Raw genomic sequence first — 67,063 nt, 5'->3', positions numbered from 1 at the left:
CAGGGGGCGGGCAGTAGGCTGTCTATTTGTTTGCGACAGGGAAGCCTGGCTGTTTAAAAATAGCCAGAGCTTCGCATACCAGCTGAGCGGCGGAGAACCAGCTGAGCAGCGGGGACAGCAGAGCAGCACACAGCAGGAGTTTGCCTGGGACTGGTAAGTATCCGAGTCTGTGCTTGTTTGCTTGCTGAGGAAGTATCCGAGCGTGTGTTTCCTGGGGGGGCAGTGTGAGAGCCTGAGTGAGTGTCTGATTGGCTGCTAGCCTGCAGGGGGCGGGCAGTAGGGTGTCTGTTGGTTTGCGACAGGGAAGCCTGGCTGTTTAAAAATAGCCAGAGCTTCGCGAAACAGCTGAGCGGCGGAGAACCAGCTGAGCAGCGGGGACAGCAGAGCAGCACACAGCAGGAGTTTGCCTGGCACTGGTAAGTATCCGAGTCTGGGTTTGTTTGCTTGCTGAGGAAGTATCCGAGCGTGTGTTTGCTGGGGGGGCAGTGTGAGAGCCTGAGTGAGTGTCTGATTGGCTGCTAGCCTGCAGGGGGCGGGCAGTAGGGTGTCTGTTGGTTTGCGACAGGGAAGCCTGGCTGTTTAAAAATAGCCAGAGCTTCGCGAAACAGCTGAGCGGCGGAGAACCAGCTGAGCAGCGGGGACAGCAGAGCAGCTCACAGCAGGAGTTTGCCTGGGACTGGTAAGTATCGGAGTCTGGGTTTGTTTGCTTGCTGAGGAAGTATCCGAGCGTGTGTTTGCTGGGGGGGCAGTGTGAGAGCCTGAGTGAGTGTCTGATTGGCTGCTAGCCTGCAGGGGGCGGGCAGTAGGGTGTCTGTTGGTTTGCGATAGGGAAGCCTGGCTGTTTAAAAATAGCCAGAGCTTCGCGAACCAGCTGAGCGGCGGAGAACCAGCTGAGCAGCGGCGACAGCAGAGCAGCTCACAGCAGGAGTTTGCCTGGGTCTGGTAAGTATCCGAGTCTGTGTTTGTTTGCTTGCTGAGGAAGTATCCGAGCGTGTGTTTCCTGGGGGGGCAGTGTGAGAGCCTGAGTGAGTGTCTGATTGGCTGCTAGCCTGCAGGGGGCGGGCAGTAGGGTGTCTGTTGGTTTGCAACAGGGAAGCCTGGCTGTTTAAAAATAGGCAGAGCTTCATGAACCAGCTGAGCGGCGGAGAACCAGCTGAGCGGTGGGGACAGCAGAGCAGCTCACAGCAGAAGTTTCCCTGGGACTGGTAAGTATCCGAGTCTGTGTTTGTTTGCTTGCTGAGGAAGAATCCGAGCGTGTGTTTGCTGGGGGGGCAGTGTGAGAGCCTGAGTGAGTGTCTGATTGGCTGCTAGCCTGCAGGGGGCGGGCAGTAGGGTGTCTTTTGGTTTGCGACAGGGAAGCCTGGCTGTTTAAAAATAGCCAGAGCTTCGCGAACCAGCTGAGCGGCGGAGAACCAGCTGAGCAGCGGGGACAGCAGAGCAGCTCACAGCGGGAGTTTGCCTGGGACTGGTAAGTATCCGAGTCTGTGTTTGTTTGCTTGCTGAGGAAGTATCCGAGCGTGTGTTTGCTGGGGGGGCAGTGTGAGAGCCTGAGTGAGTGTCTGATTGGCTGCTAGCCTGCAGGGGGCGGGCAGTAGGCTGTCTGTTGGTTTGCGACAGGGAAGCCTGGCTGTTTAAAAATAGCCAGAGCTTCACGTACCAGCTGAGCGGCGGAGAACCAGCTGAGCAGCGGGGACAGCAGAGCAGCACACAGCAGGAGTTTGCCTGGGACTGGTAAGTATCCGAGTCTGGGTTTGTTTGCTTGCTGAGGAAGTATCCGAGCGTGTGTTTGCTGGGGGGGCAGGGTGAGAGAGTGAGTGAGTGTCTGATTGGCTGCTAGCCTGCAGGGGGCGGGCAGTAGGGTGTCTGTTGGTTTGCGACAGGGAAGCCTGGCTGTTTAAAAATAGCCAGAGCTTCGCGAACCAGCTGAGCGGCGGAGAACCAGCTGAGCAGCGGGGACAGCAGAGCAGCTCACAGCAGGAGTTTGCCTGGGACTGGTAAGTATCCGAGTCTGTGTTTGTTTGCTTGCTGAAGAAGAATCCGAGCGTGTGTTTGCTGGGCGGCAGTGTGACAGCCTGAGTGAGTGTCTGATTGGCTGCTAGCCTGCAGGGGGCGGGCAGTAGCGTGTCTGTTGGTTTGTGACAGGGAAGCCTGGCTGTTTAAAAATAGCCAGAGCTTCGCGAACCAGCTGAGCGGCGGAGAACCAGCTGAGTAGCGGGGACAGCAGAGCAGCACACAGCAGGAGTTTGCCTGGGACTGGTAATTATCCGAGTCTGTGTTTGTTTGCTTGCTGAGGAAGTATCCGAGCGTGTGTTTGCTGGGGGGGCAGTGTGAGAGCCTGAGTGACTGTCTGATTGGCTGCTAGCCGCAGGGAGCGGGCAGTAGGGTGTCTGTTGGTTTGCGACAGGGAAGCCTGGCTGTTTAAAAATAGCCAGAGCTTCGCGAACCAGCTGAGCGGCGGAGAACCAGCTGAGCAGCGGGGACAGCAGAGCAGCACACAGCAGGAGTTTGCCTGGGACTGGTAAGTATCCGAGTCTGTGTTTGTTGGCTTGCTGAGGTAGTATGCGAGCGTGTGTTTGCTGGGGGGGCAGTGTGAGAGCCTGAGTGAGTGTCTGATTGGCTGCTAGCCTGCAGGGGGCGGGCAGTAGGGTGTCTGGTTTGCGACAGGGAAGCCTGGCTGTTTAAAAATAGCCAGAGCTTCATGAACCAGCTGAGCGGCGGAGAACCAGCTGAGCGATGGGGACAGCAGAGCAGCTCACAGCAGGAGTTTCCCTGGGACTGGTAAGTATCCGAGTCTGTGTTTGTTTGCTTGCTGAGGAAGAATCCGAGCGTGTGTTTGCTGGGGGGGCAGTGTGAGAGCCTGAGTGAGTGTCTGATTGGCTGCTAGCCTGCAGGGGGCGGGCAGTAGGGTGTCTGTTGGTTTGCGACAGGGAAGCCTGGCTGTTTAAAAATAGGCAGAGCTTCACGAACCAGCTGAGCGGCGGAGAACCAGCTGAGCAGCGGGGACAGCAGAGCAGCTCACAGCAGGAGTTTTCCTGGGACTGGTAAGTATCCGAGTCTGTGTTTGTTTGCTTGCTGAGGAAGAATCCGAGCGTGTGTTTGCTGGGGGGGCAGTGTGAGAGCCTGAGTGAGTGTCTGATTGGCTGCTAGCCTGCAGGGGGCGGGCAGTAGGCTGTCTATTTGTTTGCGACAGGGAAGCCTGGCTGTTTAAAAATAGCCAGAGCTTCGCATACCAGCTGAGCGGCGGAGAACCAGCTGAGCAGCGGGGACAGCAGAGCAGCACACAGCAGGAGTTTGCCTGGGACTGGTAAGTATCCGAGTCTGTGCTTGTTTGCTTGCTGAGGAAGTATCCGAGCGTGTGTTTGCTGGGGGGGTAGTGTGAGAGCCTGAGTGAGTGTCTGATTGGCTGCTAGCCTGCAGGGGGCGGGCAGTAGGGTGTCTGTTGGTTTGCGACAGGGAAGCCTGGCTGTTTAAAAATAGCCAGAGCTTCGCGAAACAGCTGAGCGGCGGAGAACCAGCTGAGCAGCGGGGACAGCAGAGCAGCTCACAGCAGGAGTTTGCCTGGGACTGGTAAGTATCGGAGTCTGGGTTTGTTTGCTTGCTGAGGAAGTATCCGAGCATGTGTTTGCTGGGGGGGCAGTGTGAGAGCCTGAGTGAGTGTCTGATTGGCTACTAGCCTGCAGGGGGCGGGAAGTAGGGTGTCTGTTGGTTTGCGATAGGGAAGCCTGGCTGTTTAAAAATAGCCAGAGCTTCGCGAACCAGCTGAGCGGCGGAGAACCAGCTGAGCAGCGGCGACAGCAGAGCAGCTCACAGCAGGAGTTTGCCTGGGTCTGGTAAGTATCCGAGTCTGTGTTTGTTTGCTTGCTGAGGAAGTATCCGAGCGTGTGTTTCCTGGGGGGGCAGTGTGAGAGCCTGAGTGAGTGTCTGATTGGCTGCTAGCCTGCAGGGGGCGGGCAGTAGGGTGTCTGTTGGTTTGCGACAGGGAAGCCTGGCTGTTTAAAAATAGCCAGAGCTTCGCGTACCAGCTGAGCGGCGGAGAACCAGCTGAGCAGCGGGGACAGCAGAGCAGCACACAGCAGGAGTTTGCCTGGGACTGGTAAGTATCCGAGTCTGTGTTTGTTTGCTTGCTGAGGAAGAAGCCGAGCGTGTGTTTGCTGGGGGGGCAGTGTGAGAGCCTGAGTGAGTGTCTGATTGGCTGCTAGCCTGCAGGGGGCGGGCAGTAGGGTGTCTGTTGGTTTGCGACAGGGAAGCCTGGCTGTTTAAAAATAGGCAGAGCTTCACGAACCAGCTGAGCGGCGGAGAACCAGCTGAGCAGCGGGGACAGCAGAGCAGCTCACAGCAGGAGTTTTCCTGGGACTGGTAAGTATCCGAGTCTGTGTTTGTTTGCTTGCTGAGGAAGAATCCGAGCGTGTGTTTGCTGGGGGGGCAGTGTGAGAGCCTGAGTGAGTGTCTGATTGGCTGCTAGCCTGCAGGGGGCGGGCAGTAGGGTGTCTGGTTTGCGACAGGGAAGCCTGGCTGTTTAAAAATAGCCAGAGCTTCATGAACCAGCTGAGCGGCGGAGAACCAGCTGAGCGGTGGGGACAGCAGAGCAGCTCACAGCAGGAGTTTCCCTCGGACTGGTAAGTATCCGAGTCTGTGTTTGTTTCCTTGCTGAGGAAGAATCCGAGCGTGTGTTTGCTGGGGGGGCAGTGTGAGAGCCTGAGTGAGTGTCTGATTGGCTGCTAGCCTGCAGGGGGCGGGCAGTAGGGTGTCTGTTGGTTTGCGACAGGGAAGCCTGGCTGTTTAAAAATAGGCAGAGCTTCACGAACCAGCTGAGCGGCGGAGAACCAGCTGAGCAGCGGGGACAGCAGAGCAGCTCACAGCAGGAGTTTTCCTGGGACTGGTAAGTATCCGAGTCTGTGTTTGTTTGCTTGCTGAGGAAGAATCCGAGCGTGTGTTTGCTGGGGGGGCAGTGTGAGAGCCTGAGTGAGTGTCTGATTGGCTGCTAGCCTGCAGGGGGCGGGCAGTAGGCTGTCTATTTGTTTGCGACAGGGAAGCCTGGCTGTTTAAAAATAGCCAGAGCTTCGCATACCAGCTGAGCGGCGGAGAACCAGCTGAGCAGCGGGGACAGCAGAGCAGCACACAGCAGGAGTTTGCCTGGGACTGGTAAGTATCCGAGTCTGTGCTTGTTTGCTTGCTGAGGAAGTATCCGAGCGTGTGTTTCCTGGGGGGGCAGTGTGAGAGCCTGAGTGAGTGTCTGATTGGCTGCTAGCCTGCAGGGGGCGGGCAGTAGGGTGTCTGTTGGTTTGCGACAGGGAAGCCTGGCTGTTTAAAAATAGCCAGAGCTTCGCGAAACAGCTGAGCGGCGGAGAACCAGCTGAGCAGCGGGGACAGCAGAGCAGCACACAGCAGGAGTTTGCCTGGCACTGGTAAGTATCCGAGTCTGGGTTTGTTTGCTTGCTGAGGAAGTATCCGAGCGTGTGTTTGCTGGGGGGGCAGTGTGAGAGCCTGAGTGAGTGTCTGATTGGCTGCTAGCCTGCAGGGGGCGGGCAGTAGGGTGTCTGTTGGTTTGCGACAGGGAAGCCTGGCTGTTTAAAAATAGCCAGAGCTTCGCGAAACAGCTGAGCGGCGGAGAACCAGCTGAGCAGCGGGGACAGCAGAGCAGCTCACAGCAGGAGTTTGCCTGGGACTGGTAAGTATCGGAGTCTGGGTTTGTTTGCTTGCTGAGGAAGTATCCGAGCGTGTGTTTGCTGGGGGGGCAGTGTGAGAGCCTGAGTGAGTGTCTGATTGGCTGCTAGCCTGCAGGGGGCGGGCAGTAGGGTGTCTGTTGGTTTGCGATAGGGAAGCCTGGCTGTTTAAAAATAGCCAGAGCTTCGCGAACCAGCTGAGCGGCGGAGAACCAGCTGAGCAGCGGCGACAGCAGAGCAGCTCACAGCAGGAGTTTGCCTGGGTCTGGTAAGTATCCGAGTCTGTGTTTGTTTGCTTGCTGAGGAAGTATCCGAGCGTGTGTTTCCTGGGGGGGCAGTGTGAGAGCCTGAGTGAGTGTCTGATTGGCTGCTAGCCTGCAGGGGGCGGGCAGTAGGGTGTCTGTTGGTTTGCAACAGGGAAGCCTGGCTGTTTAAAAATAGGCAGAGCTTCATGAACCAGCTGAGCGGCGGAGAACCAGCTGAGCGGTGGGGACAGCAGAGCAGCTCACAGCAGAAGTTTCCCTGGGACTGGTAAGTATCCGAGTCTGTGTTTGTTTGCTTGCTGAGGAAGAATCCGAGCGTGTGTTTGCTGGGGGGGCAGTGTGAGAGCCTGAGTGAGTGTCTGATTGGCTGCTAGCCTGCAGGGGGCGGGCAGTAGGGTGTCTTTTGGTTTGCGACAGGGAAGCCTGGCTGTTTAAAAATAGCCAGAGCTTCGCGAACCAGCTGAGCGGCGGAGAACCAGCTGAGCAGCGGGGACAGCAGAGCAGCTCACAGCGGGAGTTTGCCTGGGACTGGTAAGTATCCGAGTCTGTGTTTGTTTGCTTGCTGAGGAAGTATCCGAGCGTGTGTTTGCTGGGGGGGCAGTGTGAGAGCCTGAGTGAGTGTCTGATTGGCTGCTAGCCTGCAGGGGGCGGGCAGTAGGCTGTCTGTTGGTTTGCGACAGGGAAGCCTGGCTGTTTAAAAATAGCCAGAGCTTCACGTACCAGCTGAGCGGCGGAGAACCAGCTGAGCAGCGGGGACAGCAGAGCAGCACACAGCAGGAGTTTGCCTGGGACTGGTAAGTATCCGAGTCTGGGTTTGTTTGCTTGCTGAGGAAGTATCCGAGCGTGTGTTTGCTGGGGGGGCAGGGTGAGAGAGTGAGTGAGTGTCTGATTGGCTGCTAGCCTGCAGGGGGCGGGCAGTAGGGTGTCTGTTGGTTTGCGACAGGGAAGCCTGGCTGTTTAAAAATAGCCAGAGCTTCGCGAACCAGCTGAGCGGCGGAGAACCAGCTGAGCAGCGGGGACAGCAGAGCAGCTCACAGCAGGAGTTTGCCTGGGACTGGTAAGTATCCGAGTCTGTGTTTGTTTGCTTGCTGAAGAAGAATCCGAGCGTGTGTTTGCTGGGCGGCAGTGTGACAGCCTGAGTGAGTGTCTGATTGGCTGCTAGCCTGCAGGGGGCGGGCAGTAGCGTGTCTGTTGGTTTGTGACAGGGAAGCCTGGCTGTTTAAAAATAGCCAGAGCTTCGCGAACCAGCTGAGCGGCGGAGAACCAGCTGAGTAGCGGGGACAGCAGAGCAGCACACAGCAGGAGTTTGCCTGGGACTGGTAATTATCCGAGTCTGTGTTTGTTTGCTTGCTGAGGAAGTATCCGAGCGTGTGTTTGCTGGGGGGGCAGTGTGAGAGCCTGAGTGACTGTCTGATTGGCTGCTAGCCGCAGGGAGCGGGCAGTAGGGTGTCTGTTGGTTTGCGACAGGGAAGCCTGGCTGTTTAAAAATAGCCAGAGCTTCGCGAACCAGCTGAGCGGCGGAGAACCAGCTGAGCAGCGGGGACAGCAGAGCAGCACACAGCAGGAGTTTGCCTGGGACTGGTAAGTATCCGAGTCTGTGTTTGTTGGCTTGCTGAGGTAGTATGCGAGCGTGTGTTTGCTGGGGGGGCAGTGTGAGAGCCTGAGTGAGTGTCTGATTGGCTGCTAGCCTGCAGGGGGCGGGCAGTAGGGTGTCTGGTTTGCGACAGGGAAGCCTGGCTGTTTAAAAATAGCCAGAGCTTCATGAACCAGCTGAGCGGCGGAGAACCAGCTGAGCGATGGGGACAGCAGAGCAGCTCACAGCAGGAGTTTCCCTGGGACTGGTAAGTATCCGAGTCTGTGTTTGTTTGCTTGCTGAGGAAGAATCCGAGCGTGTGTTTGCTGGGGGGGCAGTGTGAGAGCCTGAGTGAGTGTCTGATTGGCTGCTAGCCTGCAGGGGGCGGGCAGTAGGGTGTCTGTTGGTTTGCGACAGGGAAGCCTGGCTGTTTAAAAATAGGCAGAGCTTCACGAACCAGCTGAGCGGCGGAGAACCAGCTGAGCAGCGGGGACAGCAGAGCAGCTCACAGCAGGAGTTTTCCTGGGACTGGTAAGTATCCGAGTCTGTGTTTGTTTGCTTGCTGAGGAAGAATCCGAGCGTGTGTTTGCTGGGGGGGCAGTGTGAGAGCCTGAGTGAGTGTCTGATTGGCTGCTAGCCTGCAGGGGGCGGGCAGTAGGCTGTCTATTTGTTTGCGACAGGGAAGCCTGGCTGTTTAAAAATAGCCAGAGCTTCGCATACCAGCTGAGCGGCGGAGAACCAGCTGAGCAGCGGGGACAGCAGAGCAGCACACAGCAGGAGTTTGCCTGGGACTGGTAAGTATCCGAGTCTGTGCTTGTTTGCTTGCTGAGGAAGTATCCGAGCGTGTGTTTGCTGGGGGGGTAGTGTGAGAGCCTGAGTGAGTGTCTGATTGGCTGCTAGCCTGCAGGGGGCGGGCAGTAGGGTGTCTGTTGGTTTGCGACAGGGAAGCCTGGCTGTTTAAAAATAGCCAGAGCTTCGCGAAACAGCTGAGCGGCGGAGAACCAGCTGAGCAGCGGGGACAGCAGAGCAGCTCACAGCAGGAGTTTGCCTGGGACTGGTAAGTATCGGAGTCTGGGTTTGTTTGCTTGCTGAGGAAGTATCCGAGCATGTGTTTGCTGGGGGGGCAGTGTGAGAGCCTGAGTGAGTGTCTGATTGGCTACTAGCCTGCAGGGGGCGGGAAGTAGGGTGTCTGTTGGTTTGCGATAGGGAAGCCTGGCTGTTTAAAAATAGCCAGAGCTTCGCGAACCAGCTGAGCGGCGGAGAACCAGCTGAGCAGCGGCGACAGCAGAGCAGCTCACAGCAGGAGTTTGCCTGGGTCTGGTAAGTATCCGAGTCTGTGTTTGTTTGCTTGCTGAGGAAGTATCCGAGCGTGTGTTTCCTGGGGGGGCAGTGTGAGAGCCTGAGTGAGTGTCTGATTGGCTGCTAGCCTGCAGGGGGCGGGCAGTAGGGTGTCTGTTGGTTTGCGACAGGGAAGCCTGGCTGTTTAAAAATAGCCAGAGCTTCGCGTACCAGCTGAGCGGCGGAGAACCAGCTGAGCAGCGGGGACAGCAGAGCAGCACACAGCAGGAGTTTGCCTGGGACTGGTAAGTATCCGAGTCTGTGTTTGTTTGCTTGCTGAGGAAGAAGCCGAGCGTGTGTTTGCTGGGGGGGCAGTGTGAGAGCCTGAGTGAGTGTCTGATTGGCTGCTAGCCTGCAGGGGGCGGGCAGTAGGGTGTCTGTTGGTTTGCGACAGGGAAGCCTGGCTGTTTAAAAATAGGCAGAGCTTCACGAACCAGCTGAGCGGCGGAGAACCAGCTGAGCAGCGGGGACAGCAGAGCAGCTCACAGCAGGAGTTTTCCTGGGACTGGTAAGTATCCGAGTCTGTGTTTGTTTGCTTGCTGAGGAAGAATCCGAGCGTGTGTTTGCTGGGGGGGCAGTGTGAGAGCCTGAGTGAGTGTCTGATTGGCTGCTAGCCTGCAGGGGGCGGGCAGTAGGGTGTCTGGTTTGCGACAGGGAAGCCTGGCTGTTTAAAAATAGCCAGAGCTTCATGAACCAGCTGAGCGGCGGAGAACCAGCTGAGCGGTGGGGACAGCAGAGCAGCTCACAGCAGGAGTTTCCCTCGGACTGGTAAGTATCCGAGTCTGTGTTTGTTTCCTTGCTGAGGAAGAATCCGAGCGTGTGTTTGCTGGGGGGGCAGTGTGAGAGCCTGAGTGAGTGTCTGATTGGCTGCTAGCCTGCAGGGGGCGGGCAGTAGGGTGTCTGTTGGTTTGCGACAGGGAAGCCTGGCTGTTTAAAAATAGGCAGAGCTTCACGAACCAGCTGAGCGGCGGAGAACCAGCTGAGCAGCGGGGACAGCAGAGCAGCTCACAGCAGGAGTTTTCCTGGGACTGGTAAGTATCCGAGTCTGTGTTTGTTTGCTTGCTGAGGAAGAATCCGAGCGTGTGTTTGCTGGGGGGGCAGTGTGAGAGCCTGAGTGAGTGTCTGATTGGCTGCTAGCCTGCAGGGGGCGGGCAGTAGGCTGTCTATTTGTTTGCGACAGGGAAGCCTGGCTGTTTAAAAATAGCCAGAGCTTCGCATACCAGCTGAGCGGCGGAGAACCAGCTGAGCAGCGGGGACAGCAGAGCAGCACACAGCAGGAGTTTGCCTGGGACTGGTAAGTATCCGAGTCTGTGCTTGTTTGCTTGCTGAGGAAGTATCCGAGCGTGTGTTTCCTGGGGGGGCAGTGTGAGAGCCTGAGTGAGTGTCTGATTGGCTGCTAGCCTGCAGGGGGCGGGCAGTAGGGTGTCTGTTGGTTTGCGACAGGGAAGCCTGGCTGTTTAAAAATAGCCAGAGCTTCGCGAAACAGCTGAGCGGCGGAGAACCAGCTGAGCAGCGGGGACAGCAGAGCAGCACACAGCAGGAGTTTGCCTGGCACTGGTAAGTATCCGAGTCTGGGTTTGTTTGCTTGCTGAGGAAGTATCCGAGCGTGTGTTTGCTGGGGGGGCAGTGTGAGAGCCTGAGTGAGTGTCTGATTGGCTGCTAGCCTGCAGGGGGCGGGCAGTAGGGTGTCTGTTGGTTTGCGACAGGGAAGCCTGGCTGTTTAAAAATAGCCAGAGCTTCGCGAAACAGCTGAGCGGCGGAGAACCAGCTGAGCAGCGGGGACAGCAGAGCAGCTCACAGCAGGAGTTTGCCTGGGACTGGTAAGTATCGGAGTCTGGGTTTGTTTGCTTGCTGAGGAAGTATCCGAGCGTGTGTTTGCTGGGGGGGCAGTGTGAGAGCCTGAGTGAGTGTCTGATTGGCTGCTAGCCTGCAGGGGGCGGGCAGTAGGGTGTCTGTTGGTTTGCGATAGGGAAGCCTGGCTGTTTAAAAATAGCCAGAGCTTCGCGAACCAGCTGAGCGGCGGAGAACCAGCTGAGCAGCGGCGACAGCAGAGCAGCTCACAGCAGGAGTTTGCCTGGGTCTGGTAAGTATCCGAGTCTGTGTTTGTTTGCTTGCTGAGGAAGTATCCGAGCGTGTGTTTCCTGGGGGGGCAGTGTGAGAGCCTGAGTGAGTGTCTGATTGGCTGCTAGCCTGCAGGGGGCGGGCAGTAGGGTGTCTGTTGGTTTGCGACAGGGAAGCCTGGCTGTTTAAAAATAGCCAGAGCTTCGCGAAACAGCTGAGCGGCGGAGAACCAGCTGAGCAGCGGGGACAGCAGAGCAGCACACAGCAGGAGTTTGCCTGGGACTGGTAAGTATCCGAGTCTGTGTTTGTTTGCTTGCTGAGGAAGAATCCGAGCGTGTGTTTGCTGGGGGGGCAGTGTGAGAGCCTGAGTGAGTGTCTGATTGGCTGCTAGCCTGCAGGGGGCGGGCAGTAGGGTGTCTGTTGGTTTGCGACAGGGAAGCCTGGCTGCTTAAAAATAGCCAGAGCTTCGCGAACCAGCTGAGCGGCGGAGAACCAGCTGAGCAGCGGGGACAGCAGAGCAGCTCACAGCAGGAGTTTGCCTGGGTCTGGTAAGTATCCGAGTCTGGGTTTGTTTGCTTGCTGAGGAAGTATCCGAGCGTGTGTTTGCTGGGGGGGCAGTGTGAGAGCCTGAGTGAGTGTCTGGCTGCTATCCTGCAGGGGGCGGGCAGTAGGGTGTCTGTTGGTTTGCGACAGGGAAGCCTGGCTGTTTAAAAATAGCCAGAACTTCGCGAACCAGCTGAGCGGCGGAGAACCAGCTGAGCAGCGGGGACAGCAGAGCAGCTCACAGCAGGAGTTTGCCTGGGACTGGTAAGTATCCGAGTCTGGGTTTGTTTGCTTGCTGAGGAAGGATCTGAGCGTGTGTTTGCTGGGGGGGCAGTGTGAGAGCCTGAGTGAGTGTCTGATTGGCTGCTAGCCTGCAGGGGGCGGGCAGTAGCCTGTCTGTTGGTTTGCGACAGGGAAGCCTGGCTGTTTAAAAATAGCCAGAGCTTCGCGAAACAGCTGAGCGGCGGAGAACCAGCTGAGCAGCGGGGACAGCAGAGCAGCTCACAGCAGGAGTTTGCCTGGGACTGGTAAGTATCGGAGTCTGTGTTTGTTTGCTTGCTGAGGAAGTATCCGAGCGTGTGTTTCCTGGGGGGGCAGTGTGAGAGCCTGAGTGAGTGTCTGATTGGCTGCTAGCCTGCAGGGGGCGGGCAGTAGGGTGTCTGTTGGTTTGCGACAGGGAAGCCTGGCTGTTTAAAAATAGCCAGAACTTCGCGAACCAGCTGAGCGGCGGAGAACCAGCTGAGCAGCGGGGACAGCAGAGCAGCTCACAGCAGGAGTTTCCCTGGGACTGGTAAGTATCCGAGTCTGTGTTTGTTTGCTTGCTGAGGAAGAATCCGAGCGTGTGTTTGCTGGGGGGGCAGTGTGAGAGCCTGAGTGAGTGTCTGATTGGCTGCTAGCCTGCAGGGGGCGGGCAGTAGGGTGTCTGTTGGTTTGCGACAGGGAAGCCTGGCTGTTTAAAAATAGCCAGAGCTTCGCGAACCAGCTGAGCGGCGGAGAACCAGCTGAGCAGCGTGGACAGCAGAGCAGCTCACAGCGGGAGTTTGCCTGGGACTGGTAAGTATCCGAGTCTGGGTTTGTTTGCTTGCTGAGGAAGTATCCGAGCGTGTGTTTGCTGGGGGGCAGTGTGAGAGAGTGAGTGAGTGTCTGATTGGCTGCTAGCCTGCAGGGGGCGGGCAGTAGGTTGTTTGTTGGTTTGGGACAGGGAAGCCTGGCTGTTTAAAAATAGCCAGAGCTTCGCGAACCAGCTGAGCGGCGGAGAACCAGCTGAGCAGCGGGGACAGCAGAGCAGCACACAGCAGGAGTTTTCCTGGGACTGGTAAGTATCCGAGCCTGTGTTTGTTTGCTTGCTGAGGAAGTATCCGAGCGTGTGTTTGCTGGGGGGGCAGTGTGAGAGCCTGAGTGAGTGTCTGATTGGCTGCTAGCCTGCAGGGGGCGGGCAGTAGGCTGTCTATTTGTTTGCGACAGGGAAGCCTGGCTGTTTAAAAATAGCCAGAGCTTCGCGTACCAGCTGAGCGGCGGAGAACCAGCTGAGCAGCGGGGACTGCAGAGCAGCACAGCAGGAGTTTGCCTGGGACTGGTAAGTATCCGAGTCTGTGTTTGTTTGCTTGCTGAGGAAGTATCCGAGCGTGTGTTTGCTGGGGGGGCAGTGTGAGAGCCTGAGTGAGTGTCTGATTGGCTGCTAGCCTGCAGGGGGCGGGCAGTAGGGTGTCTGTTGGTTTGCGACAGGGAAGCCTGGCTGTTTAAAAATAGGCAGAGCTTCATGAACCAGCTGAGCGGCGGAGAACCAGCTGAGCAGCGGGGACAGCAGAGCAGCTCACAGCAGGAGTTTGCCTGGGACTGGTAAGTATCCGAGTCTGGGTTTGTTTGCTTGCTGAGGAAGAATCCGAGCGTGTGTTTGCTGGGCGGCAGTGTGAGAGCCTGAGTGAGTGTCTGATTGGCTGCTAGCCTGCAGGGGGCCGGCAGTAGCGTGTCTGTTGGTTTGTGACAGGGAAGCCTGGCTGTTTAAAAATAGCCAGAGCTTCGCGAACCAGCTGAGCGGCGGAGAACCAGCTGAGCAGCGGCGACAGCAGAGCAGCTCACAGCAGGAGTTTGCCTGGGTCTGGTAAGTATCCGAGTCTGGGTTTGTTTGCTTGCTGAGGAAGTATCCGAGCGTGTGTTTGCTGGGGGGGCAGTGTGAGAGCCTGAGTGAGTGTCTGGCTGCTATCCTGCAGGGGGCGGGCAGTAGGGTGTCTGTTGGTTTGCGACAGGGAAGCCTGGCTGTTTAAAAATAGCCAGAACTTCGCGAACCAGCTGAGCGGCGGAGAACCAGCTGAGCAGCGGGGACAGCAGAGCAGCTCACAGCAGGAGTTTGCCTGGGACTGGTAAGTATCCGAGTCTGGGTTTGTTTGCTTGCTGAGGAAGGATCTGAGCGTGTGTTTGCTGGGGGGGCAGTGTGAGAGCCTGAGTGAGTGTCTGATTGGCTGCTAGCCTGCAGGGGGCGGGCAGTAGCCTGTCTGTTGGTTTGCGACAGGGAAGCCTGGCTGTTTAAAAATAGCCAGAGCTTCGCGAAACAGCTGAGCGGCGGAGAACCAGCTGAGCAGCGGGGACAGCAGAGCAGCTCACAGCAGGAGTTTGCCTGGGACTGGTAAGTATCCGAGTCTGTGTTTGTTTGCTTGCTGAGGAAGTATCCGAGCGTGTGTTTGCTGGGGGGGCAGTGTGAGAGCCTGAGTGAGTGTCTGATTGGCTGCTAGCCTGCAGGGGGCGGGCAGTAGGGTGTCTGGTTTGCGACAGGAAAGCCTGGCTGTTTAAAAATAGCCAGAGCTTCATGAACCAGCTGAGCGGCGGAGAACCAGCTGAGCGGTGGGGACAGCAGAGCAGCTCACAGCAGGAGTTTCCCTGGGACTGGTAAGTATCCGAGTCTGTGTTTGTTTGCTTGCTGAGGAAGAATCCGAGCGTGTGTTTGCTGGGGGGGCAGTGTGAGAGCCTGAGTGAGTGTCTGATTGGCTGCTAGCCTGCACGGGGCGGGCAGTAGGGTGTCTGTTGGTTTGCGACAGGGAAGCCTGGCTGTTTAAAAATAGGCAGAGCTTCACGAACCAGCTGAGCGGCGGAGAACCAGCTGAGCAGCGGGGACAGCAGAGCAGCTCACAGCAGGAGTTTTCCTGGGACTGGTAAGTATCCGAGTCTGTGCTTGTTTGCTTGCTGAGGAAGTATCCGAGCGTGTGTTTGCTGGGGGGGTAGTGTGAGAGCCTGAGTGAGTGTCTGATTGGCTGCTAGCCTGCAGGGGGCGGGCAGTAGGGTGTCTGTCGGTTTGCGACAGGGAAGCCTGGCTGTTTAAAAATAGCCAGAGCTTCGCGAAACAGCTGAGCGGCGGAGAACCAGCTGAGCAGCGGGGACAGCAGAGCAGCTCACAGCAGGAGTTTGCCTGGGACTGGTAAGTATCGGAGTCTGGGTTTGTTTGCTTGCTGAGGAAGTATCCGAGCGTGTGTTTGCTGGGGGGGCAGTGTGAGAGCCTGAGTGAGTGTCTGATTGGCTGCTAGCCTGCAGGGGGCGGGAAGTAGGGTGTCTGTTGGTTTGCGATAGGGAAGCCTGGCTGTTTAAAAATAGCCAGAGCTTCGCGAACCAGCTGAGCGGCGGAGAACCAGCTGAGCAGCGGCGACAGCAGAGCAGCTCACAGCAGGAGTTTGCCTGGGTCTGGTAAGTATCCGAGTCGGTGTTTGTTTGCTTGCTGAGGAAGTATCCGAGCGTGTGTTTCCTGGGGGGGCAGTGTGAGAGCCTGAGTGAGTGTCTGATTGGCTGCTAGCCTGCAGGGGGCGGGCAGTAGGGTGTCTGTTGGTTTGCGACAGGGAAGCCTGGCTGTTTAAAAATAGCCAGAGCTTCGCGTACCAGCTGAGCGGCGGAGAACCAGCTGAGCAGCGGGGACAGCAGAGTAGCTCACAGCAGGAGTTTGCCTCGGTCTGGTAAGTATCCGAGTCTTGGTTTGTTTGCTTGCTGAGGAAGTATCCGAGCGTGTGTTTGCTGGGGGGGCAGTGTGAGAGCCTGAGTGAGTGTCTGATTGGCTGCTATCCTGCAGGGGGCGGGCAGTAGGGTGTCTGTTGGTTTGCGACAGGGAAGCCTGGCTGTTTAAAAATAGCCAGAACTTCGCGAACCAGCTGAGCGGCGGAGAACCAGCTGAGCAGCGGGGACAGCAGAGCAGCTCACAGCAGGAGTTTGCCTGGGACTGGTAAGTATCCGAGTCTGGGTTTGTTTGCTTGCTGAGGAAGATTCTGAGCGTGTGTTTGCTGGGGGGGCAGTGTGAGAGCCTGAGTGTCTGATTGGCTGCTAGCCTGCAGGGGGCGGGCAGTAGCCTGTCTGTTGGTTTGCGACAGGGAAGCATGGCTGTTTAAAAATAGCCAGAGCTTCGCGAACAAGCTGAGCGGCGGAGAACCAGCTGAGCAGCGGGGACAGCAGCGCAGCACACAGCAGGAGTTTTCCTGGGACTGGTAAGTATCCGAGTCTGTGTTTGTTTGCTTGCTGAGGAAGTATCCGAGCGTGTGTTTGCTGGTGGGGCAGTGTGAGAGCCTGAGTGAGTGTCTGATTGGCTGCTAGCCTGCAGGGGGCGGGCAGTAGGGTGTTTGTTGGTTTGGGACAGGGAAGCCTGGCTGTTTAAAAATAGCCAGAGCTTCGCGAACCAGCTGAGCGGCGGAGAACCAGCTGAGCAGCGGGGACAGCAGAGCAGCTCACAGCAGGAGTTTGCCTGGGACTGGTAAGTATCCGAGTCTGTGTTTGTTTGCTTGCTGAGGAAGAATCCGAGCGTGTGTTTGCTGGGCGGCAGTGTGAGAGCCTGAGTGAGTGTCTGATTGGCTGCTAGCCTGCAGGGGGCCGGCAGTAGCGTGTCTGTTGGTTTGTGACAGGGAAGCCTGGCTGTTTAAAAATAGCCAGAGCTTCGCGAACCAGCTGAGCGGCGGAGAACCAGCTGAGCAGCGGGGACAGCAGAGCAGCACACAGCAGGAGTTTTCCTGGGACTGGTAAGTATCCGAGTCTGTGTTTGTTTGCTTGCTGAGGAAGTATCCGAGCGTGTGTTTGCTGCGGGGGCAGTGTGAGAGCCTGAGTGAGTGTCTGATTGGCTGCTAGCCTGCAGGGGGCGGGCAGTAGGCTGTCTATTTGTTTGTGACAGGGAAGCCTGGCTGTTTAAAAATAGCCAGAGCTTCGCGTACCAGCTGAGCGGCGGAGAACCAGCTGAGCAGCGGGGACAGCAGAGCAGCACACAGCAGGAGTTTCCCTGGGACTGGTAAGTATCCGAGTCTGTGTTTGTTTGCTTGCTGAGGAAGTATCCGAGCGTGTGTTTGCTGGGGGGGCAGTGTGAGAGCCTGAGTGAGTGTCTGATTGGCTGCTAGCCGCAGGGAGCGGTCAGTAGGGTGTCTGTTGGTTTGCGACAAGGAAGCCTGGCTGTTTAAAAATAGCCAGAGCTTCGCGAACCAGCTGAGCGGCGGAGAACCAGCTGAGCAGCGGGGACAGCAGAGCAGCACACAGCAGGAGTTTGCCTGGCACTGGTAAGTATCCGAGTCTGTGTTTGTTTGCTTGCTGAGGAAGTATCCGAGCGTGTGTTTGCTGGGGGGGCAGTGTGAGAGCCTGAGTGAGTGTCTGATTGGCTGCTAGCCTGCAGGGGGCGGGCAGTAGGGTGTCTGTTGGTTTGCGACAGGGAAGCCTGGCTGTTTAAAAATAGCCAGAGGTTCGCGAAACAGCTGAGCGGCGGAGAACCAGGTGAGCAGCGGGGACAGCAGAGCAGCACACAGCAGGAGTTTGCCTGGGACTGGTAAGTATCCGAGTCTGGGTTTGTTTGCTTGCTGAGGAAGAATCCGAGCGTGTGTTTGCTGCGGGGGCAGTGTGAGAGCCTGAGTGAGTGTCTGATTGGCTGCTAGCCTGCAGGGGGCGGGCAGTAGGCTGTCTATTTGTTTGCGACAGAGAAGCCCGGCTGTTTAAAAATAGCCAGAGCTTCGCGTACCAGCTGAGCGGCGGAGAACCAGCTGAGCAGCGGGGACAGCAGAGCAGCTCACAGCAGGAGTTTGCCTGGGACTGGTAATTATCCGAGTCTGTGTTTGTTTGCTTGCTGAGGAAGAATCCGAGCGTGTGTTTGCTGGGCGGCAGTGTGAGACCCTCAGTGAGTGTCTGATTGGCTGCTAGCCTGCAGGGGGCGGGCAGTAGCGTGTCTGTTGGTTTGTGACAGGGAAGCCTGGCTGTTTAAAAATAGCCAGAGCTTCGCGAACCAGCTGAGCGGCGGAGAACCAGCTGAGTAGCGGGGACAGCAGAGCAGCACACAGCAGGAGTTTGCCTGGGACTGGTAATTATCCGAGTCTGTGTTTGTTTGCTTGCTGAGGAAGTATCCGAGCGTGTGTTTGCTGGGGGGGCAGTGTGAGAGCCTGAGTGAGTGTCTGATTGGCTGCTAGCCGCAGGGAGCGGGCAGTAGGGTGTCTGTTGGTTTGCGACAAGGAAGCCCGGCTGTTTAAAAATAGCCAGAGCTTCGCGAACCAGCTGAGCAGCGGGGACAGCAGAGCAGCACACAGCAGGAGTTTTCCTAGGACTGGTAAGTATCCGAGTCTGTGTTTGTTTGCTTGCTGAGGAAGTATCCGAGCGTGTGTTTGCTGGGGGGGCAGTGTGAGAGCCTGAGTGAGTGTCTGATTGGCTGCTAGCCTGCAGGGGGCGGGCAGTAGGGTGTCTGTTGGTTTGCGACAGTTTAGCCTGGCTGTTTAAAAATAGCCAGAGGTTCGCGAAACAGCTGAGTGGCGGAGAACCAGGTGAGCAGCGGGGACAGCAGAGCAGCACACAGCAGGAGTTTGCCTGGGACTGGTAAGTATCCGAGTCTGGGTTTGTTTGCTTGCTGAGGAAGAATCTGAGCGTGTGTTTGCTGCGGGGGCAGTGTGAGAGCCTGAGTGAGTGTCTGATTGGCTGCTAGCCTGCAGGGGGCGGGCAGTAGGCTGTCTATTTGTTTGCGACAGAGAAGCCTGGCTGTTTAAAAATAGCCAGAGCTTCATGAACCAGCTGAGCGGCGGAGAACCAGCTGAGCGGTGGGGACAGCAGAGCAGCTCACAGCAGGAGTTTCCCTGGGACTGGTAAGTATCCGAGTCTGTGTTTGTTTGCTTGCTGAGGAAGAATCCGAGCGTGTGTTTGCTGGGGGGGCAGTGTGAGAGCCTGAGTGAGTGTCTGATTGGCTGCTAGCCTGCAGGGGGCGGGCAGTAGGGTGTCTGTTGGTTTGCGACAGGGAAGCCTGGCTGTTTAAAAATAGCCAGAGCTTCGCGAACCAGCTGAGCGGCGGAGAACCAGCTGAGTAGCGGGGACAGCAGAGCAGCACACAGCAGGAGTTTGCCTGGGACTGGTAATTATCCGAGTCTGTGTTTGTTTGCTTGCTGAGGAAGTATCCGAGCGTGTGTTTGCTGGGGGGGCAGTGTGAGAGCCTGAGTGAGTGTCTGATTGGCTGCTAGCCGCAGGGAGCGGTCAGTAGGGTGTCTGTTGGTTTGCGACAAGGAAGCCTGGCTGTTTAAAAATAGCCAGAGCTTCGCGAACCAGCTGAGCGGTGGAGAACCAGCTGAGCAGCGGGGACAGCAGAGCAGCACACAGCAGGAGTTTGCCTGACACTGGTAAGTATCCGAGTCTGTGTTTGTTTGCTTGCTGAGGAAGTATCCGAGCGTGTGTTTGCTGGGGGGGCAGTGTGAGAGCCTGAGTGAGTGTCTGATTGGCTGCTAGCCTGCAGGGGGCGGGCAGTAGGGTGTCTCTTGGTTTGGGACAGGGAAGCCTGGCTGTTTAAAAATAGCCAGAGGTTCGCGAAACAGCTGAGCGGCGGAGAACCAGGTGAGCAGCGGGGACAGCAGAGCAGCACACAGCAGGAGTTTGCCTGGGACTGGTAAGTATCCGAGTCTGGGTTTGTTTGCTTGCTGAGGAAGAATCCGAGCGTGTGTTTGCTGCGGGAGCAGTGTGAGAGCCTGAGTGAGTGTCTGATTGGCTGCTAGCCTGCAGGGGGCGGGCAGTAGGCTGTCTATTTGTTTGCGACAGAGAAGCCCGGCTGTTTAAAAATAGCCAGAGCTTCGCGTACCAGCTGAGCGGCGGAGAACCAGCTGAGCAGCGGGGACAGCAGAGCAGCTCACAGCAGGAGCTTGCCTGGGACTGGTAAGTATCCGAGTCTGTGTTTGTTTGCTTGCTGAGGAAGTATCCGAGCGTGTGTTTGCTGGGGGGGCAGTGTGAGAGCCTGAGTGAGTGTCTGATTGGCTGCTAGCCTGCAGGGGGCGGGCAGTAGGGTGTCTGTTGGTTTGCAACAGGGAAGCCTGGCTGTTTAAAAATAGCCAGAGCTTCATGAACCAGCTGAGCGGCGGAGAACCAGCTGAGCGGTGGGGACAGCAGAGCAGCTCACAGCAGAAGTTTCCCTGGGACTGGTAAGTATCCGAGTCTGTGTTTGTATGCTTGCTGAGGAAGAATCCGAGCGTGTGTTTGCTGGGGGGGCAGTGTGAGAGCCTGAGTGAGTGTCTGATTGGCTGCTAGCCTGCAGGGGGCGGGCAGTAGGCTGTCTGTTGGTTTGCGACAGGGAAGCCTGGCTGTTTAAAAATAGCCAGAGGTTCGCGTACCAGCTGAGCGGCGGAGAACCAGCTGAGCAGCGGGGACAGCAGAGCAGCACACAGCAGGAGTTTGCCTGGGACTGGTAAGTATCCGAGTCTGTGTTTGTTTGCTTGCTGAGGAAGAATCCGAGCGTGTGTTTGCTGGGCGGCAGTGTGAGAGCCTGAGTGAGTGTCTGATTGGCTGCTAGCCTGCAGGGGCGGGCAGTAGGGTGTCTGTTGGTTTGCGACAGGGAAGCCTGGCTGTTTAAAAATAGCCAGAGCTTCGCGAACCAGCTGAGCGGCGGAGAACCAGCTGAGTAGCGGGGACAGCAGAGCAGCACACAGCAGGAGTTTGCCTGGGACTGGTAATTATCCGAGTCTGTGTTTGTTTGCTTGCTGAGGAAGTATCCGAGCGTGTGTTTGCTGGGGGGGCAGTGTGAGAGCCTGAGTGAGTGTCTGATTGGCTGCTAACCGCAGGGGGCGGGCAGTAGGGTGTCTGTTGGTTTGCGACAGGGAAGCCTGGCTGTTTAAAAATAGCCAGAGCTTCGCGAACCAGCTGAGCGGCGGAGAACCAGCTGAGCAGCGGGGACAGCAGAGCAGCACACAGCAGGAGTTTTCCTGGGACTGGTAAGTATCCGAGTCTGTGTTTGTTTGCTTGCTGAGGAAGTATCCGAGCGTGTGTTTGCTGGGGGGGCAGTGTGAGAGCCTGAGTGAGTGTCTGATTGGCTGCTAGCCTGCAGTGGGCGGGCAGTAGCGTGTCTGTTGGTTTGCGACAGGGAAGCCTGGCTGTTTAAAAATAGCCAGAGGTTCGCGTACCAGCTGAGCGGCGGAGAACCAGCTGAGCAGCGGGGAGAGCAGAGCAGCACACAGCAGGAATTTGCCTGGGACTGGTAAGTATCCGAGTCTGTGTTTGTTTGCTTGCTGAGGTAGTATCCGAGCGTGTGTTTGCTGGGGGGGTAGTGTGAGAGCCTGAGTGAGTGTCTGATTGGCTGCTAGCCTGCAGGGGGCGGGCAGTAGGGTGTCTCTTGGTTTGCGACAGGGAAGCCTGGCTGTTTAAAAATAGCCAGAGCTTCGCGAACCAGCTGAGCGGCGTAGAACCAGCAGAGCAGCACACAGCAGGAGTTTGCCTGGCACTGGTAAGTATCCGAGTCTGTGTTTGTTTGCTTGCTGAGGAAGTATCCGAGCGTGTGTTTGCTGGGGGGGCAGTGTGAGAGCCTGAGTGAGTGTCTGATTGGCTGCTAGCCTGCAGGGGGCGGGCAGTAGGGTGTCTGTTGGTTTGCGACAGTTTAGCCTGGCTGTTTAAAAATAGCCAGAGGTTCGCGAACCAGCTGAGCGGCGGAGAACCAGCTGAGCAGCGGGGACAGCAGAGCAGCACACAGCAGGAGTTTTCCTGGGACTGGTAAGTATCCGAGTCTGTGTTTGTTTGCTTGCTGAGGAAGAATCCGAGCGTGTGTTTGCTGGGGGGGCAGTGTGAGAGCCTGAGTGAGTGTCTGATTGGCTGCTAGCCTGCAGGGGGCGGGCAGTAGGCTGTCTATTTGTTTGCGACAGGGAAGCCTGGCTGTTTAAAAATAGCCAGAGCTTCGCATACCAGCTGAGCGGCGGAGAACCAGCTGAGCAGCGGGGACAGCAGAGCAGCACACAGCAGGAGTTTGCCTGGGACTGGTAAGTATCCGAGTCTGGGTTTGTTTGCTTGCTGAGGAAGTATCCGAGCGTGTGTTTGCTGGGGGGGCAGTGTGAGAGAGTGAGTGAGTGTCTGATTGGCTGCTAGCCTGCAGGGGGCGGGCAGTAGGGTGTCTGTTGGTTTGCAACAGGGAAGCCTGGCTGTTTAAAAATAGGCAGAGCTTCATGAACCAGCTGAGCGGCGGAGAACCAGCTGAGCGGTGGGGACAGCAGAGCAGCTCACAGCAGAAGTTTCCCTGGGACTGGTAAGTATCCGAGTCTGTGTTTGTTTGCTTGCTGAGGAAGAATCCGAGCGTGTGTTTGCTGGGGGGGCAGTGTGAGAGCCTGAGTGAGTGTCTGATTGGCTGCTAGCCTGCAGGGGGCGGGCAGTAGGGTGTCTTTTGGTTTGCGACAGGGAAGCCTGGCTGTTTAAAAATAGCCAGAGCTTCGCGAACCAGCTGAGCGGCGGAGAACCAGCTGAGCAGCGGGGACAGCAGAGCAGCTCACAGCGGGAGTTTGCCTGGGACTGGTAAGTATCCGAGTCTGTGTTTGTTTGCTTGCTGAGGAAGTATCCGAGCGTGTGTTTGCTGGGGGGGCAGTGTGAGAGCCTGAGTGAGTGTCTGATTGGCTGCTAGCCTGCAGGGGGCGGGCAGTAGGCTGTCTGTTGGTTTGCGACAGGGAAGCCTGGCTGTTTAAAAATAGCCAGAGCTTCACGTACCAGCTGAGCGGCGGAGAACCAGCTGAGCAGCGGGGACAGCAGAGCAGCACACAGCAGGAGTTTGCCTGGGACTGGTAAGTATCCGAGTCTGGGTTTGTTTGCTTGCTGAGGAAGTATCCGAGCGTGTGTTTGCTGGGGGGGCAGGGTGAGAGAGTGAGTGAGTGTCTGATTGGCTGCTAGCCTGCAGGGGGCGGGCAGTAGGGTGTCTGTTGGTTTGCGACAGGGAAGCCTGGCTGTTTAAAAATAGCCAGAGCTTCGCGAACCAGCTGAGCGGCGGAGACCCAGCTGAGCAGCGGGGACAGCAGAGCAGCTCACAGCAGGAGTTTGCCTGGGTCTGGTAAGTATCCGAGTCTGGGTATGTTTGCTTGCTGAGGAAGTATCCGAGCGTGTGTTTGTTGGGGGGGCAGTGTGAGAGCCTGAGTGAGTGTCTGATTGGCTGCTAGCCTGCAGGGGGCGGGCAGTAGGGTGTTTGTTGGTTTGGGACAGGGAAGCCTGGCTGTTTAAAAATAGCCAGAGCTTCGCGAACCAGCTGAGCGGCGGAGAACCAGCTGAGCAGCGGGGACAGCAGAGCAGCTCACAGCAGGAGTTTGCCTGGGACTGGTAAGTATCCGAGTCTGTGTTTGTTTGCTTGCTGAAGAAGAATCCGAGCGTGTGTTTGCTGGGCGGCAGTGTGACAGCCTGAGTGAGTGTCTGATTGGCTGCTAGCCTGCAGGGGGCGGGCAGTAGCGTGTCTGTTGGTTTGTGACAGGGAAGCCTGGCTGTTTAAAAATAGCCAGAGCTTCGCGAACCAGCTGAGCGGCGGAGAACCAGCTGAGTAGCGGGGACAGCAGAGCAGCACACAGCAGGAGTTTGCCTGGGACTGGTAATTATCCGAGTCTGTGTTTGTTTGCTTGCTGAGGAAGTATCCGAGCGTGTGTTTGCTGGGGGGGCAGTGTGAGAGCCTGAGTGACTGTCTGATTGGCTGCTAGCCGCAGGGAGCGGGCAGTAGGGTGTCTGTTGGTTTGCGACAGGGAAGCCTGGCTGTTTAAAAATAGCCAGAGCTTCGCGAACCAGCTGAGCGGCGGAGAACCAGCTGAGCAGCGGGGACAGCAGAGCAGCACACAGCAGGAGTTTGCCTGGGACTGGTAAGTATCCGAGTCTGTGTTTGTTGGCTTGCTGAGGTAGTATGCGAGCGTGTGTTTGCTGGGGGGGCAGTGTGAGAGCCTGAGTGAGTGTCTGATTGGCTGCTAGCCTGCAGGGGGCGGGCAGTAGCGTGTCTGTTGGTTTGCGACAGGGAAGCCTGGCTGTTTAAAAATAGCCAGAGCTTCGCGAACCAGCTGAGCGGCGGAGAACCAGCTGAGCAGCGGGGACAGCAGAGCAGCACACAGCAGGAGTTTGCCTGGCACTGGTAAGTATCCGAGTCTGTGTTTGTTTGCTTGCTGAGGAAGAATCCGAGCTTGTGTTTGCTGGGGGGGCAGTGTGAGAGCCTGAGTGAGTGTCTGATTGGCTGCTAGCCTGCAGGGGGCGGGCAGTAGGGTGTCTGTTGGTTTGCGACAGGGAAGCCTGGCTGTTTAAAAATAGCCAGAGCTTCGCGTACCAGCTGAGCGGCGGAGAACCAGCTGAGCAGCGGGGACAGCAGAGCAGCACACAGCAGGAGTTTGCCTGGGACTGGTAAGTATCCGAGTCTGGGTTTGTTTGCTTGCTGAGGAAGTATCCGAGCGTGTGTTTGCTGGGGGGGCAGTGTGAGAGCCTGAGTGAGTGTCTGATTGGCTGCTAGCCTGCAGGGGGCGGGCAGTAGGGTGTCTGTTGGTTTGCGACAGGGAAGCCTGGCTGTTTAAAAATAGCCAGAACTTCGCGAACCAGCTGAGCGGCGGAGAACCAGCTGAGCAGAGGGGACAGCAGAGCAGCTCACAGCAGGAGTTTGCTGGGACTAGTAAGTGTCCGAGTCTGGGTTTGTTTGCTTGCTGAGGAAGAATCTGAGCGTGTGTTTGCTGGGGGGGCAGTGTGAGAGCCTGAGTGAGTGTCTGATTGGCTGCTAGCCTGCAGGGGGCGGGCAGTAGCGTGTCTGTTGGTTTGCGACAGGGAAGCCTGGCTGTTTAAAAATAGCCAGAGCTTCGCGAACAAGCTGAGTGGCGGAGAACCAGCTGAGCAGCGGGGACAGCAGAGCAGCACACAGCAGGAGTTTGCCTGGGACTGGTAAGTATCCGAGTCTGTGTTTGTTTGCTTGCTGAGGAAGTATCCGAGCGTGTGTTTGCTGGGGGGGCAGTGTGAGAGCCTGAGTGAGTGTCTGATTGGCTGCTAGCCTGCAGGGGGCGGGCAGTAGGCTGTCTATTTGTTTGCGACAGGGAAGCCTGGCTGTTTAAAAATAGCCAGAGCTTCGCGTACCAGCTGAGCGGCGGAGAACCAGCTGAGCAGCGGGGACAGCAGAGCAGCACACAGCAGGAGTTTGCCTGGGACTGGTAAGTATCCGAGTCTGGGTTTGTTTGCTTGCTAGGAAGTATCCGAGCGTGTGTTTGCTGGGGGGGCAGTGAGAGAGCCTGAGTGAGTGTCTGATTGGCTGCTAGCCTGCAGGGGGCGGGCAGTAGCGTGTCTGTTGGTTTGCGACAGGGAAGCCTGGCTGTTTAAAAATAGCCAGAGCTTCGCGAACCAGCTGAGCGGCGGAGAACCAGCTGAGCAGCGGGGACAGCAGAGCAGCACACAGCAGGAGTTTGCCTGGGACTGGTAAGTATCCGAGTCTGTGTTTGTTTGCTTGCTGAGGAAGTATCCGAGCGTGTGTTTGCTGGGGGGGCAGTGTGAGAGCCTGAGTGAGTGTCTGATTGGCTGCTAGCCTGCAGGGGGCGGGCAGTAGGCTGTCTATTTGTTTGCGACAGGGAAGCCTGGCTGTTTAAAAATAGCCAGAGCTTCGCGTACCAGCTGAGCGGCGGAGAACCAGCTGAGCAGCAGGGACAGCAGAGCAGCACACAGCAGGAGTTTGCCTGGGACTGGTAAGTATCCGAGTCTGTGTTTGTTTGCTTGCTGAGGTAGTATCCGAGCACGTGTTTGCTGGGGGGGCAGTGTGAGAGCCTGAGTGAGTGTCTGATTGGCTGCTAGCCTGCAGGGGGCGGGCAGTAGGGTGTCTTTTGGTTTGCGACAGGGAAGCCTGGCTGTTTAAAAATAGCCAGAGCTTCATGAACTAGCTGAGCGGCGGAGAACCAGCTGAGCGGCGGGGACAGCAGAGCAGCTCACAGCAGGAGTTTCCCTGGGACTGGTAAGTATCTGAGTCTGTGTTTGTTTGCTTGCTGAGGAAGAATCCGAGCGTGTGTTTGCTGGGAGGGCAGTGTGAGAGCCTGAGTGAGTGTCTGATTGGCTGCTAGCCTGCAGGGGGCGGGCAGTAGGCTGTCTGTTGGTTTGCGACAGGAAAGCCTGGCTGTTTAAAAATAGCCAGAGCTTCGCGAACCAGCTGAGCGGCGGAGAACCAGCTGAGCAGCGGGGACAGCAGAGCAGCTCACAGCAGGACTTTGCCTGGGACTGGTAAGTATCCGAGTCTGTGTTTGTTTGCTTGCTGAGGAAGAATCCGAGCGTGTGTTTGCTGGGCGGCAGTGTGAGAGCCTGAGTGAGTGTCTGATTGGCTGCTAGCCTGCAGGGGGCGGGCAGTAGGGTTTCTGTTGGTTTGCGACAGGGAAGCCTGGCTGTTTAAAAATAGCCAGAGCTTCGCGTACCAGCTGAGCGGCGGAGAACCAGCTGAGCAGCGGGGACAGCAGAGCAGCACACAGCAGGAGTTTGCCTGGGACTGGTAAGTATCCGAGTCTGTGTTTGTTGGCTTGCTGAGGTAGTATCCGAGCGTGTGTTTGCTGGGGGGCAGTGTGAGAGAGTGAGTGAGTGTCTGATTGGCTGCTAGCCTGCAGGAGGCAGGCAGTAGGCTGTCTATTTGTTTGCGACAGGGAAGCCTGGCTGTTTAAAAATAGCCAGAGCTTCGCGAACCAGCTGAGCGGCGTAGAACCAGCTGAGCAGCGGGGACAGCAGAGCAGCTCACAGCAGGAGTTTGCCTGGGTCTGGTAAGTATCCGAGTCTGGGTTTGTTTGCTTGCCGAGGAAGTATCCGAGCGTGTGTTTGCTGGGGGGGCAGTGTGAGAGCCTGAGTGAGTGTCTGATTGGCTGCTAGCCTGCAGGGGGCGGGCAGTAGGGTGTTTGCTGGTTTGGGACAGGGAAGCCTGGCTGTTTAAAAATAGCCAGAGCTTCGCGAACCAGCTGAGCGGCGGAGAACCAGCTGAGCAGCGGGGACAGCAGAGCAGCACACAGCAGGAGTTTTCCTGGGACTGGTAAGTATCCGAGTCTGTGTTTGTTTGCTTGCTGAGGAAGTATCCGAGCGTGTGTTTGCTGGGGGGGCAGTGTGAGAGCCTGAGTGAGTGTCTGATTGGCTGCTAGCCTGCAGGGGGCGGGCAGTAGGCTGTCTATTTGTTTGCGACAGGGAAGCCTGGCTGTTTAAAAATAGCCAGAGCTTCGCGTACCAGCTGAGCGGCGGAGAACCAGCTGAGCAGCGGGGACAGCAGAGCAGCACACAGCAGGAGTTTTCCTGGGACTGGTAAGTATCCGAGTCTGTGTTTGTTTGCTTGCTGAGGAAGAATCCGAGCGTGTGTTTGCTGGGGGGGCAGTGTGAGAGCCTGAGTGAGTGTCTGATTGGCTGCTAGCCTGCAGGGGGCGGGCAGTAGGGTGTCTGTTGGTTTGCGACAGGGAAGCCTGGCTGTTTAAAAATAGCCAGAGCTTCACGTACCAGCTGAGCGGCGGAGAACCAGCTGAGCAGCGTGGACAGCAGAGCAGCACACAGCAGGAGTTTGCCTGGGACTGGTAAGTATCCGAGTCTGGGTTTGTTTGCTTGCTGAGGAAGTATCCGAGCGTGTGTTTGCTGGGGGGGCAGTGTGAGAGAGTGAGTGACTGTCTGATTGGCTGCTAGCCTGCAGGGGGCGGGCAGTAGGGTGTCTGTTGGTTTGCGACAGGGAAGCCTGGCTGTTTAAAAATAGCCAGAGCTTCGCGAACCAGCTGAGCGGCGGAGACCCAGCTGAGCAGCGAGGACAGCAGAGCAGCTCACAGCAGGAGTTTTCCTGGGTCTGGTAAGTATCCGAGTCTGGGTATGTTTGCTTGCTGAGGAAGTATCCGAGCGTGTGTTTGCTGGGGGGGCAGTGTGAGAGCCTGAGTGAGTGTCTGATTGGCTGCTAGCCTGCAGGGGGCGGGCAGTAGGGTGTTTGTTGGTTTGGGACAGGGAAGCCTGGCTGTTTAAAAATAGCCAGAGCTTCGCGAACCAGCTGAGCGGCGGAGAACCAGCTGAGCAGCGGGGACAGCAGAGCAGCTCACAGCAGGAGTTTGCCTGGGACTGGTAAGTATCCGAGTCTGTGTTTGTTTGCTTGCTGAGGAAGAATCCGAGCGTGTGTTTGCTGGGCGGCAGTGTGACAGCCTGAGTGAGTGTCTGATTGGCTGCTAGCCTGCAGGGGGCGGGCAGTAGCGTGTCTGTTGGTTTGTGACAGGGAAGCCTGGCTGTTTAAAAATAGCCAGAGCTTCGCGAACCAGCTGAGCGGCGGAGAACCAGCTGAGTAGCGGGGACAGCAGAGCAGCACACAGCAGGAGTTTGCCTGGGACTGGTAATTATCCGAGTCTGTGTTTGTTTGCTTGCTGAGGAAGTATCCGAGCGTGTGTTTGCTGGGGGGGCAGTGTGAGAGCCTGAGTGAGTGTCTGATTGGCTGCTAGCCTGCAGGGGGCGGGCAGTAGGGTGTCTGTTGGTTTGCGACAGGGAAGCCTGGCTGTTTAAAAATAGCCAGAGCTTCGCGAACAAGCTGAGCGGCGGAGAACCAGCTGAGCAGCGGGGACAGCAGAGCAGCACACAGCAGGAGTTTGCCTGGGACTGGTAAGTATCCGAGTCTGTGTTTGTTTGCTTGCTGAGGAAGAATCCGAGCGTGTGTTTGCTGGGCGGCAGTGTGAGAGCCTGAGTGAGTGTCTGATTGGCTGCTAGCCTGCAGGGGGCGGGCAGTAGGGTTTCTGTTGGTTTGCGACAGGGAAGCCTGGCTGTTTAAAAATAGCCAGAGCTTCGCGTACCAGCTGAGCGGCGGAGAACCAGCTGAGCAGCGGGGACAGCAGAGCAGCACACAGCAGGAGTTTGCCTGGGACTGGTAAGTATCCGAGTCTGTGTTTGTTGGCTTGCTGAGGTAGTATCCGAGCGTGTGTTTGCTGGGGGGGTAGTGTGAGAGCCTGAGTGAGTGTCTGATTGGCTGCTAGCCTGCAGGGGGCGGGCAGTAGGGTGTCTGTTGGTTTGCGACAGGGAAGCCTGGCTGTTTAAAAATAGCCAGAGCTTCGCGTACCAGCTGAGCGGCGGAGAACCAGCTGAGCAGCGGGGACAGCAGAGCAGCACACAGCAGGAGTTTGCCTGGCACTGGTAAGTATCCGAGTCTGGGTTTGTTTGCTTGCTGAGGAAGTATCCGAGCGTGTGTTTGCTGGGGGGGCAGTGTGAGAGCCTGAGTGAGTTTCTGATTGGCTGCTAGCCTGCAGGGGGCGGGCAGTAGGGTGTCTGTTGGTTTGCGACAGGGAAGCCTGGCTGTTTAAAAATAGCCAGAGCTTCATGAACCAGCTGAGCGGCGGAGAACCAGCTGAGCGGTGGGGACAGCAGAGCAGCTCACAGCAGGAGTTTCCCTGGGACTGGTAAGTATCCGAGTCTGTGTTTGTTTGCTTGCTGAGGAAGAATCCGAGCGTGTGTTTGCTGGGGGGGCAGTGTGAGAGCCTGAGTGAGTGTCTGATTGGCTGCTAGCCTGCAGGGGGCGGGCAGTAGGGTGTCTGTTGGTTTGCGACAGGGAAGCCTGGCTGTTTAAAAATAGCCAGAGCTTCGCGAACAAGCTGAGCGGCGGAGAACCAGCTGAGCAGCGGGGACAGCAGAGCAGCACACAGCAGGAGTTTGCCTGGGACTGGTAAGTATCCGAGTCGGTGTTTGTTTGCTTGCTGAGGAAGTATCCGAGCGTGTGTTTGCTGGGGGGGCAGTGTGAGAGCCTGAGTGAGTGTCTGATTGGCTGCTAGCCTGCAGGGGGCGGGCAGTAGGCTGTCTATTTGTTTGCGACAGGGAAGCCTGGCTGTTTAAATATAGCCAGAGCTTCGCGTACCAGCTGAGCGGCGGAGAACCAGCTGAGCAGCGGGGACAGCAGAGCAGCACACAGCAGGAGTTTGCCTGGGACTGGTAAGTATCCGAGTCTGTGTTTGTTTGCTTGCTGAGGTAGTATCCGAGCATGTGTTTGCTGGGGGGGCAGTGTGAGAGCCTGAGTGAGTGTCTGATTGGCTGCTAGCCTGCAGGGGGCGGGCAGTAGGGTGTCTTTTGGTTTGCGACAGGGAAGCCTGGCTGTTTAAAAATAGCCAGAGCTTCATGAACTAGCTGAGCAGCGGAGAACCAGCTGAGCGGCGGGGACAGCAGAGCAGCTCACAGCAGGAGTTTCCCTGGGACTGGTAAGTATCCGAGTCTTTGTTTGTTTGCTTGCTGAGGAAGAATCCGAGCGTGTGTTTGCTGGGAGGGCAGTGTGAGAGCCTGAGTGAGTGTCTGATTGGCTGCTAGCCTGCAGGGGGCGGGCAGTAGGGTGTCTGTTGGTTTGCGACAGGGAAGCCTGGCTGTTTAAAAATAGCCAGAGCTTCGCGTACCAGCTGAGCGGCGGAGAACCAGCTGAGCAGCGGGGACAGCAGAGCAGCACACAGCAGGAGTTTGCCTGGCACTGGTAAGTATCCGAGTCTGTGTTTGTTTGCTTGCTGAGGAAGAATCCGAGCGTGTGTTTGCTGGGGGGCAGTGTGAGAGAGTGAGTGAGTGTCTGATTGGCTGCTAGCCTGCAGGAGGCGGGCAGTAGGCTGTCTATTTGTTTGCGACAGGGAAGCCTGGCTGTTTAAAAATAGCCAGAGCTTCGCGAACCAGCTGAGCGGCGTAGAACCAGCTGAGCAGCGGGGACAGCAGAGCAGCTCACAGCAGGAGTTTGCCTGGGTCTGGTAAGTATCCGAGTCTGGGTTTGTTTGCTTGCTGAGGAAGTATCCGAGCGTGTGTTTGCTGGGGGGGCAGTGTGAGAGCCTGAGTGAGTGTCTGATTGGCTGCTAGCCTGCAGGGGGCGGGCAGTAGGGTGTTTGCTGGTTTGGGACAGGGATGCCTGGCTGTTTAAAAATAGCCAGAGCTTCGCGAACCAGCTGAGCGGCGGAGAACCAGCTGAGCAGCGGGGACAGCAGAGCAGCACACAGCAGGAGTTTGCCTGGGACTGGTAAGTATCCGAGTCTGTGTTTGTTTGCTTGCTGAGGAAGTATCCGAGCGTGTGTTTGCTGGGGGGGCAGTGTGAGAGCCTGAGTGAGTGTCTGATTGGCTGCTAGCCTGCAGGGGGCGGGCAGTAGGCTGTCTATTTGTTTGCGACAGGGAAGCCTGGCTGTTTAAAAATAGCCAGAGCTTCGCGTACCAGCTGAGCGGCGGAGAACCAGCTGAGCAGCGGGGACAGCAGAGCAGCACACAGCAGGAGTTTTCCTGGGACTGGTAAGTATCCGAGTCTGTGTTTGTTTGCTTGCTGAGGAAGTATCCGAGCGTGTGTTTGCTGGGGGGGCAGTGTGAGAGCCTGAGTGAGTGTCTGATTGGCTGCTAGCCTGCAGGGGGCGGGCAGTAGGGTGTCTGTTGGTTTGCGACAGGGAAGCCTGGCTGTTTAAAAATAGCCAGAGCTTCACGTACCAGCTGAGCGGCGGAGAACCAGCTGAGCAGCGTGGACAGCAGAGCAGCACACAGCAGGAGTTTGCCTGGGACTGGTAAGTATCCGAGTCTGGGTTTGTTTGCTTGCTGAGGAAGTATCCGAGCGTGTGTTTGCTGGGGGGGCAGTGTGAGAGAGTGAGTGACTGTCTGATTGGCTGCTAGCCTGCAGGGGGCGGGCAGTAGGGTGTTTGTTGGTTTGGGACAGGGAAGCCTGGCTGTTTAAAAATAGCCAGAGCTTCGCGAACCAGCTGAGCGGCGGAGAACCAGCTGAGCAGCGGGGACAGCAGAGCAGCTCACAGCAGGAGTTTGCCTGGGTCTGGTAAGTATCCGAGTCTGTGTTTGTTTGCTTGCTGAGGAAGAATCCGAGCCTGTGTTTGCTGGGCGGCAGTGTGACAGCCTGAGTGAGTGTCTGATTGGCTGCTAGCCTGCAGGGGGCGGGCAGTAGGCTGTCTATTTGTTTGCGACAGGGAAGCCAGGCTGTTTAAAAATAGCCAGAGCTTCGTGTACCAGCTGAGCGGCGGAGAACCAGCTGAGCAGCGGGGACAGCAGAGCAGCACACAGCAGGAGTTTGCCTGGGACTGGTAAGTATCCGAGTCTGTGTTTGTTTGCTTGCTGAGGTAGTATCCGAGCGTGTGTTTGCTGGGGGGGCAGTGTGAGAGCCTGAGTGAGTGTCCGATTGGCTGCTAACCTGCAGGGGACGGGCAGTAGCGTGTCTGTTGGTTTGCGACAGGGAAGCCTGGCTGTTTAAAAATAGCCAGAGCTTCGCGAACCAGCTGAGCGGCGGAGAACCAGCTGAGCAGCGGGGACAGCAGAGCAGCACACAGCAGGAGTTTGCCTGGCACTGGTAAGTATCCGAGTCTGTGTTTGTTTGCTTGCTGAGGAAGAATCCGAGCGTGTGTTTGCTGGGCGGCAGTGTGAGAGCCTGAGTGAGTGTCTGATTGGCTGCTAGCCTGCAGGGGGCGGGCAGTAGGGTGTCTGTTGGTTTGCGACAGGGAAGCCTGGCTGTTTAAAAATAGCCAGAGCTTCGCGTACCAGCTGAGCGGCGGAGAACCAGCTGAGCAGCGGGGACAGCAGAGCAGCTCACAGCAGGAGTTTGCCTGGGTCTGGTAAGTATCCGAGTCTGGGTTTGTTTGCTTGCTGAGGTAGTATCCGAGCACGTGTTTGCTGGGGGGGCAGTGTGAGAGCCTGAGTGAGTGTCTGATTGGCTGCTAGCCTGCAGGGGGCGGGCAGTAGGGTGTCTTTTGGTTTGCGACAGGGAAGCCTGGCTGTTTAAAAATAGCCAGAGCTTCATGAACTAGCTGAGCGGCGGAGAACCAGCTGAGCGGCGGGGACAGCAGAGCAGCTCACAGCAGGAGTTTCCCTGGGACTGGTAAGTATCTGAGTCTGTGTTTGTTTGCTTGCTGAGGAAGAATCCGAGCGTGTGTTTGCTGGGAGGGCAGTGTGAGAGCCTGAGTGAGTGTCTGATTGGCTGCTAGCCTGCAGGGGGCGGGCAGTAGGCTGTCTGTTGGTTTGCGACAGGAAAGCCTGGCTGTTTAAAAATAGCCAGAGCTTCGCGAACCAGCTGAGCGGCGGAGAACCAGCTGAGCAGCGGGGACAGCAGAGCAGCTCACAGCAGGACTTTGCCTGGGACTGGTAAGTATCCGAGTCTGTGTTTGTTTGCTTGCTGAGGAAGAATCCGAGCGTGTGTTTGCTGGGCGGCAGTGTGAGAGCCTGAGTGAGTGTCTGATTGGCTGCTAGCCTGCAGGGGGCGGGCAGTAGGGTTTCTGTTGGTTTGCGACAGGGAAGCCTGGCTGTTTAAAAATAGCCAGAGCTTCGCGTACCAGCTGAGCGGCGGAGAACCAGCTGAGCAGCGGGGACAGCAGAGCAGCACACAGCAGGAGTTTGCCTGGGACTGGTAAGTATCCGAGTCTGTGTTTGTTGGCTTGCTGAGGTAGTATCCGAGCGTGTGTTTGCTGGGGGGCAGTGTGAGAGAGTGAGTGAGTGTCTGATTGGCTGCTAGCCTGCAGGAGGCGGGCAGTAGGCTGTCTATTTGTTTGCGACAGGGAAGCCTGGCTGTTTAAAAATAGCCAGAGCTTCGCGAACCAGCTGAGCGGCGTAGAACCAGCTGAGCAGCGGGGACAGCAGAGCAGCTCACAGCAGGAGTTTGCCTGGGTCTGGTAAGTATCCGAGTCTGGGTTTGTTTGCTTGCCGAGGAAGTATCCGAGCGTGTGTTTGCTGGGGGGGCAGTGTGAGAGCCTGAGTGAGTGTCTGATTGGCTGCTAGCCTGCAGAGGGCGGGCAGTAGGGTGTTTGCTGGTTTGGGACAGGGAAGCCTGGCTGTTTAAAAATAGCCAGAGCTTCGCGAACCAGCTGAGCGGCGGAGAACCAGCTGAGCAGCGGGGACAGCAGAGCAGCACACAGCAGGAGTTTTCCTGGGACTGGTAAGTATCCGAGTCTGTGTTTGTTTGCTTGCTGAGGAAGTATCCGAGCGTGTGTTTGCTGGGGGGGCAGTGTGAGAGCCTGAGTGAGTGTCTGATTGGCTGCTAGCCTGCAGGGGGCGGGCAGTAGGGTGTTTGTTGGTTTGGGACAGGGAAGCCTGGCTGTTTAAAAATAGCCAGAGCTTCGCGAACCAGCTGAGCGGCGGAGAACCAGCTGAGCAGCGGGGACAGCAGAGCAGCACACAGCAGGAGTTTTCCTGGGACTGGTAAGTATCCGAGTCTGTGTTTGTTTGCTTGCTGAGGAAGAATCCGAGCGTGTGTTTGCTGGGGGGGCAGTGTGAGAGCCTGAGTGAGTGTCTGATTGGCTGCTAGCCTGCAGGGGGCGGGCAGTAGGGTGTCTGTTGGTTTGCGACAGGGAAGCCTGGCTGTTTAAAAATAGCCAGAGCTTCACGTACCAGCTGAGCGGCGGAGAACCAGCTGAGCAGCGTGGACAGCAGAGCAGCACACAGCAGGAGTTTGCCTGGGACTGGTAAGTATCCGAGTCTGGGTTTGTTTGCTTGCTGAGGAAGTATCCGAGCGTGTGTTTGCTGGGGGGGCAGTGTGAGAGAGTGAGTGACTGTCTGATTGGCTGCTAGCCTGCAGGGGGCGGGCAGTAGGGTGTCTGTTGGTTTGCGACAGGGAAGCCTGGCTGTTTAAAAATAGCCAGAGCTTCGCGAACCAGCTGAGCGGCGGAGACCCAGCTGAGCAGCGAGGACAGCAGAGCAGCTCACAGCAGGAGTTTTCCTGGGTCTGGTAAGTATCCGAGTCTGGGTATGTTTGCTTGCTGAGGAAGTATCCGAGCGTGTGTTTGCTGGGGGGGCAGTGTGAGAGCCTGAGTGAGTGTCTGATTGGCTGCTAGCCTGCAGGGGGCGGGCAGTAGGGTGTTTGTTGGTTTGGGACAGGGAAGCCTGGCTGTTTAAAAATAGCCAGAGCTTCGCGAACCAGCTGAGCGGCGGAGAACCAGCTGAGCAGCGGGGACAGCAGAGCAGCTCACAGCAGGAGTTTGCCTGGGACTGGTAAGTATCCGAGTCTGTGTTTGTTTGCTTGCTGAGGAAGAATCCGAGCGTGTGTTTGCTGGGCGGCAGTGTGACAGCCTGAGTGAGTGTCTGATTGGCTGCTAGCCTGCAGGGGGCGGGCAGTAGCGTGTCTGTTGGTTTGTGACAGGGAAGCCTGGCTGTTTAAAAATAGCCAGAGCTTCGCGAACCAGCTGAGCGGCGGAGAACCAGCTGAGTAGCGGGGACAGCAGAGCAGCACACAGCAGGAGTTTGCCTGGGACTGGTAATTATCCGAGTCTGTGTTTGTTTGCTTGCTGAGGAAGTATCCGAGCGTGTGTTTGCTGGGGGGGCAGTGTGAGAGCCTGAGTGACTGTCTGATTGGCTGCTAGCCGCAGGGAGCGGGCAGTAGGGTGTCTGTTGGTTTGCGACAGGGAAGCCTGGCTGTTTAAAAATAGCCAGAGCTTCGCGAACCAGCTGAGCGGCGGAGAACCAGCTGAGCAGCGGGGACAGCAGAGCAGCACACAGCAGGAGTTTGCCTGGGACTGGTAAGTATCCGAGTCTGTGTTTGTTTGCTTGCTGAGGAAGTATCCGAGCGTGTGTATGCTGGGGGGGCAGTGTGAGAGCCTGAGTGAGTGTCTGATTGGCTGCTAGCCTGCAGGGGGCGGGCAGTAGGCTGTCTATTTGTTTGCGACAGGGAAGCCTGGCTGTTTAAAAATAGCCAGAGCTTCGTGTACCAGCTGAGCGGCGGAGAACCAGCTGAGCAGCGGGGACAGCAGAGCAGCACACAGCAGGAGTTTGCCTGGGACTGGTAAGTATCCGAGTCTGTGTTTGTTTGCTTGCTGAGGTAGTATCCGAGCGTGTGTTTGCTGGGGGGGCAGTGTGAGAGCCTGAGTGAGTGTCTGATTGGCTGCTAGCCTGCAGGGGACGGGCAGTAGCGTGTCTGTTGGTTTGCGACAGGGAAGCCTGGCTGTTTAAAAATAGCCAGAGCTTCGCGAACCAGCTGAGCGGCGGAGAACCAGCTGAGCAGCGGGGACAGCAGAGCAGCTCACAGCAGGAGTTTGCTGGGACTAGTAATTGTCCGAGTCTGGCTTTTGTTTGCTTGCTGAGGAAGAATCCGAGCGTGTGTTTGCTGGGAGGGCAGTGTGAGAGCCTGAGTGAGTGTCTGATTGGCTGCTAGCCTGCAGGGGGCGGGCAGTAGGCTGTCTGTTGGTTTGCGACAGGAAAGCCTGGCTGTTTAAAAATAGCCAGAGCTTCGCGAACAAGCTGAGCGGCGGAGAACCAGCTGAGCAGCGGGGACAGCAGAGCAGCACACAGCAGGAGTTTCCCTGGGACTGGTAAGTATCCGAGTCTGTGTTTGTTTGCTTGCTGAGGAAGAATCCGAGCGTGTGTTTGCTGGGGGGGCAGTGTGAGAGCCTGAGTGAGTGTCTGATTGGCTGCTAGCCTGCAGGGGGCGGGCAGTAGGGTGTCTGTTGGTTTGCGACAGGGAAGCCTGGCTGTTTAAAAATAGCCAGAGCTTCGCGAACAAGCTGAGCGGCGGAGAACCAGCTGAGCAGCGGGGACAGCAGAGCAGCACACAGCAGGAGTTTGCCTGGGACTGGTAAGTATCCGAGTCTGTGTTTGTTTGCTTGCTGAGGAAGAATCCGAGCGTGTGTTTGCTGGGCGGCAGTGTGAGAGCCTGAGTGAGTGTCTGATTGGCTGCTAGCCTGCAGGGGGCGGGCAGTAGGGTTTCTGTTGGTTTGCGACAGGGAAGCCTGGCTGTTTAAAAATAGCCAGAGCTTCGCGTACCAGCTGAGCGGCGGAGAACCAGCTGAGCAGCGGGGACAGCAGAGCAGCACACAGCAGGAGTTTGCCTGGGACTGGTAAGTATCCGAGTCTGTGTTTGTTGGCTTGCTGAGGTAGTATCCGAGCGTGTGTTTGCTGGGGGGGTAGTGTGAGAGCCTGAGTGAGTGTCTGATTGGCTGCTAGCCTGCAGGGGGCGGGCAGTAGGGTGTCTGTTGGTTTGCGACAGGGAAGCCTGGCTGTTTAAAAATAGCCAGAGCTTCGCGTACCAGCTGAGCGGCGGAGAACCAGCTGAGCAGCGGGGACAGCAGAGCAGCACACAGCAGGAGTTTGCCTGGCACTGGTAAGTATCCGAGTCTGGGTTTGTTTGCTTGCTGAGGAAGTATCCGAGCGTGTGTTTGCTGGGGGGGCAGTGTGAGAGCCTGAGTGAGTTTCTGATTGGCTGCTAGCCTGCAGGGGGCGGGCAGTAGGGTGTCTGTTGGTTTGCGACAGGGAAGCCTGGCTGTTTAAAAATAGCCAGAGCTTCATGAACCAGCTGAGCGGCGGAGAACCAGCTGAGCGGTGGGGACAGCAGAGCAGCTCACAGCAGGAGTTTCCCTGGGACTGGTAAGTATCCGAGTCTGTGTTTGTTTGCTTGCTGAGGAAGAATCCGAGCGTGTGTTTGCTGGGGGGGCAGTGTGAGAGCCTGAGTGAGTGTCTGATTGGCTGCTAGCCTGCAGGGGGCGGGCAGTAGGGTGTCTTTTGGTTTGCGACAGGGAAGCCTGGCTGTTTAAAAATAGCCAGAGCTTCATGAACTAGCTGAGCAGCGGAGAACCAGCTGAGCGGCGGGGACAGCAGAGCAGCTCACAGCAGGAGTTTCCCTGGGACTGGTAAGTATCCGAGTCTTTGTTTGTTTGCTTGCTGAGGAAGAATCCGAGCGTGTGTTTGCTGGGAGGGCAGTGTGAGAGCCTGAGTGAGTGTCTGATTGGCTGCTAGCCTGCAGGGGGCGGGCAGTAGGGTGTCTGTTGGTTTGCGACAGGGAAGCCTGGCTGTTTAAAAATAGCCAGAGCTTCGCGTACCAGCTGAGCGGCGGAGAACCAGCTGAGCAGCGGGGACAGCAGAGCAGCACACAGCAGGAGTTTGCCTGGCACTGGTAAGTATCCGAGTCTGTGTTTGTTTGCTTGCTGAGGAAGAATCCGAGCGTGTGTTTGCTGGGGGGCAGTGTGAGAGAGTGAGTGAGTGTCTGATTGGCTGCTAGCCTGCAGGAGGAGGGCAGTAGGCTGTCTATTTGTTTGCGACAGGGAAGCCTGGCTGTTTAAAAATAGCCAGAGCTTCGCGAACCAGCTGAGCGGCGTAGAACCAGCTGAGCAGCGGGGACAGCAGAGCAGCTCACAGCAGGAGTTTGCCTGGGTCTGGTAAGTATCCGAGTCTGGGTTTGTTTGCTTGCTGAGGAAGTATCCGAGCGTGTGTTTGCTGGGGGGGCAGTGTGAGAGCCTGAGTGAGTGTCTGATTGGCTGCTAGCCTGCAGGGGGCGGGCAGTAGGGTGTTTGCTGGTTTGGGACAGGGAAGCCTGGCTGTTTAAAAATAGCCAGAGCTTCGCGAACCAGCTGAGCGGCGGAGAACCAGCTGAGCAGCGGGGACAGCAGAGCAGCACACAGCAGGAGTTTTCCTGGGACTGGTAAGTATCCGAGTCTGTGTTTGTTTGCTTGCTGAGGAAGTATCCGAGCGTGTGTTTGCTGGGGGGGCAGTGTGAGAGCCTGAGTGAGTGTCTGATTGGCTGCTAGCCTGCAGGGGGCGGGCAGTAGGCTGTCTATTTGTTTGCGACAGGGAAGCCTGGCTGTTTAAAAATAGCCAGAGCTTCGCGTACCAGCTGAGCGGCGGAGAACCAGCTGAGCAGCGGGGACAGCAGAGCAGCACACAGCAGGAGTTTTCCTGGGACTGGTAAGTATCCGAGTCTGTGTTTGTTTGCTTGCTGAGGAAGTATCCGAGCGTGTGTTTGCTGGGGGGGCAGTGTGAGAGCCTGAGTGAGTGTCTGATTGGCTGCTAGCCTGCAGGGGGCGGGCAGTAGGGTGTCTGTTGGTTTGCGACAGGGAAGCCTGGCTGTTTAAAAATAGCCAGAGCTTCACGTACCAGCTGAGCGGCGGAGAACCAGCTGAGCAGCGTGGACAGCAGAGCAGCACACAGCAGGAGTTTGCCTGGGACTGGTAAGTATCCGAGTCTGGGTTTGTTTGCTTGCTGAGGAAGTATCCGAGCGTGTGTTTGCTGGGGGGGCAGTGTGAGAGAGTGAGTGACTGTCTGATTGGCTGCTAGCCTGCAGGGGGCGGGCAGTAGGGTGTTTGTTGGTTTGGGACAGGGAAGCCTGGCTGTTTAAAAATAGCCAGAGCTTCGCGAACCAGCTGAGCGGCGGAGAACCAGCTGAGCAGCGGGGACAGCAGAGCAGCTCACAGCAGGAGTTTGCCTGGGTCTGGTAAGTATCCGAGTCTGTGTTTGTTTGCTTGCTGAGGAAGAATCCGAGCCTGTGTTTGCTGGGCGGCAGTGTGACAGCCTGAGTGAGTGTCTGATTGGCTGCTAGCCTGCAGGGGGCGGGCAGTAGGCTGTCTATTTGTTTGCGACAGGGAAGCCAGGCTGTTTAAAAATAGCCAGAGCTTCGTGTACCAGCTGAGCGGCGGAGAACCAGCTGAGCAGCGGGGACAGCAGAGCAGCACACAGCAGGAGTTTGCCTGGGACTGGTAAGTATCCGAGTCTGTGTTTGTTTGCTTGCTGAGGTAGTATCCGAGCGTGTGTTTGCTGGGGGGGCAGTGTGAGAGCCTGAGTGAGTGTCCGATTGGCTGCTAACCTGCAGGGGACGGGCAGTAGCGTGTCTGTTGGTTTGCGACAGGGAAGCCTGGCTGTTTAAAAATAGCCAGAGCTTCGCGAACCAGCTGAGCGGCGGAGAACCAGCTGAGCAGCGGGGACAGCAGAGCAGCACACAGCAGGAGTTTGCCTGGCACTGGTAAGTATCCGAGTCTGTGTTTGTTTGCTTGCTGAGGAAGAATCCGAGCGTGTGTTTGCTGGGCGGCAGTGTGAGAGCCTGAGTGAGTGTCTGATTGGCTGCTAGCCTGCAGGGGGCGGGCAGTAGGGTGTCTGTTGGTTTGCGACAGGGAAGCCTGGCTGTTTAAAAATAGCCAGAGCTTCGCGTACCAGCTGAGCGGCGGAGAACCAGCTGAGCAGCGGGGACAGCAGAGCAGCTCACAGCAGGAGTTTGCCTGGGTCTGGTAAGTATCCGAGTCTGGGTTTGTTTGCTTGCTGAGGTAGTATCCGAGCACGTGTTTGCTGGGGGGGCAGTGTGAGAGCCTGAGTGAGTGTCTGATTGGCTGCTAGCCTGCAGGGGGCGGGCAGTAGGGTGTCTTTTGGTTTGCGACAGGGAAGCCTGGCTGTTTAAAAATAGCCAGAGCTTCATGAACTAGCTGAGCGGCGGAGAACCAGCTGAGCGGCGGGGACAGCAGAGCAGCTCACAGCAGGAGTTTCCCTGGGACTGGTAAGTATCTGAGTCTGTGTTTGTTTGCTTGCTGAGGAAGAATCCGAGCGTGTGTTTGCTGGGAGGGCAGTGTGAGAGCCTGAGTGAGTGTCTGATTGGCTGCTAGCCTGCAGGGGGCGGGCAGTAGGCTGTCTGTTGGTTTGCGACAGGAAAGCCTGGCTGTTTAAAAATAGCCAGAGCTTCGCGAACCAGCTGAGCGGCGGAGAACCAGCTGAGCAGCGGGGACAGCAGAGCAGCTCACAGCAGGACTTTGCCTGGGACTGGTAAGTATCCGAGTCTGTGTTTGTTTGCTTGCTGAGGAAGAATCCGAGCGTGTGTTTGCTGGGCGGCAGTGTGAGAGCCTGAGTGAGTGTCTGATTGGCTGCTAGCCTGCAGGGGGCGGGCAGTAGGGTTTCTGTTGGTTTGCGACAGGGAAGCCTGGCTGTTTAAAAATAGCCAGAGCTTCGCGTACCAGCTGAGCGGCGGAGAACCAGCTGAGCAGCGGGGACAGCAGAGCAGCACACAGCAGGAGTTTGCCTGGGACTGGTAAGTATCCGAGTCTGTGTTTGTTGGCTTGCTGAGGTAGTATCCGAGCGTGTGTTTGCTGGGGGGCAGTGTGAGAGAGTGAGTGAGTGTCTGATTGGCTGCTAGCCTGCAGGAGGCGGGCAGTAGGCTGTCTATTTGTTTGCGACAGGGAAGCCTGGCTGTTTAAAAATAGCCAGAGCTTCGCGAACCAGCTGAGCGGCGTAGAACCAGCTGAGCAGCGGGGACAGCAGAGCAGCTCACAGCAGGAGTTTGCCTGGGTCTGGTAAGTATCCGAGTCTGGGTTTGTTTGCTTGCCGAGGAAGTATCCGAGCGTGTGTTTGCTGGGGGGGCAGTGTGAGAGCCTGAGTGAGTGTCTGATTGGCTGCTAGCCTGCAGAGGGCGGGCAGTAGGGTGTTTGCTGGTTTGGGACAGGGAAGCCTGGCTGTTTAAAAATAGCCAGAGCTTCGCGAACCAGCTGAGCGGCGGAGAACCAGCTGAGCAGCGGGGACAGCAGAGCAGCACACAGCAGGAGTTTTCCTGGGACTGGTAAGTATCCGAGTCTGTGTTTGTTTGCTTGCTGAGGAAGTATCCGAGCGTGTGTTTGCTGGGGGGGCAGTGTGAGAGCCTGAGTGAGTGTCTGATTGGCTGCTAGCCTGCAGGGGGCGGGCAGTAGGGTGTTTGTTGGTTTGGGACAGGGAAGCCTGGCTGTTTAAAAATAGCCAGAGCTTCGCGAACCAGCTGAGCGGCGGAGAACCAGCTGAGCAGCGGGGACAGCAGAGCAGCACACAGCAGGAGTTTTCCTGGGACTGGTAAGTATCCGAGTCTGTGTTTGTTTGCTTGCTGAGGAAGAATCCGAGCGTGTGTTTGCTGGGGGGGCAGTGTGAGAGCCTGAGTGAGTGTCTGATTGGCTGCTAGCCTGCAGGGGGCGGGCAGTAGGGTGTCTGTTGGTTTGCGACAGGGAAGCCTGGCTGTTTAAAAATAGCCAGAGCTTCACGTACCAGCTGAGCGGCGGAGAACCAGCTGAGCAGCGTGGACAGCAGAGCAGCACACAGCAGGAGTTTGCCTGGGACTGGTAAGTATCCGAGTCTGGGTTTGTTTGCTTGCTGAGGAAGTATCCGAGCGTGTGTTTGCTGGGGGGGCAGTGTGAGAGAGTGAGTGACTGTCTGATTGGCTGCTAGCCTGCAGGGGGCGGGCAGTAGGGTGTCTGTTGGTTTGCGACAGGGAAGCCTGGCTGTTTAAAAATAGCCAGAGCTTCGCGAACCAGCTGAGCGGCGGAGACCCAGCTGAGCAGCGAGGACAGCAGAGCAGCTCACAGCAGGAGTTTTCCTGGGTCTGGTAAGTATCCGAGTCTGGGTATGTTTGCTTGCTGAGGAAGTATCCGAGCGTGTGTTTGCTGGGGGGGCAGTGTGAGAGCCTGAGTGAGTGTCTGATTGGCTGCTAGCCTGCAGGGGGCGGGCAGTAGGGTGTTTGTTGGTTTGGGACAGGGAAGCCTGGCTGTTTAAAAATAGCCAGAGCTTCGCGAACCAGCTGAGCGGCGGAGAACCAGCTGAGCAGCGGGGACAGCAGAGCAGCTCACAGCAGGAGTTTGCCTGGGACTGGTAAGTATCCGAGTCTGTGTTTGTTTGCTTGCTGAGGAAGAATCCGAGCGTGTGTTTGCTGGGCGGCAGTGTGACAGCCTGAGTGAGTGTCTGATTGGCTGCTAGCCTGCAGGGGGCGGGCAGTAGCGTGTCTGTTGGTTTGTGACAGGGAAGCCTGGCTGTTTAAAAATAGCCAGAGCTTCGCGAACCAGCTGAGCGGCGGAGAACCAGCTGAGTAGCGGGGACAGCAGAGCAGCACACAGCAGGAGTTTGCCTGGGACTGGTAATTATCCGAGTCTGTGTTTGTTTGCTTGCTGAGGAAGTATCCGAGCGTGTGTTTGCTGGGGGGGCAGTGTGAGAGCCTGAGTGACTGTCTGATTGGCTGCTAGCCGCAGGGAGCGGGCAGTAGGGTGTCTGTTGGTTTGCGACAGGGAAGCCTGGCTGTTTAAAAATAGCCAGAGCTTCGCGAACCAGCTGAGCGGCGGAGAACCAGCTGAGCAGCGGGGACAGCAGAGCAGCACACAGCAGGAGTTTGCCTGGGACTGGTAAGTATCCGAGTCTGTGTTTGTTTGCTTGCTGAGGAAGTATCCGAGCGTGTGTATGCTGGGGGGGCAGTGTGAGAGCCTGAGTGAGTGTCTGATTGGCTGCTAGCCTGCAGGGGGCGGGCAGTAGGCTGTCTATTTGTTTGCGACAGGGAAGCCTGGCTGTTTAAAAATAGCCAGAGCTTCGTGTACCAGCTGAGCGGCGGAGAACCAGCTGAGCAGCGGGGACAGCAGAGCAGCACACAGCAGGAGTTTGCCTGGGACTGGTAAGTATCCGAGTCTGTGTTTGTTTGCTTGCTGAGGTAGTATCCGAGCGTGTGTTTGCTGGGGGGGCAGTGTGAGAGCCTGAGTGAGTGTCTGATTGGCTGCTAGCCTGCAGGGGACGGGCAGTAGCGTGTCTGTTGGTTTGCGACAGGGAAGCCTGGCTGTTTAAAAATAGCCAGAGCTTCGCGAACCAGCTGAGCGGCGGAGAACCAGCTGAGCAGCGGGGACAGCAGAGCAGCTCACAGCAGGAGTTTGCTGGGACTAGTAATTGTCCGAGTCTGGCTTTTGTTTGCTTGCTGAGGAAGAATCCGAGCGTGTGTTTGCTGGGAGGGCAGTGTGAGAGCCTGAGTGAGTGTCTGATTGGCTGCTAGCCTGCAGGGGGCGGGCAGTAGGCTGTCTGTTGGTTTGCGACAGGAAAGCCTGGCTGTTTAAAAATAGCCAGAGCTTCGCGAACAAGCTGAGCGGCGGAGAACCAGCTGAGCAGCGGGGACAGCAGAGCAGCACACAGCAGGAGTTTCCCTGGGACTGGTAAGTATCCGAGTCTGTGTTTGTTTGCTTGCTGAGGAAGAATCCGAGCGTGTGTTTGCTGGGGGGGCAGTGTGAGAGCCTGAGTGAGTGTCTGATTGGCTGCTAGCCTGCAGGGGGCGGGCAGTAGGGTGTCTGTTGGTTTGCGACAGGGAAGCCTGGCTGTTTAAAAATAGCCAGAGCTTCGCGAACAAGCTGAGCGGCGGAGAACCAGCTGAGCAGCGGGGACAGCAGAGCAGCACACAGCAGGAGTTTGCCTGGGACTGGTAAGTATCCGAGTCTGTGTTTGTTTGCTTGCTGAGGAAGAATCCGAGCGTGTGTTTGCTGGGCGGCAGTGTGAGAGCCTGAGTGAGTGTCTGATTGGCTGCTAGCCTGCAGGGGGCGGGCAGTAGGGTTTCTGTTGGTTTGCGACAGGGAAGCCTGGCTGTTTAAAAATAGCCAGAGCTTCGCGTACCAGCTGAGCGGCGGAGAACCAGCTGAGCAGCGGGGACAGCAGAGCAGCACACAGCAGGAGTTTGCCTGGGACTGGTAAGTATCCGAGTCTGTGTTTGTTGGCTTGCTGAGGTAGTATCCGAGCGTGTGTTTGCTGGGGGGGTAGTGTGAGAGCCTGAGTGAGTGTCTGATTGGCTGCTAGCCTGCAGGGGGCGGGCAGTAGGGTGTCTGTTGGTTTGCGACAGGGAAGCCTGGCTGTTTAAAAATAGCCAGAGCTTCGCGTACCAGCTGAGCGGCGGAGAACCAGCTGAGCAGCGGGGACAGCAGAGCAGCACACAGCAGGAGTTTGCCTGGCACTGGTAAGTATCCGAGTCTGGGTTTGTTTGCTTGCTGAGGAAGTATCCGAGCGTGTGTTTGCTGGGGGGGCAGTGTGAGAGCCTGAGTGAGTTTCTGATTGGCTGCTAGCCTGCAGGGGGCGGGCAGTAGGGTGTCTGTTGGTTTGCGACAGGGAAGCCTGGCTGTTTAAAAATAGCCAGAGCTTCATGAACCAGCTGAGCGGCGGAGAACCAGCTGAGCGGTGGGGACAGCAGAGCAGCTCACAGCAGGAGTTTCCCTGGGACTGGTAAGTATCCGAGTCTGTGTTTGTTTGCTTGCTGAGGAAGAATCCGAGCGTGTGTTTGCTGGGGGGGCAGTGTGAGAGCCTGAGTGAGTGTCTGATTGGCTGCTAGCCTGCAGGGGGCGGGCAGTAGGGTGTCTTTTGGTTTGCGACAGGGAAGCCTGGCTGTTTAAAAATAGCCAGAGCTTCATGAACTAGCTGAGCAGCGGAGAACCAGCTGAGCGGCGGGGACAGCAGAGCAGCTCACAGCAGGAGTTTCCCTGGGACTGGTAAGTATCCGAGTCTTTGTTTGTTTGCTTGCTGAGGAAGAATCCGAGCGTGTGTTTGCTGGGAGGGCAGTGTGAGAGCCTGAGTGAGTGTCTGATTGGCTGCTAGCCTGCAGGGGGCGGGCAGTAGGGTGTCTGTTGGTTTGCGACAGGGAAGCCTGGCTGTTTAAAAATAGCCAGAGCTTCGCGTACCAGCTGAGCGGCGGAGAACCAGCTGAGCAGCGGGGACAGCAGAGCAGCACACAGCAGGAGTTTGCCTGGCACTGGTAAGTATCCGAGTCTGTGTTTGTTTGCTTGCTGAGGAAGAATCCGAGCGTGTGTTTGCTGGGGGGCAGTGTGAGAGAGTGAGTGAGTGTCTGATTGGCTGCTAGCCTGCAGGAGGAGGGCAGTAGGCTGTCTATTTGTTTGCGACAGGGAAGCCTGGCTGTTTAAAAATAGCCAGAGCTTCGCGAACCAGCTGAGCGGCGTAGAACCAGCTGAGCAGCGGGGACAGCAGAGCAGCTCACAGCAGGAGTTTGCCTGGGTCTGGTAAGTATCCGAGTCTGGGTTTGTTTGCTTGCTGAGGAAGTATCCGAGCGTGTGTTTGCTGGGGGGGCAGTGTGAGAGCCTGAGTGAGTGTCTGATTGGCTGCTAGCCTGCAGGGGGCGGGCAGTAGGGTGTTTGCTGGTTTGGGACAGGGAAGCCTGGCTGTTTAAAAATAGCCAGAGCTTCGCGAACCAGCTGAGCGGCGGAGAACCAGCTGAGCAGCGGGGACAGCAGAGCAGCACACAGCAGGAGTTTTCCTGGGACTGGTAAGTATCCGAGTCTGTGTTTGTTTGCTTGCTGAGGAAGTATCCGAGCGTGTGTTTGCTGGGGGGGCAGTGTGAGAGCCTGAGTGAGTGTCTGATTGGCTGCTAGCCTGCAGGGGGCGGGCAGTAGGCTGTCTATTTGTTTGCGACAGGGAAGCCTGGCTGTTTAAAAATAGCCAGAGCTTCGCGTACCAGCTGAGCGGCGGAGAACCAGCTGAGCAGCGGGGACAGCAGAGCAGCACACAGCAGGAGTTTTCCTGGGACTGGTAAGTATCCGAGTCTGTGTTTGTTTGCTTGCTGAGGAAGTATCCGAGCGTGTGTTTGCTGGGGGGGCAGTGTGAGAGCCTGAGTGAGTGTCTGATTGGCTGCTAGCCTGCAGGGGGCGGGCAGTAGGGTGTCTGTTGGTTTGCGACAGGGAAGCCTGGCTGTTTAAAAATAGCCAGAGCTTCACGTACCAGCTGAGCGGCGGAGAACCAGCTGAGCAGCGTGGACAGCAGAGCAGCACACAGCAGGAGTTTGCCTGGGACTGGTAAGTATCCGAGTCTGGGTTTGTTTGCTTGCTGAGGAAGTATCCGAGCGTGTGTTTGCTGGGGGGGCAGTGTGAGAGAGTGAGTGAGTGTCTGATTGGCTGCTAGCCTGCAGGGGGCGGGCAGTAGGCTGTCTATTTGTTTGCGACAGGGAAGCCAGGCTGTTTAAAAATAGCCAGAGCTTCGTGTACCAGCTGAGCGGCGGAGAACCAGCTGAGCAGCGGGGACAGCAGAGCAGCACACAGCAGGAGTTTGCCTGGGACTGGTAAGTATCCGAGTCTGTGTTTGTTTGCTTGCTGAGGTAGTATCCGAGCGTGTGTTTGCTGGGGGGGCAGTGTGAGAGCCTGAGTGAGTGTCCGATTGGCTGCTAGCCTGCAGGGGACGGGCAGTAGCGTGTCTGTTGGTTTGCGACAGGGAAGCCTGGCTGTTTAAAAATAGCCAGAGCTTCGCGAACCAGCTGAGCGGCGGAGAACCAGCTGAGCAGCGGGGACAGCAGAGCAGCACACAGCAGGAGTTTGCCTGGCACTGGTAAGTATCCGAGTCTGTGTTTGTTTGCTTGCTGAGGAAGAATCCGAGCGTGTGTTTGCTGGGCGGCAGTGTGAGAGCCTGAGTGAGTGTCTGATTGGCTGCTAGCCTGCAGGGGGCGGGCAGTAGGGTGTCTGTTGGTTTGCGACAGGGAAGCCTGGCTGTTTAAAAATAGCCAGAGCTTCGCGTACCAGCTGAGCGGCGGAGAACCAGCTGAGCAGCGGGGACAGCAGAGCAGCTCACAGCAGGAGTTTGCCTGGGTCTGGTAAGTATCCGAGTCTGGGTTTGTTTGCTTGCTGAGGAAGTATCCGAGCGTGTGTTTGCTGGGGGGGCAGTGTGAGAGCCTGAGTGAGTGTCTGATTGGCTGCTAGCCTGCAGGGGGCGGGCAGTAGGGTGTCTGTTGGTTTGCGACAGGGAAGCCTGGCTGTTTAAAAATAGCCAGAACTTCGCGAACCAGCTGAGCGGCGGAGAACCAGCTGAGCAGAGGGGACAGCAGAGCAGCTCACAGCAGGAGTTTGCTGGGACTAGTAAGTGTCCGAGTCTGGGTTTGTTTGCTTGCTGAGGAAGAATCTGAGCGTGTGTTTGCTGGGGGGGCAGTGTGAGAGCCTGAGTGAGTGTCTGATTGGCTGCTAGCCTGCAGGGGGCGGGCAGTAGCGTGTCTGTTGGTTTGCGACAGGGAAGCCTGGCTGTTTCAAAATAGCCAGAGCTTCGCGAACAAGCTGAGCGGCGGAGAACCAGCTGAGCAGCGGGGACAGCAGAGCAGCACACAGCAGGAGTTTGCCTGGGACTGGTAAGTATCCGAGTCTGTGTTTGTTTGCTTGCTGAGGAAGTATCCGAGCGTGTGTTTGCTGGGGGGGCAGTGTGAGAGCCTGAGTGAGTGTCTGATTGGCTGCTAGCCTGCAGGGGGCGGGCAGTAGGCTGTCTATTTGTTTGCGACAGGGAAGCCTGGCTGTTTAAAAATAGCCAGAGCTTCGCGTACCAGCTGAGCGGCGGAGAACCAGCTGAGCAGCGGGGACAGCAGAGCAGCACACAGCAGGAGTTTGCCTGGCACTGGTAAGTATCCGAGTCTGTGTTTGTTTGCTTGCTGAGGTAGTATCCGAGCGTGTGTTTGCTGGGAGGGCAGTGTGAGAGCCTGAGTGAGTGTCTGATTGGCTGCTAGCCTGCAGGGGGCGGGCAGTAGGGTGTCTGTTGGTTTGCGACAGGGAAGCCTGGCTGTTTAAAAATAGCCAGAGCTTCGCGTACCAGCTGAGCGGCGGAGAACCAGCTGAGCAGCGGGGACAGCAGAGCAGCACACAGCAGGAGTTTGCCTGGGACTGGTAAGTATCCGAGTCTGGGTTTGTTTGCTTGCTGAGGAAGTATCCGAGCGTGTGTTTGCTGGGCGGCAGTGTGAGAGCCTGAGTGAGTGTCTGATTGGCCGCTAGCCTGCAGGGGCCGGGCAGTAGCGTGTCTGTTGGTTTGTGACAGTGAAGCCTGGCTGTTTAAAAATAGCCAGAGCTTCGCCAACCAGCTGAGCGGCGGAGAACCAGCTGAGTAGCGGGGACAGCAGAGCAGCACACAGCAGGAGTTTGCCTGGGACTGGTAATTATCCGAGTCTGTGTTTGTTTGCTTGCTGAGGAAGTATCCGAGCGTGTGTTTGCTGGGGGGGCAGTGTGAGAGCCTGAGTGACTGTCTGATTGGCTGCTAGCCGCAGGGAGCGGGCAGTAGGGTGTCTGTTGGTTTGCGACAGGGAAGCCTGGCTGTTTAAAAATAGCCAGAGCTTCGCGAACCAGCTGAGCGGCGGAGAACCAGCTGAGCAGCGGGGACAGCAGAGCAGCACACAGCAGGAGTTTGCCTGGGACTGGTAAGTATCCGAGTCTGTGTTTGTTTGCTTGCTGAGGAAGTATCCGAGCGTGTGTTTGCTGGGGGGGCAGTGTGAGAGCCTGAGTGAGTGTCTGATTGGCTGCTAGCCTGCAGGGGGCGGGCAGTAGCGTGTCTGTTGGTTTGCGACAGGGAAGCCTGGCTGTTTAAAAATAGCCAGAGCTTCGCGTACCAGCTGAGCGGCGGAGAACCAGCTGAGCAGCGGGGACAGCAGAGCAGCACACAGCAGGAGTTTGCCTGGGACTGGTAAGTATCCGAGTCTGGGTTTGTTTGCTTGCTGAGGAAGTATCCGAGCGTGTGTTTGCTGGGGGGGCAGTGTGAGAGCCTGAGTGAGTGTCTGATTGGCTGCTAGCCTGCAGGGGGCGGGCAGTAGGGTGTCTGTTGGTTTGCGACAGGGAAGCCTGGCTGTTTAAAAATAGCCAGAACTTCGCGAACCAGCTGAGCGGCGGAGAACCAGCTGAGCAGAGGGGACAGCAGAGCAGCTCACAGCAGGAGTTTGCTGGGACTAGTAAGTGTCCGAGTCTGGGTTTGTTTGCTTGCTGAGGAAGAATCTGAGCGTGTGTTTGCTGGGGGGGCAGTGTGAGAGCCTGAGCGAGTGTCTGATTGGCTGCTAGCCTGCAGGGGGCGGGCAGTAGCGTGTCTGTTGGTTTGCGACAGGGAAGCCTGGCTGTTTCAAAATAGCCAGAGCTTCGCGAACAAGCTGAGCGGCGGAGAACCAGCTGAGCAGCGGGGACAGCAGAGCAGCACACAGCAGGACTTTGCCTGGGACTGGTAAGTATCCGAGTCTGTGTTTGTTGGCTTGCTGAGGTAGTATCCGAGCGTGTGTTTGCTGGCGGGGTAGTGTGAGAGCCTGAGTGAGTGTCTGATTGGCTGCTAGCCTGCAGGGGGCGGGCAGTAGGGTGTCTGTTGGTTTGCGACAGGGAAGCCTGGCTGTTTAAAAATAGCAAGAGCTTCGCGTACCAGCTGAGCGGCGGAGAACCAGCTGAGCAGCGGGGACAGCAGAGCAGCACACAGCAGGAGTTTGCCTGGCACTGGTAAGTATCCGAGTCTGTGTTTGTTTGCTTGCTGAGGAAGTATCCGAGCGTGTGTTTGCTGGGGGGGCAGTGTGAGAGCCTGAGTGAGTTTCTGATTGGCTGCTAGCCTGCAGGGGGCGGGCAGTAGGGTGTCTGTTGGTTTGCGACAGGGAAGCCTGGCTGTTTAAAAATAGCCAGAGCTTCATGAACCAGCTGAGCGGCGGAGAACCAGCTGAGCGGTGGGGACAGCAGAGCAGCTCACAGCAGGAGTTTCCCTGGGACTGGTAAGTATCCGAGTCTGGGTTTGTTTGCTTGCTGAGGAAGAATCCGAGCGTGTGTTTGCTGGGGGGCAGTGTGAGAGCCTGAGTGAGTGTCTGATTGGCTGCTAGCCTGCAGGGGGCGGGCAGTAGGGTGTCTGTTGGTTTGCGACAGGGAAGCCTGGCTGTTTAAAAATAGCCAGAGCTTCGCGAACCAGCTGAGCGGCGTAGAACCAGCTGAGCAGCGGGGACAGCAGAGCAGCTCACAGCAGGAGTTTGCCTGGGTCTGGTAAGTATCCGAGTCTGGGTTTGTTTGCTTCCTGAGGAAGTATCCGAGCGTGTGTTTGCTGGGGGGGCAGTGTGAGAGCCTGAGTGAGTGTCTGATTGGCTGCTAGCCTGCAGGGGGCGGGCAGTAGGGTGTTTGTTGGTTTGGGACAGGGAAGCCTGGCTGTTTAAAAATAGCCAGAGCTTCGCGAACCAGCTGAGCGGCGGAGAACCAGCTGAGCAGCGGGGACAGCAGAGCAGCACACAGCAGGAGTTTTCCTGGGACTGATAAGTATCCGAGTCTGTGTTTGTTTGCTTGCTGAGGAAGTATCCGAGCGTGTGTTTGCTGGGGGGGCAGTGTGAGAGCCTGAGTGAGTGTCTGATTGGCTGCTAGCCTGCAGGGGGCGGGCAGTAGGGTGTCTGGTTTGCGACAGGGAAGCCTGGCTGTTTAAAAAAGCCAGAGCTTCATGAACCAGCTGAGCGGCGGAGAACCAGCTGAGCGGTGGGGACAGCAGAGCAGCTCACAGCCGGAGTTTCCCTGGGACTGGTAAGTATCCGAGTCTGTGTTTGTTTGCTTGCTGAGGAAGAATCCGAGCGTGTGTTTGCTGGGAGGGCAGTGTGAGAGCCTGAGTGAGTGTCTGATTGGCTGCTAGCCTGCAGGGTGCGGGCAGTAGGCTGTCTGTTGGTTTGCGACAGGGAAGCCTGGCTGTTTAAAAATAGCCAGAGCTTCGCGTACCAGCTGAGCGGCGGAGAACCAGCTGAGCAGCGGGCACAGCAGAGCAGCACACAGCAGGAGTTTGCCTGGGACTGGTAAGTATCCGAGTCTGTGTTTGTTGGCTTGCTGAGGTAGTATCCGAGCGTGTGTTTGCTGGGGGGGTAGTGTGAGAGCCTGAGTGAGTGTCTGATTGGCTGCTAGCCTGCAGGGGGCGGGCAGTAGGGTGTCTGTTGGTTTGCGACAGGGAAGCCTGGCTGTTTAAAAATAGCCAGAGCTTCGCGTACCAGCTGAGCGGCGGAGAACCAGCTGAGCAGCGGGGACAGCAGAGCAGCACACAGCAGGAGTTTGCCTGGCACTGGTAAGTATCCGAGTCTGTGTTTGTTTGCTTGCTGAGGAAGTATCCGAGCGTGTGTTTGCTGGGGGGGCAGTGTGAGAGCCTGAGTGAGTTTCTGATTGGCTTCTAGCCTGCAGGGGGCGGGCAGTAGGGTGTCTGTTGGTTTGCGACAGGGAAGCCTGGCTGTTTAAAAATAGCCAGAGCTTCATGAACCAGCTGAGCGGCGGAGAACCAGCTGAGCGGTGGGGACAGCAGAGCAGCTCACAGCAGGAGTTTCCCTGGGACTGGTAAGTATCCGAGTCTGTGTTTGTTTGCTTGCTGAGGAAGAATCCGAGCGTGTGTTTGCTGGGGGGGCAGTGTGAGAGCCTGAGTGAGTGTCTGATTGGCTGCTAGCCTGCAGGGGGCGGGCAGTAGGGTGTCTGTTGGTTTGCAACAGGGAAGCCTGGCTGTTTAAAAATAGCCAGAGCTTCGCGAACCAGCTGAGCGGCGGAGAACCAGCTGAGCAGCGTGGACAGCAGAGCAGCTCACAGCGGGAGTTTGCCTGGGACTGGTAAGTATCCGAGTCTGGGTTTGTTTGCTTGCTGAGGAAGTATCCGAGCGTGTGTTTGCTGGAGGGCAGTGTGAGAGAGTGAGTGAGTGTCTGATTGGCTGCTAGCCTCAGGAGGCGGGCAGTAGGCTGTCTATTTGTTTGCGACAGGGAAGCCTGGCTGTTTAAAAATAGCCAGAGCTTCGCGAACCAGCTGAGCGGCGTAGAACCAGCTGAGCAGCGGGGACAGCAGAGCAGCTCACAGCAGGAGTTTGCCTGGGTCTGGTAAGTATCCGAGTCTGGGTTTGTTTGCTTGCTGAGGAAGTATCCGAGCGTGTGTTTGCTGGGGGGGCAGTGTGAGAGCCTGAGTGAGTGTCTGATTGGCTGCTAGCCTGCAGGGGGCGGGCAGTAGGGTGTCTGTTGGTTTGCGACAGGGAAGCCTGGCTGTTTAAAAATAGCCAGAACTTCGCGAACCAGCTGAGCGGCGGAGAACCAGCTGAGCAGAGGGGACAGCAGAGCAGCTCACAGCAGGAGTTTGCTGGGACTAGTAAGTGTCCGAGTCTGGGTTTGTTTGCTTGCTGAGGAAGAATCTGAGCGTGTGTTTGCTGGGGGGGCAGTGTGAGAGCCTGAGTGAGTGTCTGATTGGCTGCTAGCCTGCAGGGGGCGGGCAGTAGCGTGTCTGTTGGTTTGCGACAGGGAAGCCTGGCTGTTTCAAAATAGCCAGAGCTTCGCGAACAAGCTGAGCGGCGGAGAACCAGCTGAGCAGCGGGGACAGCAGAGCAGCACACAGCAGGAGTTTGCCTGGGACTGGTAAGTATCCGAGTCTGTGTTTGTTTGCTTGCTGAGGAAGTATCCGAGCGTGTGTTTGCTGGGGGGGCAGTGTGAGAGCCTGAGTGAGTGTCTGATTGGCTGCTAGCCTGCAGGGGGCGGGCAGTAGGCTGTCTATTTGTTTGCGACAGGGAAGCCTGGCTGTTTAAAAATAGCCAGAGCTTCGCGTACCAGCTGAGCGGCGGAGAACCAGCTGAGCAGCGGGGACAGCAGAGCAGCACACAGCAGGAGTTTGCCTGGCACTGGTAAGTATCCGAGTCTGTGTTTGTTTGCTTGCTGAGGTAGTATCCGAGCGTGTGTTTGCTGGGAGGGCAGTGTGAGAGCCTGAGTGAGTGTCTGATTGGCTGCTAGCCTGCAGGGGGCGGGCAGTAGGGTGTCTGTTGGTTTGCGACAGGGAAGCCTGGCTGTTTAAAAATAGCCAGAGCTTCGCGTACCAGCTGAGCGGCGGAGAACCAGCTGAGCAGCGGGGACAGCAGAGCAGCACACAGCAGGAGTTTGCCTGGGACTGGTAAGTATCCGAGTCTGGGTTTGTTTGCTTGCTGAGGAAGTATCCGAGCGTGTGTTTGCTGGGCGGCAGTGTGAGAGCCTGAGTGAGTGTCTGATTGGCCGCTAGCCTGCAGGGGCCGGGCAGTAGCGTGTCTGTTGGTTTGTGACAGTGAAGCCTGGCTGTTTAAAAATAGCCAGAGCTTCGCCAACCAGCTGAGCGGCGGAGAACCAGCTGAGTAGCGGGGACAGCAGAGCAGCACACAGCAGGAGTTTGCCTGGGACTGGTAATTATCCGAGTCTGTGTTTGTTTGCTTGCTGAGGAAGTATCCGAGCGTGTGTTTGCTGGGGGGGCAGTGTGAGAGCCTGAGTGACTGTCTGATTGGCTGCTAGCCGCAGGGAGCGGGCAGTAGGGTGTCTGTTGGTTTGCGACAGGGAAGCCTGGCTGTTTAAAAATAGCCAGAGCTTCGCGAACCAGCTGAGCGGCGGAGAACCAGCTGAGCAGCGGGGACAGCAGAGCAGCACACAGCAGGAGTTTGCCTGGGACTGGTAAGTATCCGAGTCTGTGTTTGTTTGCTTGCTGAGGAAGTATCCGAGCGTGTGTTTGCTGGGGGGGCAGTGTGAGAGCCTGAGTGAGTGTCTGATTGGCTGCTAGCCTGCAGGGGGCGGGCAGTAGCGTGTCTGTTGGTTTGCGACAGGGAAGCCTGGCTGTTTAAAAATAGCCAGAGCTTCGCGTACCAGCTGAGCGGCGGAGAACCAGCTGAGCAGCGGGGACAGCAGAGCAGCACACAGCAGGAGTTTGCCTGGGACTGGTAAGTATCCGAGTCTGGGTTTGTTTGCTTGCTGAGGAAGTATCCGAGCGTGTGTTTGCTGGGGGGGCAGTGTGAGAGCCTGAGTGAGTGTCTGATTGGCTGCTAGCCTGCAGGGGGCGGGCAGTAGGGTGTCTGTTGGTTTGCGACAGGGAAGCCTGGCTGTTTAAAAATAGCCAGAACTTCGCGAACCAGCTGAGCGGCGGAGAACCAGCTGAGCAGAGGGGACAGCAGAGCAGCTCACAGCAGGAGTTTGCTGGGACTAGTAAGTGTCCGAGTCTGGGTTTGTTTGCTTGCTGAGGAAGAATCTGAGCGTGTGTTTGCTGGGGGGGCAGTGTGAGAGCCTGAGCGAGTGTCTGATTGGCTGCTAGCCTGCAGGGGGCGGGCAGTAGCGTGTCTGTTGGTTTGCGACAGGGAAGCCTGGCTGTTTCAAAATAGCCAGAGCTTCGCGAACAAGCTGAGCGGCGGAGAACCAGCTGAGCAGCGGGGACAGCAGAGCAGCACACAGCAGGACTTTGCCTGGGACTGGTAAGTATCCGAGTCTGTGTTTGTTGGCTTGCTGAGGTAGTATCCGAGCGTGTGTTTGCTGGCGGGGTAGTGTGAGAGCCTGAGTGAGTGTCTGATTGGCTGCTAGCCTGCAGGGGGCGGGCAGTAGGGTGTCTGTTGGTTTGCGACAGGGAAGCCTGGCTGTTTAAAAATAGCAAGAGCTTCGCGTACCAGCTGAGCGGCGGAGAACCAGCTGAGCAGCGGGGACAGCAGAGCAGCACACAGCAGGAGTTTGCCTGGCACTGGTAAGTATCCGAGTCTGTGTTTGTTTGCTTGCTGAGGAAGTATCCGAGCGTGTGTTTGCTGGGGGGGCAGTGTGAGAGCCTGAGTGAGTTTCTGATTGGCTGCTAGCCTGCAGGGGGCGGGCAGTAGGGTGTCTGTTGGTTTGCGACAGGGAAGCCTGGCTGTTTAAAAATAGCCAGAGCTTCATGAACCAGCTGAGCGGCGGAGAACCAGCTGAGCGGTGGGGACAGCAGAGCAGCTCACAGCAGGAGTTTCCCTGGGACTGGTAAGTATCCGAGTCTGGGTTTGTTTGCTTGCTGAGGAAGAATCCGAGCGTGTGTTTGCTGGGGGGCAGTGTGAGAGCCTGAGTGAGTGTCTGATTGGCTGCTAGCCTGCAGGGGGCGGGCAGTAGGGTGTCTGTTGGTTTGCGACAGGGAAGCCTGGCTGTTTAAAAATAGCCAGAGCTTCGCGAACCAGCTGAGCGGCGTAGAACCAGCTGAGCAGCGGGGACAGCAGAGCAGCTCACAGCAGGAGTTTGCCTGGGTCTGGTAAGTATCCGAGTCTGGGTTTGTTTGCTTCCTGAGGAAGTATCCGAGCGTGTGTTTGCTGGGGGGGCAGTGTGAGAGCCTGAGTGAGTGTCTGATTGGCTGCTAGCCTGCAGGGGGCGGGCAGTAGGGTGTTTGTTGGTTTGGGACAGGGAAGCCTGGCTGTTTAAAAATAGCCAGAGCTTCGCGAACCAGCTGAGCGGCGGAGAACCAGCTGAGCAGCGGGGACAGCAGAGCAGCACACAGCAGGAGTTTTCCTGGGACTGATAAGTATCCGAGTCTGTGTTTGTTTGCTTGCTGAGGAAGTATCCGAGCGTGTGTTTGCTGGGGGGGCAGTGTGAGAGCCTGAGTGAGTGTCTGATTGGCTGCTAGCCTGCAGGGGGCGGGCAGTAGGGTGTCTGGTTTGCGACAGGGAAGCCTGGCTGTTTAAAAAAGCCAGAGCTTCATGAACCAGCTGAGCGGCGGAGAACCAGCTGAGCGGTGGGGACAGCAGAGCAGCTCACAGCCGGAGTTTCCCTGGGACTGGTAAGTATCCGAGTCTGTGTTTGTTTGCTTGCTGAGGAAGAATCCGAGCGTGTGTTTGCTGGGAGGGCAGTGTGAGAGCCTGAGTGAGTGTCTGATTGGCTGCTAGCCTGCAGGGTGCGGGCAGTAGGCTGTCTGTTGGTTTGCGACAGGGAAGCCTGGCTGTTTAAAAATAGCCAGAGCTTCGCGTACCAGCTGAGCGGCGGAGAACCAGCTGAGCAGCGGGCACAGCAGAGCAGCACACAGCAGGAGTTTGCCTGGGACTGGTAAGTATCCGAGTCTGTGTTTGTTGGCTTGCTGAGGTAGTATCCGAGCGTGTGTTTGCTGGGGGGGTAGTGTGAGAGCCTGAGTGAGTGTCTGATTGGCTGCTAGCCTGCAGGGGGCGGGCAGTAGGGTGTCTGTTGGTTTGCGACAGGGAAGCCTGGCTGTTTAAAAATAGCCAGAGCTTCGCGTACCAGCTGAGCGGCGGAGAACCAGCTGAGCAGCGGGGACAGCAGAGCAGCACACAGCAGGAGTTTGCCTGGCACTGGTAAGTATCCGAGTCTGTGTTTGTTTGCTTGCTGAGGAAGTATCCGAGCGTGTGTTTGCTGGGGGGGCAGTGTGAGAGCCTGAGTGAGTTTCTGATTGGCTTCTAGCCTGCAGGGGGCGGGCAGTAGGGTGTCTGTTGGTTTGCGACAGGGAAGCCTGGCTGTTTAAAAATAGCCAGAGCTTCATGAACCAGCTGAGCGGCGGAGAACCAGCTGAGCGGTGGGGACAGCAGAGCAGCTCACAGCAGGAGTTTCCCTGGGACTGGTAAGTATCCGAGTCTGTGTTTGTTTGCTTGCTGAGGAAGAATCCGAGCGTGTGTTTGCTGGGGGGGCAGTGTGAGAGCCTGAGTGAGTGTCTGATTGGCTGCTAGCCTGCAGGGGGCGGGCAGTAGGGTGTCTGTTGGTTTGCAACAGGGAAGCCTGGCTGTTTAAAAATAGCCAGAGCTTCGCGAACCAGCTGAGCGGCGGAGAACCAGCTGAGCAGCGTGGACAGCAGAGCAGCTCACAGCGGGAGTTTGCCTGGGACTGGTAAGTATCCGAGTCTGGGTTTGTTTGCTTGCTGAGGAAGTATCCGAGCGTGTGTTTGCTGGAGGGCAGTGTGAGAGAGTGAGTGAGTGTCTGATTGGCTGCTAGCCTCAGGAGGCGGGCAGTAGGCTGTCTATTTGTTTGCGACAGGGAAGCCTGGCTGTTTAAAAATAGCCAGAGCTTCGCGAACCAGCTGAGCGGCGTAGAACCAGCTGAGCAGCGGGGACAGCAGAGCAGCTCACAGCAGGAGTTTGCCTGGGTCTGGTAAGTATCCGAGTCTGGGTTTGTTTGCTTGCTGAGGAAGAATCCGAGCGTGTGTTTGCTGGGGGGGCAGTGTGAGAGCCTGAGTGAGTGTCTGATTGGCTGCTTGCCTGCAGGGGGCGGGCAGTAGGGTGTCTGTTGGTTTGCGACAGGGAAGCCTGGCTGTTTAAAAATAGCCAGAGCTTCACGTACCAGCTGAGCGGCGGAGAACCAGCTGAGCAGCGGGGACAGAAGAGCAGCACACAGCAGGAGTTTGCCTGGGACTGGTAAGTATCCGAGTCTGGGTTTGTTTGCTTGCTGAGGAAGTATCCGAGCGTGTGTTTGCTGGGGGGGCAGTGTGAGAGAGTGAGTGAGTGTCTGATTGGCTGCTAGCCTGCAGGGGGCGGGCAGTAGGGTGTCTGTTGGTTTGCGACAGGGAAGCGTGGCTGTTTAAAAATAGCCAGAGCTTCGCGAACCAGCTGAGCGGCGGAGACCCAGCTGAGCAGCGGGGACAGCAGAGCAGCTCACAGCAGGAGTTTTCCTGGGTCTGGTAAGTATCCGAGTCTGGGTATGTTTGCTTGCTGAGGAAGTATCCGAGCGTGTGTTTGCTGGTGGGGCAGTGTGAGAGCCTGAGTGAGTGTCTGATTGGCTGCTAGCCTGCAGGGGGCGGGCAGTAGGGTGTTTGTTGGTTTGGGACAGGGAAGCCTGGCTGTTTAAAAATAGCCAGAGCTTCGCGAACCAGCTGAGCGGCGGAGAACCAGCTGAGCAGCGGGGACAGCAGAGCAGCTCACAGCAAGAGTTTGCCTGGGACTGGTAAGTATCCGAGTCTGTGTTTGTTTGCTTGCTGAGGAAGAATCCGAGCGTCTGTTTGCTGGGCGGCAGTGTGACAGCCTGAGTGAGTGTCTGATTGGCTGCTAGCCTGCAGGGGGCGGGCAGTAGCGTGTCTGTTGGTTTGCGACAGGGAAGCCTGGCTGTTTAAAAAAGCCAGAGCTTCATGAACCAGCTGAGTGGCGGAGAACCAGCTGAGCGGTGGGGACAGCAGAGCAGCTCACAGCCGGAGTTTCCCTGGGACTGGTAAGTATCCGAGTCTGTGTTTGTTTGCTTGCTGAGGAAGAATCCGAGCGTGTGTTTGCTGGGGGGGCAGTGTGAGAGCCTGAGTGAGTGTCTGATTGGCTGCTAGCCTGCAGGGGGCGGGCAGTAGGGTGTCTGTTGGTTTGCGACAGGGAAGCCTGGCTGTTTAAAAATAGCCAGAGCTTCACGAACCAGCTGAGCGGCGGAGAACCAGCTGAGCAGCGGGGACAGCAGAGCAGCTCACAGCAGGAGTTTGCCTGGGACTGGTATGTATCCGAGTCTGTGTTTGTTTGCTTGCTGAGGAAGAATCCGAGCGTGTGTTTGCTGGGCGGCAGTGTGAGAACCTGAGTGAGTGTCTGATTGGCTGCTAGCCTGCAGGGGGCGGGCAGTAGGGTGTCTGTTGGTTTGCGACAGGGAAGCCTGGCTGTTTAAAAATAGCCAGAGCTTCGCGAACCAGCTGAGCGGCGGAGAACCAGCTGAGCAGCGGGGACAGCAGAACAGCTCACAGCAGGAGTTTGCCTGGCACTGGTAAGTATCCGATTCTGGGTTTGTTTGCTTGCTGAGGAAGAATCTGAGCGTGTGTTTGCTGGGGGGGCAGTGTGAGAGCCTGAGTGAGTGTCTGATTGGCTGCTAGCCTGCAGGGGGCGGGCAGTAGCGTGTCTGTTGGTTTGCGACAGGGAAGCCTGGCTGTTTAAAAATAGCCAGAGCTTCGCGAAGCAGCTGAGCGGTGGAGAACCAGCTGAGCAGCGGGGACAGCAGAGCAGCACACAGCAGGAGTTTTCCTGGGACTGGTAAGTATCCGAGTCTGGGTTTGTTTGCTTGCTGAGGAAGTATCCGAGCGTGTGTTTGCTGGGGGGGCAGTGTGAGAGCCTGAGTGAGTGTCTGATTGGCTGCTAGCCTGCAGGGGGCGGGCAGTAGGCTGTCTATTTGTTTGCGACAGGGAAGCCTGGCTGTTTAAAAATAGCCAGAGCTTCGCGTACCAGCTGAGCGGCGGAGAACCAGCTGAGCGGTGGGGACAGCAGAGCAGCTCACAGCAGGAGTTTCCCTGGGACTGGTAAGTATCCGAGTCTGTGTTTGTTTGCTTGCTGAGGAAGAATCCGAGCGTGTGTTTGCTGGGGGGGCAGTGTGAGAGCCTGAGTGAGTGTCTGATTGGCTGCTAGCCTGCAGGGGGCGGGCAGTAGGGTGTCTGTTGGTTTGCGACAGGGAAGCCTGGCTGTTTAAAAATAGCCAGAGCTTCGCGAACAAGCTGAGCGGCGGAGAACCAGCTGAGCAGCGGGGACAGCAGAGCAGCACACAGCAGGAGTTTGCCTGGGACTGGTAAGTATCCGAGTCTGTGTTTGTTTGCTTGCTGAGGAAGAATCCGAGCGTGTGTTTGCTGGGCGGCAGTGTGAGAGCCTGAGTGAGTGTCTGATTGGCTGCTAGCCTGCAGGGGGCGGGCAGTAGGGTTTCTGTTGGTTTGCGACAGGGAAGCCTGGCTGTTTAAAAATAGCCAGAGCTTCGCGTACCAGCTGAGCGGCGGAGAACCAGCTGAGCAGCGGGGACAGCAGAGCAGCACACAGCAGGAGTTTGCCTGGGACTGGTAAGTATCCGAGTCTGTGTTTGTTGGCTTGCTGAGGTAGTATCCGAGCGTATGTTTGCTGGGGGGGTAGTGTGAGAGCCTGAGTGAGTGTCTGATTGGCTGCTAGCCTGCAGGGGGCGGGCAGTAGGGTGTCTGTTGGTTTGCGACAGGGAAGCCTGGCTGTTTAAAAATAGCCAGAGCTTCGCGTACCAGCTGAGCGGCGGAGAACCAGCTGAGCAGCGGGGACAGCAGAGCAGCACACAGCAGGAGTTTGCCTGGCACTGGTAAGTATCCGAGTCTGGGTTTGTTTGCTTGCTGAGGAAGAATCCGAGCGTGTGTTTGCTGGGGGGGCAGTGTGAGAGCCTGAGTGAGTGTCTGATTGGCTGCTAGCCTGCAGGGGGCGGGCAGTAGGGTGTCTGTTGGTTTGCGACAGGGAAGCCTGGCTGTTTAAAAATAGCCAGAGCTTCGCGAACAAGCTGAGCGGCGGAGAACCAGCTGAGCAGCGGGGACAGCAGAGCAGCACACAGCAGGAGTTTGCCTGGGACTGGTAAGTATCCGAGTCGGTGTTTGTTTGCTTGCTGAGGAAGTATCCGAGCGTGTGTTTGCTGGGGGGGCAGTGTGAGAGCCTGAGTGAGTGTCTGATTGGCTGCTAGCCTGCAGGGGGCGGGCAGTAGGCTGTCTATTTGTTTGCGACAGGGAAGCCTGGCTGTTTAAAAATAGCCAGAGCTTCGCGTACCAGCTGAGCGGCGGAGAACCAGCTGAGCAGCGGGGACAGCAGAGCAGCACACAGCAGGAGTTTGCCTGGGACTGGTAAGTATCCGAGTCTGTGTTTGTTTGCTTGCTGAGGTAGTATCCGAGCATGTGTTTGCTGGGGGGGCAGTGTGAGAGCCTGAGTGAGTGTCTGATTGGCTGCTAGCCTGCAGGGGGCGGGCAGTAGGGTGTCTTTTGGTTTGCGACAGGGAAGCCTGGCTGTTTAAAAATAGCCAGAGCTTCATGAACTAGCTGAGCAGCGGAGAACCAGCTGAGCGGCGGGGACAGCAGAGCAGCTCACAGCAGGAGTTTCCCTGGGACTGGTAAGTATCCGAGTCTTTGTTTGTTTGCTTGCTGAGGAAGAATCCGAGCGTGTGTTTGCTGGGAGGGCAGTGTGAGAGCCTGAGTGAGTGTCTGATTGGCTGCTAGCCTGCAGGGGGCGGGCAGTAGGCTGTCTGTTGGTTTGCGACAGGAAAGCCTGGCTGTTTAAAAATAGCCAGAGCTTCGCGAACCAGCTGAGCGGCGGAGAACCAGCTGAGCAGCGGGGACAGCAGAGCAGCTCACAGCAGGACTTTGCCTGGGACTGGTAAGTATCCGAGTCTGTGTTTGTTTGCTTGCTGAGGAAGAATCCGAGCGTGTGTTTGCTGGGCGGCAGTGTGAGAGCCTGAGTGAGTGTCTGATTGGCTGCTAGCCTGCAGGGGGCGGGCAGTAGGGTTTCTGTTGGTTTGCGACAGGGAAGCCTGGCTGTTTAAAAATAGCCAGAGCTTCGCGTACCAGCTGAGCGGCGGAGAACCAGCTGAGCAGCGGGGACAGCAGAGCAGCACACAGCAGGAGTTTGCCTGGGACTGGTAAGTATCCGAGTCTGTGTTTGTTGATTGCTGAGGTAGTATCCGAGCGTGTGTTTGCTGGGGGGGTAGTGTGAGAGCCTGAGTGAGTGTCTGATTGGCTGCTAGCCTGCAGGGGGCGGGCAGTAGGGTGTCTGTTGGTTTGCGACAGGGAAGCCTGGCTGTTTAAAAATAGCCAGAGCTTCGCGTACCAGCTGAGCGGCGGAGAACCAGCTGAGCAGCGGGGACAGCAGAGCAGCACACAGCAGGAGTTTGCCTGGCACTGGTAAGTATCCGAGTCTGTGTTTGTTTGCTTGCTGAGGAAGAATCCGAGCGTGTGTTTGCTGGGGGGCAGTGTGAGAGAGTGAGTGAGTGTCTGATTGGCTGCTAGCCTGCAGGAGGCGGGCAGTAGGCTGTCTATTTGTTTGCGACAGGGAAGCCTGGCTGTTTAAAAATAGCCAGAGCTTCGCGAACCAGCTGAGCGGCGGAGAACCAGCTGAGCAGCGGGGACAGCAGAGCAGCTCACAGCAGGAGTTTGCCTGGGACTGGTAAGTATCCGAGTCTGTGTTTGTTTGCTTGCTGAGGAAGAATCCGAGCGTGTGTTTGCTGGGCGGCAGTGTGACAGCCTGAGTGAGTGTCTGATTGGCTGCTAGCCTGCAGGGGGCGGGCAGTAGCGTGTCTGTTGGTTTGTGACAGGGAAGCCTGGCTGTTTAAAAATAGCCAGAGCTTCGCGAACCAGCTGAGCGGCGGAGAACCAGCTGAGTAGCGGGGACAGCAGAGCAGCACACAGCAGGAGTTTGCCTGGGACTGGTAATTATCCGAGTCTGTGTTTGTTTGCTTGCTGAGGAAGTATCCGAGCGTGTGTTTGCTGGGGGGGCAGTGTGAGAGCCTGAGTGACTGTCTGATTGGCTGCTAGCCGCAGGGAGCGGGCAGTAGGGTGTCTGTTGGTTTGCGACAGGGAAGCCTGGCTGTTTAAAAATAGCCAGAGCTTCGCGAACCAGCTGAGCGGCGGAGAACCAGCTGAGCAGCGGGGACAGCAGAGCAGCACACAGCAGGAGTTTGCCTGGGACTGGTAAGTATCCGAGTCTGTGTTTGTTTGCTTGCTGAGGAAGTATCCGAGCGTGTGTATGCTGGGGGGGCAGTGTGAGAGCCTGAGTGAGTGTCTGATTGGCTGCTAGCCTGCAGGGGGCGGGCAGTAGGCTGTCTATTTGTTTGCGACAGGGAAGCCTGGCTGTTTAAAAATAGCCAGAGCTTCGTGTACCAGCTGAGCGGCGGAGAACCAGCTGAGCAGCGGGGACAGCAGAGCAGCACACAGCAGGAGTTTGCCTGGGACTGGTAAGTATCCGAGTCTGTGTTTGTTTGCTTGCTGAGGTAGTATCCGAGCGTGTGTTTGCTGGGGGGGCAGTGTGAGAGCCTGAGTGACTGTCTGATTGGCTGCTAGCCGCAGGGAGCGGGCAGTAGGGTGTCTGTTGGTTTGCGACAGGGAAGCCTGGCTGTTTAAAAATAGCCAGAGCTTCGCGAACCAGCTGAGCGGCGGAGAACCAGCTGAGCAGCGGGGACAGCAGAGCAGCACACAGCAGGAGTTTGCCTGGGACTGGTAAGTATCCGAGTCTGTGTTTGTTTGCTTGCTGAGGAAGTATCCGAGCGTGTGTTTGCTGGGGGGGCAGTGTGAGAGCCTGAGTGAGTGTCTGATTGGCTGCTAGCCTGCAGGGGGCGGGCAGTAGCGTGTCTGTTGGTTTGCGACAGGGAAGCCTGGCTGTTTAAAAATAGCCAGAGCTTCGCGTACCAGCTGAGCGGCGGAGAACCAGCTGAGCAGCGGGGACAGCAGAGCAGCACACAGCAGGAGTTTGCCTGGGACTGGTAAGTATCCGAGTCTGGGTTTGTTTGCTTGCTGAGGAAGTATCCGAGCGTGTGTTTGCTGGGGGGGCAGTGTGAGAGCCTGAGTGAGTGTCTGATTGGCTGCTAGCCTGCAGGGGGCGGGCAGTAGGGTGTCTGTTGGTTTGCGACAGGGAAGCCTGGCTGTTTAAAAATAGCCAGAACTTCGCGAACCAGCTGAGCGGCGGAGAACCAGCTGAGCAGAGGGGACAGCAGAGCAGCTCACAGCAGGAGTTTGCTGGGACTAGTAAGTGTCCGAGTCTGGGTTTGTTTGCTTGCTGAGGAAGAATCTGAGCGTGTGTTTGCTGGGGGGGCAGTGTGAGAGCCTGAGCGAGTGTCTGATTGGCTGCTAGCCTGCAGGGGGCGGGCAGTAGCGTGTCTGTTGGTTTGCGACAGGGAAGCCTGGCTGTTTCAAAATAGCCAGAGCTTCGCGAACAAGCTGAGCGGCGGAGAACCAGCTGAGCAGCGGGGACAGCAGAGCAGCACACAGCAGGACTTTGCCTGGGACTGGTAAGTATCCGAGTCTGTGTTTGTTGGCTTGCTGAGGTAGTATCCGAGCGTGTGTTTGCTGGCGGGGTAGTGTGAGAGCCTGAGTGAGTGTCTGATTGGCTGCTAGCCTGCAGGGGGCGGGCAGTAGGGTGTCTGTTGGTTTGCGACAGGGAAGCCTGGCTGTTTAAAAATAGCAAGAGCTTCGCGTACCAGCTGAGCGGCGGAGAACCAGCTGAGCAGCGGGGACAGCAGAGCAGCACACAGCAGGAGTTTGCCTGGCACTGGTAAGTATCCGAGTCTGTGTTTGTTTGCTTGCTGAGGAAGTATCCGAGCGTGTGTTTGCTGGGGGGGCAGTGTGAGAGCCTGAGTGAGTTTCTGATTGGCTGCTAGCCTGCAGGGGGCGGGCAGTAGGGTGTCTGTTGGTTTGCGACAGGGAAGCCTGGCTGTTTAAAAATAGCCAGAGCTTCATGAACCAGCTGAGCGGCGGAGAACCAGCTGAGCGGTGGGGACAGCAGAGCAGCTCACAGCAGGAGTTTCCCTGGGACTGGTAAGTATCCGAGTCTGGGTTTGTTTGCTTGCTGAGGAAGAATCCGAGCGTGTGTTTGCTGGGGGGCAGTGTGAGAGCCTGAGTGAGTGTCTGATTGGCTGCTAGCCTGCAGGGGGCGGGCAGTAGGGTGTCTGTTGGTTTGCGACAGGGAAGCCTGGCTGTTTAAAAATAGCCAGAGCTTCGCGAACCAGCTGAGCGGCGTAGAACCAGCTGAGCAGCGGGGACAGCAGAGCAGCTCACAGCAGGAGTTTGCCTGGGTCTGGTAAGTATCCGAGTCTGGGTTTGTTTGCTTCCTGAGGAAGTATCCGAGCGTGTGTTTGCTGGGGGGGCAGTGTGAGAGCCTGAGTGACTGTCTGATTGGCTGCTAGCCTGCAGGGGGCGGGCAGTAGGGTGTTTGTTGGTTTGGGACAGGGAAGCCTGGCTGTTTAAAAATAGCCAGAGCTTCGCGAACCAGCTGAGCGGCGGAGAACCAGCTGAGCAGCGGGGACAGCAGAGCAGCACACAGCAGGAGTTTTCCTGGGACTGATAAGTATCCGAGTCTGTGTTTGTTTGCTTGCTGAGGAAGTATCCGAGCGTGTGTTTGCTGGGGGGGCAGTGTGAGAGCCTGAGTGAGTGTCTGATTGGCTGCTAGCCTGCAGGGGGCGGGCAGTAGGGTGTCTGGTTTGCGACAGGGAAGCCTGGCTGTTTAAAAAAGCCAGAGCTTCATGAACCAGCTGAGCGGCGGAGAACCAGCTGAGCGGTGGGGACAGCAGAGCAGCTCACAGCCGGAGTTTCCCTGGGACTGGTAAGTATCCGAGTCTGTGTTTGTTTGCTTGCTGAGGAAGAATCCGAGCGTGTGTTTGCTGGGAGGGCAGTGTGAGAGCCTGAGTGAGTGTCTGATTGGCTGCTAGCCTGCAGGGTGCGGGCAGTAGGCTGTCTGTTGGTTTGCGACAGGGAAGCCTGGCTGTTTAAAAATAGCCAGAGCTTCGCGTACCAGCTGAGCGGCGGAGAACCAGCTGAGCAGCGGGCACAGCAGAGCAGCACACAGCAGGAGTTTGCCTGGGACTGGTAAGTATCCGAGTCTGTGTTTGTTGGCTTGCTGAGGTAGTATCCGAGCGTGTGTTTGCTGGGGGGGTAGTGTGAGAGCCTGAGTGAGTGTCTGATTGGCTGCTAGCCTGCAGGGGGCGGGCAGTAGGGTGTCTGTTGGTTTGCGACAGGGAAGCCTGGCTGTTTAAAAATAGCCAGAGCTTCGCGTACCAGCTGAGCGGCGGAGAACCAGCTGAGCAGCGGGGACAGCAGAGCAGCACACAGCAGGAGTTTGCCTGGCACTGGTAAGTATCCGAGTCTGTGTTTGTTTGCTTGCTGAGGAAGTATCCGAGCGTGTGTTTGCTGGGGGGGCAGTGTGAGAGCCTGAGTGAGTTTCTGATTGGCTTCTAGCCTGCAGGGGGCGGGCAGTAGGGTGTCTGTTGGTTTGCGACAGGGAAGCCTGGCTGTTTAAAAATAGCCAGAGCTTCATGAACCAGCTGAGCGGCGGAGAACCAGCTGAGCGGTGGGGACAGCAGAGCAGCTCACAGCAGGAGTTTCCCTGGGACTGGTAAGTATCCGAGTCTGTGTTTGTTTGCTTGCTGAGGAAGAATCCGAGCGTGTGTTTGCTGGGGGGGCAGTGTGAGAGCCTGAGTGAGTGTCTGATTGGCTGCTAGCCTGCAGGGGGCGGGCAGTAGGGTGTCTGTTGGTTTGCAACAGGGAAGCCTGGCTGTTTAAAAATAGCCAGAGCTTCGCGAACCAGCTGAGCGGCGGAGAACCAGCTGAGCAGCGTGGACAGCAGAGCAGCTCACAGCGGGAGTTTGCCTGGGACTGGTAAGTATCCGAGTCTGGGTTTGTTTGCTTGCTGAGGAAGTATCCGAGCGTGTGTTTGCTGGAGGGCAGTGTGAGAGAGTGAGTGAGTGTCTGATTGGCTGCTAGCCTCAGGAGGCGGGCAGTAGGCTGTCTATTTGTTTGCGACAGGGAAGCCTGGCTGTTTAAAAATAGCCAGAGCTTCGCGAACCAGCTGAGCGGCGTAGAACCAGCTGAGCAGCGGGGACAGCAGAGCAGCTCACAGCAGGAGTTTGCCTGGGTCTGGTAAGTATCCGAGTCTGGGTTTGTTTGCTTGCTGAGGAAGAATCCGAGCGTGTGTTTGCTGGGGGGGCAGTGTGAGAGCCTGAGTGAGTGTCTGATTGGCTGCTTGCCTGCAGGGGGCGGGCAGTAGGGTGTCTGTTGGTTTGCGACAGGGAAGCCTGGCTGTTTAAAAATAGCCAGAGCTTCACGTACCAGCTGAGCGGCGGAGAACCAGCTGAGCAGCGGGGACAGAAGAGCAGCACACAGCAGGAGTTTGCCTGGGACTGGTAAGTATCCGAGTCTGGGTTTGTTTGCTTGCTGAGGAAGTATCCGAGCGTGTGTTTGCTGGGGGGGCAGTGTGAGAGAGTGAGTGAGTGTCTGATTGGCTGCTAGCCTGCAGGGGGCGGGCAGTAGGGTGTCTGTTGGTTTGCGACAGGGAAGCGTGGCTGTTTAAAAATAGCCAGAGCTTCGCGAACCAGCTGAGCGGCGGAGACCCAGCTGAGCAGCGGGGACAGCAGAGCAGCTCACAGCAGGAGTTTTCCTGGGTCTGGTAAGTATCCGAGTCTGGGTATGTTTGCTTGCTGAGGAAGTATCCGAGCGTGTGTTTGCTGGTGGGGCAGTGTGAGAGCCTGAGTGAGTGTCTGATTGGCTGCTAGCCTGCAGGGGGCGGGCAGTAGGGTGTTTGTTGGTTTGGGACAGGGAAGCCTGGCTGTTTAAAAATAGCCAGAGCTTCGCGAACCAGCTGAGCGGCGGAGAACCAGCTGAGCAGCGGGGACAGCAGAGCAGCTCACAGCAAGAGTTTGCCTGGGACTGGTAAGTATCCGAGTCTGTGTTTGTTTGCTTGCTGAGGAAGAATCCGAGCGTCTGTTTGCTGGGCGGCAGTGTGACAGCCTGAGTGAGTGTCTGATTGGCTGCTAGCCTGCAGGGGGCGGGCAGTAGCGTGTCTGTTGGTTTGCGACAGGGAAGCCTGGCTGTTTAAAAAAGCCAGAGCTTCATGAACCAGCTGAGTGGCGGAGAACCAGCTGAGCGGTGGGGACAGCAGAGCAGCTCACAGCCGGAGTTTCCCTGGGACTGGTAAGTATCCGAGTCTGTGTTTGTTTGCTTGCTGAGGAAGAATCCGAGCGTGTGTTTGCTGGGGGGGCAGTGTGAGAGCCTGAGTGAGTGTCTGATTGGCTGCTAGCCTGCAGGGGGCGGGCAGTAGGGTGTCTGTTGGTTTGCGACAGGGAAGCCTGGCTGTTTAAAAATAGCCAGAGCTTCACGAACCAGCTGAGCGGCGGAGAACCAGCTGAGCAGCGGGGACAGCAGAGCAGCTCACAGCAGGAGTTTGCC

The sequence above is a fragment of the Lepidochelys kempii genome, chromosome 26 (genome assembly GCF_965140265.1).
Source record: "Lepidochelys kempii isolate rLepKem1 chromosome 26, rLepKem1.hap2, whole genome shotgun sequence".
Taxonomy (NCBI): domain Eukaryota; kingdom Metazoa; phylum Chordata; order Testudines; family Cheloniidae; genus Lepidochelys; species Lepidochelys kempii.
This window is presented reverse-complemented; position numbering follows the sequence as displayed.